Source organism: Mastigoproctus giganteus, chromosome 8 (assembly GCF_048544385.1).
Source record: "Mastigoproctus giganteus isolate SK-2022 chromosome 8, ASM4854438v1, whole genome shotgun sequence".
Taxonomy (NCBI): Eukaryota; Metazoa; Arthropoda; class Arachnida; order Uropygi; family Thelyphonidae; genus Mastigoproctus; species Mastigoproctus giganteus.
In genome coordinates, this window is record NC_143582.1 from 215,074,401 (window position 1) to 215,146,489 (window position 72,089).

Sequence of the window (72,089 nt, forward strand, 5' to 3'; positions counted from 1 at the left end):
GAAAAATTGGGTTAGGTGCCGACCACCCAAGATTGAACACACATTTCTAACCAAAACATTACCAAACACAATAAATAATCGTAATAAAATATTGCTAATGCTTTTGCTTCTATCGTAAGCAAACTTGTTTTTTGTTTGATTTTCTATCCAAACAGATGACAGCCGTTCCATCTCTTCCAATTCTTTGTGTGTTAATGGATTTTAATTACACTTTCAGTTGTTCCTGCTATCAAAGTTGTTTTTATTTTCTCTGCATTCTTTGTAATTCTCGGCGTTGCCCCATTTAGGTCTGTAGCACGTGCAACATCACATGGTCTTTCATTTCGCTCAAAGCGTTTCACGATTTCATATTTTTTTCTCTATCGATAGAGGCGGACTGGCCATAAGCCTTACCTTACGGGATGGCGGACAAAAACAAAACGAAATATACCCAAAATTTTCGGAAGGAATGGTTAGCTTTTCCACAATTCAAAGACTGGTTAGTAGAGATTCCAAAACATCCAACTCGAGCAAGATGTAAGTCTGATTTTACTGCTAAAATTTCGGACATTAAAAGTCATTTAAAAACTTTCAAACATATTAAGTCAGCAGAACCATTTTCACCTAATAGATCAGGCAACCAATCTAAATTAAATTTTCCCACCAAGAATTTACAAACAGTGGAAGCTGAAGCAAAGTTAAGTGTGTTTGTTCGTGCTCACTCTTCAATACTGGCAATAGACCACCTTGGTGAATTATGTAAGAATGCATTCCAAGATCAAACAGCCAAAACTTTAAAAATTCATCGAACAAAATGCAGCGGCATTATAAAATATATCGTACACCCCCACTTTCAGAAAGATTTATTGAAGTCAGTGCTCGATGATTTTTCAAATTATAGTTTGTTACTAGATGAATCAAACGATATTAGTGTGACAAAACTATTAGGTATTGCAATTGTGTATTATGATGAGCAATTCGATAAAAGACTTTCTACGTTCTTAGCTCTTGTAGAATTAGATCAATGTAACGCTGAAAATATTTCAAATTCAATTAAAATAACGCTGGAAAAATTTAAACAATCTTGTGGGCATTGGGACAGATAATGCTAGCGTTATGATTGGCGTTAATAACAGCGTTTATACACATTTGAAGTCCGATGTACCGAACTTGATATTAATTAAATGCGTATGTCATTCTTTGCAATTAGCAGTGTCTCATGCAACACGCGAAACATTCCCTAGAAGTCTAGAATTCATGATCGCTGAAACTTATAATTGGTTTAGTAAATCCACTAGCCGACAAAATCAATTCAAATATTTATACAGTGCCACAAACGATGGTGCAGATCCGAAAAAGATAGTTCATTCGTGTCAAACAAGGTGGTTATCCATTGAAGTTGCTATAACAAGAATTTTAGAACAGTATATTGAATTAAAAGCCCATTTTGAAATAACACGTTTGACTGACAAATGTTATACTGTAGAACTTCTTTATTCAATGTTCAAAGATGAAAGTAATTATCTTTTATTCTTAAAACCTATCTTATCTGAAGTACAAAGAGTAAAGAAATCTTTTGAATCAAATACTGCTGATCCTACATTATTACTACACGATTCAAACACGCTATTGTCGATGACAGTTACCAATTTACGTTACCAATAAAATGTTTTTACCAAATACACATATTGAAAGGATAGAAGAGGACATTAATAATTATTTACACCATAAACCATATTTACGTTACCAATTTGAAAGAAAAATAAATGAGTTAATAATGAATAAACTTATCAGATGAAATGGCAATAAGAGAGGGAGGTCGTAATTTCTTCATTGATTTGTATCTACAATTAAAACAACGCCTTCTGGACAACATCAAAGAATTAGAAAAAATATCATTAATCTCAGTTAACAATATATTAAAGCAACAAAAAGAACCACTGATAAATTTATTACAAAATTTAAAATTGTCTGAAGCAGAAATTGAAAAAATTGAGCAACAGTATATAAACATTACTCTCGTTAAATGGGAGAACATCTACAATACAATGAATTTTTGGTCAGGAGTTTCGAAATATCGAGATGCAAGCGGTGAAAATCCATTTAAAGAAATTAGCCAATTTGCATTGGATATTTTAATTTTGCCATTATCCAATGCAGATGTGGAAAGAATATTCAGCAACTTAAATCTAGTAAAACACAAAACAAGCAACAGAATGAGTGTTGGCATGGTGAATGCAATCTTATCAGTGCGATACGGGCTCAAAAGAGTTGAAAAGTGTTGTAAAAATTATGTTTTTCCTGAAGAAGTGCTTCGCAAAGTAGGTACACAAGAAGCATATGATGAGGAGCTATTGAATTTCGAAATTAATTTAGATTTTTAGACATTGATTTTATATTAAAAACAGAAAAATAAATTACTATTTATATATACTATTTGTTTGTTTGTTTTTATTCACTACAAAGTACAAACAAATGAAAATTTAAAATATTTGCCGGGTCAAGTGCTAAAAATAGCGGATTTTGAGTATGCGGCTAGCGGGAAATATTATTAAGAGTTGGCAACACTGCTTGTGTGGTGTTCTTCCTGTTTCTTCGTTTAGAAAAGTATTTTTTCCGAATTTTTTTTCCCAGTGATATTAAATAAAGGCGCAGGCGCAATAAATGACCATCGTTTACTTATTTATTAATTTTGAGTTTAAAATTCTCAGTACTGAAATAAGACCGCTTGAAGGGCAAGGAGTAAAATTATTATGAAATCTCCATAAAATGTTATTAGGAGCTGAAATATAAGTTTCAGATGAGATACCTGCTCGTTTTTGTCTATGTGAGATCGCTTCCCTTTTCTTCTCTTTAGGAGGGGAAGAAATTCTCTTCTACCGAATCAAGAAAAAGGTTGAGTAACTTACCGTTACTGAGAAGAATATTTCTTTCCAATAAAGAAGATACTGTAAGGACGAAATGCATTTGTTCCCACGAATGACTACGAGGGATTCTCGGTTACATGCAGAAACTACACTCACTGACCAGAAATTTTGAAACCTTTCGCAGTTAGTGCCAACACATAATTAAACGGACACTACACAAATGTAAGTGGTCACATGGTATGATCACAAGTTGTTTGGTATCCAACTACGCCTAAAGTTTGAATTTGAAGGTATCATCGGACCATTGATAACAGGAAAAAAGTTGACTTTCAGGTGCTACCTCGGCCACCAAATTCCCCAGATATGTATCACGTGGAACATCTCTGGGATTACGTGGATCGACAGATTCGGCGTTTGGATTCTCTCACAGATTATCGCAGATCTACGAGACACAATACAACACATCTCTTACAACGTTCAGAGGCATTACGAGTCCATGCCTCGCCGTGTGTCAGCGGTACTCTCGGCAAGAGGAGGACATATTCGCTATTATGTAATGTATGCATACGTTATATACAAATGTTATTCTACGTAAACGGTAAACGAAAAAGTTGTGTGATTAAAAGAATCTGAACTTGATTCAAGAACAACATGATTCAAAACCATCCCTCAAACAAGAGTGACAAATACTGACAATCATTCGAAATGACAGAAGAGAGAAAATATCCCCTAGTAGCCAGATGTTGATGAAGTAAATGTACAAGTTATGAATCTTTCAAATTACTGTATATGAATGTAATCGAATGATTTACTGTAATCAAATGGATCGATTATAATCTCCCAATTATGACAAATTATGTCATAGTTAAAGAATCATTATAATGATATTAGTATAATGGAATGATTTGCACAGAGTACCCAGAATGCATTAAATCTGATAAAGGACCGATCTTGATTTAAAAATTTTGGCACCACCATTGCGCACACTTTTCTCATGCCTAAATTTCCAGTTAAAATTTGCCTAGATGTTTCTTTGTCCATATTGAATTGTGGTGTATCGAATCTAATACTTAAACGACGATTAGTTGTAATCAATGTCCTTACCATGTCCACGTTTTCTTGGATACTGGACGGCCGAGTCGTTCATCGTCTTCTATATTCTTTCCTCTTGAAAATCTTTTATGCCATTCAAATACTCGAGCTCTTCACACAGTATCCTTCCCATAAAATTGACGTAATAACTCATGACTTTCAGTTAGCATTTCTTAGTTTCGTTAAAAATTTGATTCGTTGTTCGATTCACACTGCAAAAAACACAAGGTAATAAAAACCTGTTTCACTGTGAAACGAATGAGCCTTTTGGAACGTGATTGACAGAAACTATGGAGGGTTTCAAGGACAACTGTTGTTCTTTTGTTTCACAGGTGGCGCTTGGTGTCTGGTGGCTGCGGTCTCGTTATTTAATAACATGAGCTTGCAAGGAGGGCCACAGGCTTTTGTTGAACTATACAAAATAATAAAATAAATTAATAAATAAAAATTAAATATATAAAATAAAGAATTTATTAAATTTCTTATTTATTTCATTTAAAAAAAATCACAAAATAGCTGTGAAATACGTGTTTCATTTAAATTTGATTAAAAACCGGGGATGAAATAAGATTGGACGACTATGACTATTTATAGGAGTATGTGCAGTAAAGTGAAACAATTATTTGTATATTATTATTAATTAACAAATATATAAATTTTATATATGACTAATTAGTAATTAATTGGTAATAAGATAATTAATTATTTATTTTTAATTCATTAATCACAAAAAATTTTCAGTCGATTTAAACAAAAAATCTAATCCTCCTGAATACGCACATTAATTAATAAGCTCAACAACATTCACAACAAAACATTGTTTTATTTTTGTAGTGAACATTGTTTTTTTTGTGTTATTACTACACATGCATATTATCAGTAAATCAAAATTATAAAAGGGATGGACTACAGTATATTTAAGTTGCTGTACGCAGGGTTTCCTGTGCTCCGGATATCATTTTAGCCCAAACCGTACACATGTCTCCAAGAACTACAGCTTGGTGGACCAAAGATTATTATTTTTTTATTATTATTATCATTTGTTTATTCCAGAAAAGGAAACCACTCCGGGACGGCGCGCAGTTTCCACAACAAGCAGTACCTTCACAGGCAGTGGAAAATCTCTGGCACAACCCAAAATCGAATCCTATGCTCCACAGCATGAACTATTTACAACAGACTCAAGGCATCAGCAATAAAGAGATACACCGATGCTACTTTGTCTAAAGGAAAAGCACCATACTCATCGAGACACAGTCGCATTAATTCAAATCTTGATCTAGATCACTGGATGGACTATATTTAAAAATTCAAAACCAATTCCGCTTCTTCTCCTCTCCAAAACTCTCAATTTGCTCCTACTGATGACTTTCCATAATTTCTATCACAAGACAGCAACTGATAAATGCCATTAACTCCCTGCACGCATCTAGTACCGCAGGCCGAGATAAGATACCTCATTTCATAATTAAGTGCCTTAGCCCCTACATCCTAGATGCATTGCTCTCAATCTACAACTCTGTTCTTTCCACACGAGTTTTCCCTGCTCAATGGAATGAATACTCTGCGAGTCCACTGCCTAAGGTTAAAACGCCAACAAGCCTAAAAGATTTCAGACCAATCTCAACTTCTGCCACCCTCCTCAAACTTCTTGAAAAGATACTCCTTCCAGCATCAAACAAACAACTGATGCCACAGAAACCGAAACAGTTCCATTTCGCAGTTGCAAATATATCCACCATAACAAACCTCATGGCCGCACAGACATCAATTCTTCAGACCTTCGAAACTAAATCCGAATTAGCTATTATGTACGCCGATATTGAAGTGTAAGAACCATTCTTACAAATATACATTAGGATATTAAAATTTACTATTTTAATGAAAAATATCTAATGTTTGAAAACAGACAAGCACTCAGCAGATTTGCTTGCGCTATGTACATTTAAATAGGGGCCGGATTAGCATTGCAGCAGGAGGAAGGGGGAGGCTGACCGAACGGTAGTACAATGGGTAGGCCAGGTTTGATACGGTTCTTGTTTACAGAATGTAGGGCTGTACCGAACTTACGGCAGCAGCGGACAAAAGAACGCCCACACCCTAGAAGGATTTCGGACTCCATCCAAAGGGAAGACCAGAGATCAGAGAGCACACCGTGTTCCGGGATCGTAACCAAATACAAACGGGCCGAGACGGAAGGCACTCTCAACAATTTCAGGGGCGGTGTCAAGAAAGGAAGCGTGACTGAAAGGTAAGTAATAGCGGACAGTCCCAGATAATGCTCTCATCACAAAGAAGGGAGTTTGACCTACCAGAATCTGGTTAAAAACAATTGAATAAAAGGAGAACGAAGGAAAAAGAAGAAAGTGATGGAGGACTACCAAATGATTGGACGAAAAATAAGGGAGTGAGGAATAACAAAAAGGTGATGCAGGGAGCAGATGAGAGCCCAAGAGTCAGAGTCCCGAAACCTGAAAGGAAAGGAACCGGAGGAGAATCCCGGGGAGAGGCGCGTGAGAGTGGCGGAAAGAAATTTAGGGAGTGCGGGAAACGCGTACGGAAAGTCCGACTATGATAGTTTAGTGGGTAAAGGTAATAGCGAAAGGCAGTATGATCAGCGTAAGGAAAGCCAGTTCGAGCTTTTAACGGAAGGCTGGAGAAGGTCCTGAGTGTGGGAAGATCGACGTAGAAGCAGAAAAGAGCCGTAAACCTACGGATCAGCAGAAGAAATCGGAGTGGAGGCACCTGTGAAGGACCAGAAATCAACTACTCCTCCAGGTAGGGTGGGAAGAGACCAAGTAAGTCAGTTTAGTGGATTTTACTAACGAGAACTGTGTTATAAAGAAATCTGTAAGATGTAAAATCTTACAAATATATTATTTTATAGAAAAGTGAGATTAATTTAAAGTAAAACTTATAATAAGGCAAATGGGGGAGCGGAACATTACAAGTCAAGAATATTACTAAGATCACTGGCTAGGGATTAAATTAGACAACGTCTATACAAGGGGATCGGTAAGTGAAAAGCTATTAGCAACCTAGGGACACTTCGACTCTCAGCTCTCACAGACAAACCAAACAATAGAAACGAGTAGCTACTGCTATTAGTAGAAGGTGTCATCTGGGGTAAACAATAGCGCAATGGACCATGTGCTGTCGGGACATTTTCTTTAATCGGTGACACCAGGACAAGAGACAAGGTAGTGAATACAGAAGAAATGCTGGGAATTAGATTTAAGAAGGGCGTCTGGCTGGCAGTGATGGCAAGTTTTATAGATCGTGGGAATTTAGTCTGCTACAGTATAACTATAAGCGGCTGACTTCAAAGGTACAGAGAGCCTGAGAAATTTTACAAATTTCTTAAAATAAGAAGTTGGATAGAGCACTAAATAGACAGCGTGAGAAAGATAAAAATTAGCGAATAGGAACAGAGAGAAAGTTGATAAAATGAGTAAGATTGGTTAAACTGAAAACTAGTGGGATTTGACATATGTAGGCGGTACAGAAATTGGGATGAAGAAAAAGTGAGTGAACAGGGGGAGAGAAGACAGATACCTGGGTTGAGGAGATACCTGAGTTGGGATATGTGGGTGTGTTTGGAAATGAGTTAGGAGGGACCCAGAGTTGAGATCTTGTGGGTGTTTAGAAAAATGGGTTAGTGGGATTCTAAGTTGAGTTTTTTGTTGGTGCTAGGGAAAATGAAATAGTCAGCGGACACAGCAGTCGAGATTTTCGTCGAGATAAATAAAATGAGTTAGTAACATGGACAGTTGAGGGTTCTGTTGTGTTGTGGTAGGAAATATGTGTCAGTTAACAGTTGAGTGTTTGGTCTTGGTGGGAAAAGAGAAGGGTAGCGCCCTGGGAAGTTTTCTTCTTGAAAAAGTTCTTAATAGGTGGAGCGGAATAAACGAGGGTAGCACCCTATGAGTTTTTCCTTGTGATAAGTTTTAATAAAGTGGAGTGGAGGAGTTAGTGTGAGATGCCCTATGAGTTTTCCTTGTGATAGGTTTCAATAAGGTGGAGAGAAAGGGAGCGAAATCCGCAGAATCAGTAGCTCGAGAGAAAGGAGCGAAAATGCGAAATTAGTAGCTCGATGTGAAGGAAGGAAACAGCGAATGGATGGTAGCCCGAATAAGGTGGAGAAAAGACGCCAGTCCCATGCAGCCAAGAGTTCCTAAAAATTATCTGTAGCAAATTGAAGTGAAGCGGATGAAGGAGATCCTCAGTGAGCCAGAAATGGAAGTTTGAAAACTCCCCGGAAAGGAAGGAAAAAAGATAATAGTAAGTACTGTAAGTTAACAAGGACTGTTAGGGAAACAGTATAGTGATTAATTAATGAAAAACAGAGAAAGCACTAGAAGTAAATTGATAGATAAATTATCTCTTAAGTAAATTATATATATACTAATTCAATTTAATTAATTCAAAAAGGTTATTGTAAAATGCAAGAGAAACGAAAGATAAGTAATAGATTAAATTGTTGTTCACATGATTATAATGTGTTAGAAGGATAGTAAATTTTATATGAGAAGTTTTGATTATGTTTTAAGGATAGATAATTGAATATAGTGAGAACCTTGGAATGTTCTAAGGATAGATAATTGAATATAGTGTTTGTATTGATGAAGAATTGTTGGTCCAACTGAAAGACTAATAAACAATAGAGACTTTAGGAAAGTTAAGAGTGGTCTTCAGTGTATTGTAACAGAATGACGAGAACACAGAGTATAATGGTGAAAGTGGCATGTTGATTGTTAATACTGTATAAGAATAATTTATGCAAAGCATCCTTGACTTAACCTTGTATGCATATTACATGTTTTTTTTTTTCAATTGTATATTATGTTGTATATATATATGTAAATAAACTTTGTTGTTTATTAATTTGTGAGTTTGTTGTTCCTGAACACTCAGCCTTTCCGAAGGGAATTATAAATAATTGAGAAGTTCCCACGAATCTGGAATTCTCCTGTGAAGCAAAGTCAGATGCGTAAGTGGGGGAAATAAGAATAAAGTGGACATAATAGCTAACAAAACGAAATAAGAACAATAAAACAATAATAAATTAAATAAAATATAATTCCTTCTTTTTCACCCCCCACAAATCCAAGGGAAAAAATTGGACAGGACTGTTTGAGAAGTATTGTAACGTGATGACTACTGTATTGTAAGGATAGGAATAGGATATAATAGAAATAGAGAGAGAGAGAGAGAAACAGAGTGAGTGAGTACGTTACTCATCTGTGATTAGAGGTATTGGTAAGAAACTTAAAGAAACTTGTTAAAAGTAAGAATTGATTTCATGAATTGTCTAATTGCTATTAACGGAGTGAATTGTATTCAGTAGAAATTTCCTCCATACACTTTGAAAGAGAGAGAGAGAGAGAGTGAAAAATTATTGGAGTTATTCAGTATATGTTGGAAAGGATATATATATATATATATGACCATATAAACGTGTATAGGATAGAATATTTAAGATTTTGTATTGAAAACATAGTGGAAGTTTATGAATTGCTTAAGAAGAGTGATTAAGGGAGGACACCATTTCATGTATAATAATAATTACTGTGTTGTAAGATTATGATAATCATGAATAATTTAGAATGTGTAAATAATTGTTGTACAAATGGTAAATAAATCTAGTTTGTTTTTATCAAGTGCTTCATCTCTAATATTGACACCACAGTATTACAATAAGCCAAGGTAACTATTCTAGCAAGGGAAGCTAGTGTAAAGAGAAAAAAATAATAAAATAAAGTCCTCAGTGCTTGGATCTTCTGATTAACAAACAGGATAAAATTAATGGAAATAATGAAACAGGCCTACGCGCTCTGGATTCATTAAGAAATTTATTACAGTTACACACAGAGCGTACAAATAAAGAAGAATTTCTTCTTTATTTGTACGCTCTGTGTGTAACTGTAATAAATTTCTTAATGTAAATAATATATTATGCAGCAGGTAGCATGTGGGCCTTGGAAGGGAGGTGAGGACCCCCCCCCCCTGTTTAAAGGAATAAAGAAATAAAAACAACAGCTTTTGTGGTTCCAAGGTAACGGGGGAAAGAAATAGCCAAGGGATAGATAATATTAAAATATAGAAAAATATATATAAGAATAAACAAAACGAGAGAATAGAGAGAATAAATCTTTCTCATCATCCCCCCCCCCCACACACAGAAGCTGCTTTTGACAGTCTAGACGTCACAGCCCTTCTCAGTCTTCTGCAATTATTCTTCAGGATTAATGGAGACTTACTAGCTTTCTTCAGCGCCTTATTGAGGAATAGAAGTGTCTACCTCACAATTAAGAAGACGCACTTTTCTCAGCCATTCTAATTCCTTTCATGAGTCCCCGTGATGATGCTCTAATACTAATAGCTCTAAAGTGGTTTTCAACCTTTTTTTTAATAACGGCACCCCTAAGTAATTTATTTTATTTTGCGGCACCCCTACTCAATCTACTCAATACTCAATTTTCTGTTTGTTAGATCCGATTCCCTCTCTCTCTCTCTCTCTCTATATATATATATATATATATTCTCTCTATATATCTATATATCTCTATATATATCTCTCTCTATATATATTCTCTCTCTCTCTCTCTCTCTCTATATATATATATATATATAATATTAAAAAAATAAAAATATATGTTATAATATAAATCTAAGTAACTTAAACCCAAATTACGTGGCACCCCTGGAATGTTGTTGCGGCACCCCGGTTGAAAACCACTGCTCTAATATATGCCGATGATATAAAGTTCCTTACCTTAATTCCACCGTCCGCAAACCCAACGGCAATTACGTCTTCAATCACAGAGAAGTTGACTGCTCTTTCAACTTACTTGAAGATGTTTGGATTAAACCTTAACCCTTCAAAATCTGCAATAATGATTTACTCATTGAAGCAGCAACCAACAGTAATTCGACTATCAGTTTTGGGTACTCTCATCCCAGTGGTTACCTGCCATAAGGACCTCGGTGTCTATTTTGATCCGAAACTAAAATTTAATGTTCACACAGAATACCTCCGGAAGCGATTTAACACCCTACGCTGGAGAGCGAAGCAACGCTGACTTCATTCCAACGATGCCGCAACCACTACCAGATATCTTCGAACCACTGTTTATCCGGTTATTTTATACGCTGCTGAAATTTGGCCACATGCGTCGCCCTCACTTCAAAAACTGGTGTTCTGGTGTGAGTACTGGACCCTAAATTGGGTCACAAATAAGCATCGCCGGCCCCCTCAATTGAGAACAACTGACATGGTTGTGCAGCTAAATGTACCCAGGCTCCCTAAGTTAATTTACAGCAGGGGTTTAATTAATACAGTAAAAATGTACGCGGGAGTGATAAACGCCCTAAACATTTGGGATTTCTGTCAGTGGCACAATCCTCTGTCATCCTTGAGGTCAGACCCCACAATAATCCTCAAATACAACCGGTTGAAACCGTGTAATCGTTTCCTACCTGCCCAGGCACTCCTCAAAATTCAGGCATGTTCCGTCTTGAAGTCAACCTACAGAAAATTGCTACCGACTACAAATACCGCCACATGCACCTCGAGTGGATTGCATCTGTTGATGTTTGTTTTGTTTGTCATTAGCAACTAAGGCCATATTGGTTCGGGGATATGCGGTGGTCATTCCCTGACCTTTCCGCATCCTCTGTATTTGGTGGTCTAATCGAACCCCGGTCTAATCAAGAAGCGTGTGCTACGCACTGCTGCTCCTGGGCATCTGTTGAACTGGGATAAATTCTTCTAAACTGGGTTACGACTTTTAGTTCCTCTTTATATTTTCCTATTTATTATAATTTCATTTTTACATGTTTAATTTTGTGTAACTGAAAAACTGTAATTTTTACCAATTTAATTCATTCCTTAGTGTAAAATTATTCCATAATGTAAATCTCCTGGCCATGTCGCCTTGATGAGAATTATTGTTTCTAGTACCTGTACCGTACTTAGTAGCAATAAAAGAAGTTTATTTATTTATTTTTTTATTTTTCATAAACTGTAAGTATAATTTCGAGAACTAAAGATAGATGGCGCAATTCCATTAATAGAAATATTAAATGGCGTATTGGAAAATGTACAACTATAGCAAGAGAAGAAGACAAAAATTTTGAAAAAATTGATCTTGTAATATATGAAACTTAAATATAAATTTAAAATTTTCACGTTAATTACAAAAGAACTAAATGTACTTGTAATAATTTAATAATAGTTTAAAACACCATAAAAGTTTACATGATTTGAATTTCATAAGCCTTAGATGGCAAATAGTATCTACACGGTCTTTGTTTTCAGATTGAAAGGTTTTACTCATACGTCGATGTCCACTTGGGTACTGTTCTTCGTTTAGAAAAGTATTTTTTCCAAATTGTTTTTTCCCGAGGATATTAAATAAAGGCGCAATAAATAACCATCGTTTACGTATTAATTTTGAGTTTAAAATTGTCAGTACTGAAATAAGACCGCTTGAAGGGCAAGGAGTAAAATTATTATAAAATCTCCATAAAATGTTATTTAGGAGCTGAAATATAAGTTTCAGATGAGATACCTGCTCAGAGGGGAACAGGTATCCTGTGTGTTATCAGACACTCTGCCTAAAACACTGATGGATCCAATATCTCTCTATTACAGAAGATTTAGGAGAAGTCCGGTTGGCCTGCCTCCCTAAAATCCACTCATGCACACCTTCTCGATGGTAAGCCCTGTTACGTCACTTAGGTGGCAACGAACGTGTAGAGTGGTTCCCTTCAAGACGCCTGGTCAGCGTGAAGAGGAAAAGACCAAACCCTCCAGCATATGACAGCACAACAAAACAAATGGCCCTCAGTCCCCAGCAGCCTTCACTCTCCCTCTTACGGCAGCGACAGGATCAGAGTGGAAGCAGAGGGTGCTAAGAATCTCTGGGTACGACCAGGCTGCCATGCACGGAAATTGAACTTGGCCTGTTATAACGTAAACCGATTGAATGAAATATACAAAAACGCGAGAAGGACATATTTCAACAATATTTACAAAGAAAAACGCTCCGCTTGGGAACGCTTAGTTAAACAAACTATGGACCAGGAGCCCTGGGGCTTGATTTACAAGCTGACTCTAGACAAAATTCATCCGGGGGAAATATTCTCCTCTGTACTTAGACCTGATAACTCCGAAACCCTGACATGGGCCGAGACTATGGAAACAATTTTGGATGAATTGATCATGCAGGATGAAACTGTACCAGAAAGTCCGGTACAAACAGGCATTCGTTTAGAACATCTTTCCTACATAGGCCAAAGCCACGAAGATGATTTTGACAGAAACGAAGTAGGCCTTGCTGTTGAGACTTTGCGTGATGGAAAATGCCCTGGACTGGACCTATTAGAAGTTACCATAATAAAAAGAATCTGGAGCACCTGTCCCCAACTGATGATGAACCTCTTTAATGCCTGCCTACAATATGGATCCTTCCCCTCTCCTTGGAAAAAAGCAAATCTTAAATTACTCATTAAGAATCCCAACAAAACAGCAAATCTGGCAAATTCATACCGCCCAATTGCTCTACTTCCGGTCTTCGGAAAAATACTAGAGAAGTTGATTGTAGCGAGATTCCAAAAGCACTATAGAGAAAGAAATCTAAACTACAAATATCAGTTTGGCTTCACTGCTGGGATGTCTACAGTGGATGCCATTAACCTAGTTATTAATAACGTCTCAGCCTCCAATGAAAAGTATGTCCTCGGCCTCCTTGTGGACTTCAAAGGGGCCTTTGACACTGTTTGGTGGCAAAGTGTCCTGGAGAGGTTCCGAGAGGCCGGGGTCTCCGTGCCTATTTACCGTCTCATCACGGATTATTTCCAGAATCGCTCACTTGTGGTCTCCAGTGGATCCTGCTCTGTTGCGAGACCTGTGACTCGCGGTTGCCCTCAGGGATCAGTTCTCGGACCAGTATGCTGGAATGTGGTCCTTGATGGGTGGCTGGCTACCGAACATAATTGCACTACTAAGATGGCTTACGCAGACGATTTAATTATCCTTGTTTCTGGAAACTCCAGACTACAACTTGAAATCCGTGCCAATGAAGTCCTATCAGACCTAGATGAGTGGTGTAGTACACATAAATTAACTATTTCTGTTCCCAAAACAAAACAAATTCTTCTCAAAGGAAAATTAGACCCAAATAGACCTCCATGTATTAAGATTAAAGAACAATCAATAAAATTAGTTAACTCGTACAAATACCTAGGAATTATGTTAGATAACAAACTTCAATTCATTACCCATGCTAAATACTTACTAAGCAAAATCAAGACTTTGACAGGCAAAATAATCAGAATTACCAAAGGTTCTTGGGGTCTGAAACCCTCTACTCTCAAGCTGTACTACAAATGTATATTTATTCCTATTGTCTGTTATGCTGCGGGCGCCTGGGGCCCCAGTATACGCAGAGTCATGGTGGAAAAAATCTTGACTCAAGCCCAGCGCTTCTTCCTGCTTGCAACTTCAAGAGCTTGTCGCACAATTTCAACGTCGGCATTACAGGTAATCAACGGCAAACTACCAATTAAATACGAAGTGCTGTACAATTACTTTCAGTATTGTAGAAGGAAGGGTATTGCGGCACAGTTCAACCAGTTTTCTGTTAACCTGGATGTGCCAGTGAAAGAAGACAACACTAGATTAAGAAACCAGTTCCTCCAGGAATGGCAAAACGAATGGACTAATGCCAACACTGGAAGAATTACTACCCTTTTTATACCTCAAGTTTCCGAATTTGACAAAAAACATTGGCCCTGGTTTAACCCGGGTCTTCACCTAACTTTCTTTTTATCCGGGCATGGTAGCTTAAACTCAAAGTTATTTACTCTGGGTTTGGCTGCGTCTCCTCTCTGTAAATGTGGCTCAGAGGAGACAGTCCAACATATAATCTTAGAATGTCGATATTATGTAGACATTCGATTTGAACTTCAGGCATTGACCGAAGTTTACGATGTAAATAACTTCACCAAGTTTTTAGAATGTAAAGAAAATTATCAGGCACTGGCTAACTTTGCAGACAAGGCCTTCCGCAGAAGGAAAGGACTTGCCGGCTGAGAATAAATATGTAATGTAATAAGTGTACTACCACTGTATATAGTTGCCTCCTTGGTATTAATTGCATTGTTACAAGACCTCTGATGAGGAAATGTATTTGTATTTATTGCCGGAAGGCATTATTAGCATTCAGAATATATCAGTCAATGTGCCAGGATCACTGTTGGGTGGACGGTGTCCTGGGACTTTGGCTTGTAAAAAAAAGGTACATAAATTGTAAATCTAAAATTGTATAAATTGTAAATCTTACATTGTATAAATTGTAAATCATAAATTGTATAAATTGTAAGATATACCGGACCTCATTGTAACCCAACTGGTAGGTCCCTAACTATCTGTATAGTTGTATAAGTTGTGAAGGTTAATACAGAAATTGGTGCCTTCAACAAATTGTAATAACTTAGTTTCAAGTGTTAAGGTTATATAATATGTTTGTAATCATTCCTGTGAAGATGCTGGATCAAGATGTTTTGTAAAACCACAAATTGTAAATAATGTACAGTTACTCTTCAGCGGCGGATAGGGGAAACCCTGGAGCCCGCAGATAATAATAAAATACTTTGAATACTTTGAATAACGTACGATCACTCATCGGTGAAGACAGGATATTAGAGCTGGAAAAGGAATTAGAAAATGTGAATTGGAATATCATCGGTTTGGCTGAAACAACAAGAAGAAATGAATCACTTATAAGTTTATCAAGTGGAAATCTGCTGTACACCAATGGAAACAGTGAAAGGAGTGAAGGTGGAATTGGGTTTCTGATCCATAAAGATTTTAAAAACAACATTTTGGAATTCAAAAGTACATCACCAAGGGTGTCAAGACTAATACTCAAGATTTCTAAGAGGTACAAGCTAAAGATTATAATGATTTATGCACCAACATCGAGCCATGATGATGAAGAGGTTGAAGAAATGTACACTGAAATTGAGAGTCTTCTAGATGAGCAGAAAACCCACTACACTATTATTATGGGAGACTTCAATGCTAAGGTTGGAAAAAGGCAAAACAGCGCAGAAAGAGGAACTATAGGAAATTTTGGATTTGGTGAAAGAAATAAAAGAGGTGAAAGACTTGTGGAATTTGCAGAATCTCAAGGACTGTCAGTAATGAACACTTTTTTCAAGAAAAGGGTGAACAGAAAGTGGACATGGAAAAGTCCAAATGAATTAACAACTAATGAAATCGACTTCATCCTCACTAACAGAAGATATATTGTGAATGATGTTACCGTCCTGAATAAGGTAAATGTTGGAAGTGATCACAGAATGGTAAGATGTACACTTGATATAGATGTAGGAAAGGAAAGGAAAAAACTGACTCGAGTAAATAATACAAAGGTCTTTGAAATAACAGAGGAGAAGAAAAAGCAGTATGTACTGGAACTTAAGAACAAGTTTGAGCTTCTGCAAACTGCTCAGGACCAAGATATCGACGAGGAATATTACAACTTTCTGAAAGTGATAAAGCCCAAGAAACCTATAGGGAAACAGAAATCCAAAGAAGAAAAAATTAGTCAAGAAACACTTGTCATGATGAACCAAAGACGACAAATGAAGAGCAAGAAAAACACTGACAGGGAGAAAATTGAGTATACTGAGTTATGCAAAGCCATTAGAAAGAGACTCAGAGAGGACATAAGAAGGTTTAACACAAGAAAAGTAGAACAAGCATTAAGGGAAAACAAAGGATTTAAATCAGCAGCCATGAGCAGTAATACAGAAAGACAAATGATACTGAAACTGAAGAATAGGGATGGTGTACTTATAAACAGCAGAGAAGGCATAATTCAAATAGCAGAAGACTACTATAGAGAATTATACAAGGAGCGAGGGAATGATACCAGCAGTGGGGAAGATGGATTGCAAAGTAGCAACATATACCCGATATTCTTCCTGATGAGGTAGAATTGCATTGAAGAATTGTAGAATTGCATGCATTGAAGAAAATGAAGAATCGGAAAGCCCCGGGGGAAGATGAAGTTACTGTAGAGTTGTTAAAATTGGGAGGAAGAGACATAACACAAAAACTGGCAAGGCTCTTCACAAAGTGCATTAGAAAAGGTGTGATGCCTAAGCAGTGGAATAATGTAATCATTGTTTTCCTGCATAAGAAAGGAGATAAATCAGAAATTGGAAATTATAGACCAATTAGCTTGTTATCCCATATCTACAAGTTGTTCACAAGGGTCATTACTAACAGATTAGAAAGAATACTTGATGAGAATCAACCGAAAGAGCAAGCTGGCTTTAGGACAGGATTCTCAATTACGGATCACCTTCACGTAATATCACAGCTAATGGAGAAAGCAAATGAATATAAAACACCATTATGCCTGGCATTTGTGGATTATGAAAAGGCATTTGACTCCATACAGCATAAGGCAATGTTTCGGGCACTGGAAAGACAAGGCATAGATACTCCATATATTATGATTTTGAACAAAATATATGAGAGTGCTACATCCTTTATTAGACTAGACAAAGACAGTAGGAAATTTAAAATCGAGAAAGGAGTTCGACAAGGAGACACAATATCTCCGAAGCTGTTTACTGCTGCCCTTGAGGAAGCTTTCAGAAGATTAGACTGGTCGCAGAAAGGAGTCAATGTGAGCGGAGAGTACCTAAACCATTTACGATTTGCAGATGACATTGTGGTCATAAGCCACGATCCCAAAGAATTAGAGGAAAATCTTAATCAGTTATGCACAGTTAGTAACGATTTTGGACTAAAGATGAATATGGCTAAAACAAAAGTGATGATGAACAAGTATGCCACAGAAAGGGAAATAATGATTGAAGGAGCAGTAATTGAAAAGGTGGAGTCATATACTTATCTGGGACAAGTTATTAGCTGTAATAATGATAAATGGCTGGAAGTCAAGAGAAGAATAAATTTTGGATGGATAGCATTCAGGAAATATAGTCACATACTGAAGAGCAATATCCCAGTTTGTCTGAAACGCAAAATAATGAATCAATGTATACTCCCCACCATGACTTATGGAAGTGAAACTTGGGCACTCACCAAAAGAATGGAAGAGAAGCTAAGAACTACACAGCGAAGAATGGAACGAATTATATTGGGAATCAGACTGTTAGATAAGAAAAGAAACACATGGATTAGGCAGCAAACTAAAGTAAAGGACATTCTAATCAAAACTAAAGAACTAAAATGGTCTTGGGCAGGACACATAGCTCGAAGACATGATGACAGATGGACTAAGAAAATAACAGAATGGTACCCAAGAGGAGCTAGAAGAAAACCTGGAAGACAAAGGCGGAGATGGATAGATGAAATTCATGAGTTTTTGGGTAGTAAATGGATGGCCAGTGCTCAAAACAGAAGGAACTGGAAAGTTGCTGGAGAGGCCTTCATCCTGCAGTGGATTGAAAATGGCTGATGATGATGATGACCTGCTCATTTTTCTCTATGTGAGATCGCTTCCCTTTTCTTCTCTTTAGGAGGGGAAGAAATTCTATTCTACCGAATCAAAAAAAAGGTTGAGTAACTTACCGTTACTGAGAAGAATATTTCTTTCCAATAAAGAAGATACTGTAAGGACGAAATGCATTTGTTCCCATGAATGACTACGAGGGATTCTCGGTTACATGCAGAAACTACACTCACTGACCAGAAATTTTGAAACCTTTCGCAGTTAGTGCCAACAAATAATTAAACGGACACTACACAAATGTAAGTGGTCACATGGTATGATCACAAGTTGTTTGGTATCCAACTACGCCTAAAGTTTGAATTTGAAGGTATCATCGCACCATTGATAACTGGAAAAAAGTTGCCTTTTCCGATGAATCACGTTTCCTGCTGTGGCATGCGGACGGTAGATGGAGTCTACGGCGAGAAACTGCGGAGAGGAATCACTCGGGTGTCCTGGTCAAAGAGAAATGGGTAGTTTGGTTGTGGAGATGTTTTCCTGGGAATCTCATGGAGCCTAAAACCACTATACCTCACTCTGAATGCTAAAAACGTCTTATCCATTGTAGCTGATCAGGTACACCCTTTCATGATAGCTGTCTTTCCGGATGGCACAGGTGTGTTCCAGTATGATAATGCGCCCTGCCACGTTGCAGATGTCGTTCGAGAGTGGTTCGCCAAACACGAAATTGACTTTCAGGTGCTACCTCGGCCACCAAATTCCCCAGATATGTATCACGTGGAACATCTCTGGGATTACGTGGATCGACAGATTCGGCGTTTGGATTCTCTCACACAGATTATCGCAGATCTACGAGACACAATCCTGGCGACATCGTACAACACATCTCTTACAACGTTCAGAGGCATTACGAGTCCATGCCTCGCCGTGTGTCAGCGGTACTCTCGGCAGAGGAGAACATATTCGCTATTAGGTATGTAATGTTATTCATGTAAATGGTAAACGAAAAAGTTCTGTGATTAAAAGAATGTGAACTTGATTGAAGAACAAAATGATTCAAAACCATCCCTCAAAGAAGCGTGACAAATACTGACAATCATTCGAAATGCCAGAAGAGAGAAAATAACTCCTAGTAACCACATGTTGATGAAGTAAATTTACAAGTTATGAATCTTTCGAATTACTGTATATGAATGTAATCGAATGATTTACTGTAATCAAATGGATCGATTATAATCTCCCAATTATGACAAATTATGTTATAGTTGAAGAATCATTCTAATGATATTAGTATAATGGAATGATTTGCATAGAGTACCCAGAATGCATTAAATCTGATAAAGGACCGGTATAAGACGGCCCTCATGGATAGCATAGTTTTAAGAATCGCCGTCCTCCCCACACCGGGTAGAAAAGACCTGAGTTCGGCCCGAGGAATTTTTATGGATAATTTTCACAACGTGCTCTCAGGCAAAGGTTATTTCTCCCGGAAGCTCGGGTTTTTCGTCCAGCAAACAGAAAATTGACAGCAGAACACGCAATTTACAGACAATATACAGTACACGGAGCAACGTGCCTTAGTCGCCAATGCTCCACAAACCCAACAACAACAGTATAAGACGATACTGGATATATTTTATCTCACGGTTAAAGGTCAACACTTTCCTTCATGAGCGGAACTGTTATAAACTTTCAAGTTTGGTATGTGAAAGTTTAGGTATGGAATCTCCAACGATATTCAGGTGTGTGACCAGTTCATTTAAAATAAATTACTTATCTTATATGTGTTGCAAATAAACACTAACAAAAGAGCATTAGACTAGGAACTAAAGCGTCTTGCCACGACACATTCATTTCTCCTTCGAGCCAGTAGAGAAGCGTTACAAAACAGAGTCAGTACCGCTCAATGGTAACTGGTTGCTATTGAGGGCCCTTTCTTTTGTTATAGCTATATTAAAACCATTTAAGAAATGTCTTAGAGGGGGCCATCTTGTGTGCATTGACTTGGATGTGTTTTATCTAGTGAATTTCCTATTTGCCCGGCCCTGTTCGTCCTCCTATTAATTCTCTTCTGAAACGTGTTCACTAATTTTTGTGGATAATTTTTTTGGTACTTATGATATAAAAAGTATGCACCACATCTTAACTTCTGTAATTCAACTTTTTCGCAGAATTCTATTATGTTTAAAAGAAAGCAATATATAATAGAAATTAAATAGACTCGATATTGCAATAAAAATTTTAAGGATCGTTTACTAAGCGTCTACTTTGTGGACGCCAGTTTGAAAACTTGTTGCTTATACCAAAGCAATTCTCTATCATCTGCAGTGGCAGATTACCCAGTAAGGCAATGAGGCACGTGCTTAGGGGGGCCCCAAGCCAAGACATTTTCCTATAGTGTTCTAAAATAGATTAATGTTTTCAGTAAACATCATAAAAATCTTGATTAATTTAAGCGAAAATTTAAGCAAAAAATTCAAAAGTACATTCTTTATTCTTATTTTTATTAATTTTTTTATGTTTTTATTTATTTTTTATTTTTTATTCTTTTTTTTATTATTATTATTATTTTTTGGGGGCCCACAAATATAATTTGCCTGGGAACCCCAACTATCCTTAATCCGCCACTGATTGTACAACAAAATGTTTACTAGTACAACGTAATATTGTAAATAATTTAATTAAAATGTGGCTTCATTAATGCTTCTGAGTAAAATACCAATGTAATGTATCATATTTGAACGCACAGAGAAGTAAGATATTAATCTTTGTGTTTGAATCCATGCTAAACCAAGAACACAAAACCGTTGACATTTTACCGTGCGATGGCGCCACTACTCACAGTATTAATGTACTGTACGAATTTAAAATAAAAAAATATTAAATAATTGCAAAAATAAATTATTTTCTTAAAATATAAATGTAACTTATATTTTATTTATAATTTCTAAAGAATTTAAAGAGGATTAAATATTTTAAAAATAACCTTTAAATATCAGTAAACACCTAATATATTTTAAATGGAATTTTGTTTCGAATAAAAGTAAATCTTCAGGAACGGATTCTCGTACTTGCTTCGGCAGTACATATACTAAAATTGGAACGATACAGAGAAGATTAGCATGGCCCCTGCGCAAGGATGACACGCAAAATCGTGAAGCGTTCCACATTTTTGGTTAATTTTGATCTTAAAAACTACTTTCGCTTTCAATCTTCCAAAATTTTAATACATCAACTAATAAAATTTTGAACCGTTACTTGACTAGAGTGGGAATTTCTAACGGGCTCTTCAATCGGGGCCGCTGTTAGTCGATCTCAAACGAAGGGAAAAGGGCTTCCCTACTTGAGGCATTTCAGGTTTTTCAGCTTAGATGTAGATTAAATTAAATTTTAAAAAGCAATTTTACAAACTGGAACATGAGGAGCTCACATTTGTGAGTATATTATATGAGTTAGATATCATCATCCTTCTCTTTCTTGGTGATTCCTCTCTCTCTCTCTCTCTCTCTCTCAGGGTAACTCGGGAAATTTTTTTTGGCTGTACAGAATAAGCCTCAGACTTCCTTGCATCATATGGCTAATAATAATAATGAGTAATTTATGTTCGTTCTTGGTAAAATTCAGTATGAAACATCTAAAAATAATAAAAAAATTTAAATGTTGTGCTGAATTCAATATAATATTAATTTCGTGATCTTACCAAACGTATTGTAGAGTATTATTCATGTTCAATGTAAAAATATAATATATTGTCACAAATTTCCGGTCTTTGCATGTTCATTTATTCTCTAATTCATCGAAATTATGTAGATACATCACTATTCAGTCAAAACATTATAACCACGGAACTAACAGAGGGTGTGTTCTCCTCTTGCCGATAGTTCAATTGCCAGATGGCGAAGCATAGGCTCTATAAAGGCCTCTGAAGTCGCAAGAAGTGAGCTGTACCATGTCGCCAGGTTTGCATTCCATAATCTGCGATAGCTCATGGTAGAGGAACCAAACGCAGGATCTGTCGATCCACGTTGGTCCTTGAGGGTGTTGCACACATTCTCTCAGGTATGACAAGCGGGCTTGCCACCTGGAAGTCTAAAACGCTAACGGGACTGATATTCGAGGTACACTTGAACCTGGACCAAATTTCAGTGAAATCCGGTCCTTCCGCAACAACCAAACCCTCTTCTTGAATCTTCACGATGGTGGGACTTTTAGTAATCCTGTGTATAACATCTGTGGTGCAAGTCTTGAAATATGGGGCCTAGTATACTGGTAGCGACTACCCAGATGTGAACCAACGCAAGAAGGGGTCGAGTGGATTTTCTTAAAAGTGGAGTGGGGACAGTGCAGTTAAAGGGGAACACTAAAGAGGTGTTCAGAGAATCATTAATCATTTTTATATAATAAAAAAAACTTCTTGAAACTGTTGCCGTCTGGGTGGTGGATACCCCTACCCAGACGGGTAGGAGTATCCAATACACCGTAACTCGTTCTGAAGGTAGCCACAATATGAGATAGAATTAATTGATACAGTTCACACTACTACTGTAGTTTGCTATTACGAACAAAGAATTGTGTATTTACACTGAAAGTTCTATTTGTATGTAGTGTTATAGCAATGCAGCGCATTGTGAAGGCAAAATTTGTTCTTTGTGAACGGTAATACAGTCATCACAACAACTAACCTACAGATATCGAAACATATTTTTGATTTATTATCGCAAATATTCTTTGTATTTTGTTTAATTATTGTTATTTAAGACTAATACTAACGGGAGGATTATTGAGAATAAAACAGTTGTCATTGTAATCTAATCTTTTAGGTATATTCCATATTAATAATAACGATTGTAGAGGATAACTAACGCAGATAAAAATGCGCTCTAAAACCTATTTGATATCTGCCACTGCCAATAATCTTATTGGCGATCAAATACTTTAAAAGAGCGCAATATCAAGGAGGAGACTCGTTGTGAAGTTAAACTTTTGATCGTTTCCCCCATTCCAGTAGTATTAATATCAATAATATGAAAAGATTTAGTTCATTTAAATTTTTAACATTTAAATTTTCTTTTTTTAACGCACTTAGTTGTAAAAAAAATTCTGTTTTTCCGTTTTTTAAAGGAAAACAATATTTAAAAAAATAATAAAATATAGTTCTTGAATATTCACCTATTAAAATTAGAACGCAAGGGGCAACTCATCACCACCTGAATCTTCTTTTGAACTAATCCAACAGCACAATTGTGATTCGTTGGTCACTGTACGTTTGGAGATAAGTTGGTACGTACAGACGTACATTAAAACCCTATTCATATTCTAGAATTTAGGGACGATACCAATAATGAAGTACAGGGTTGGTAATATTAAAGTATCCCTATGTAGAGGACATTGTCCAAATTTGGATAAGTTATTTACGTTATGTAACTTAACGTAATTTACATAACGTAAATAACGTCCTAGTTACTTACTCGTAACTAAGATAGTTACGCGCCAGCGACACAGCGCCATATGGTGACAAGTTTGTAACTAATCTTTTTTTTTCTAATAAATGACGAACGCATTCTTTATTGTACCTGTTGTCTAAATTTCTCTTCAATGAGAACTCACTGCAGAGCCCTCTACATTAGGATATTTATTCAGGGAGATCTCATCTCCCTTCCAGAAAAAACGTGTTTTTTGGTTATATAAAACTGTGCAAAATATCTTATTGTATTTTTGAAATAATATACCATTATAATATATATTTTGGTGTTTTTTAAATTTGATAAATTTTTAGAAGAATCCTAAACTTTTTAAAATATTTAAAAACATTTTATATTAATTTTAAACATACCGATATATTATATGAAAATAATTTAGTATTTTTAAAAACTTGTTTTCTTATGTTTCTAAATACTGCTCAAGTATTTATAATATTTGTTACTAGTAACGAGCGAACTGGGGTATCACTCAGGGCCGGGATTGTAGAGAACCCGATTTCCGATGATATGCAATTTTCGAACAATTGCTAGTAGAAATAAGGACGTCATAACCCCATTAAATAAGGGTGTTATTAGACTACATTTAGAATACTGTGTTCATGTATGGAGATCGCACTTAAAGAAAGACATTGTGCTTCTTGAAAGAGTCCAAAGACTGGTAATTCGTCTTGTGAGATCGTATGAGGAAAGACTTCGAATTATGTGGGTTGCATAGCTTGGGAACTAGGCACCTTAAAGGAGACTTGATTGGGGTGTTTAAGGCTCTGAGAGGCACAAGTAAAATGAACGAAGACGAAATTTTCACGGTTATAAATGATCAGAGAACTAGGGGCCATGATTTCAAGTTACGGGGGCTTTAGCCCTAAATGCATCTTAGTTACGGGGGGAAATGTTTAGACTGGATTGCAGGAAGTTTCATTTTAGCCAGCGGGTTAAAAATAACTGGAATAAGTTACTTCATGGGTGGTAGAGGCTGACAGTTTGGGGAAATTCAAAGGTCAGCTGGATAATTACCTACGGGAGGAGGGAAACGCATAGGTTGTCTATTTCCTTTTCTCTTATTAATAATTATTATCTTAAAAATTTTCTGCTTATTATTTTAAATTTATTTTTATTATTTATTTATTATTTATTATTTTTTTTTTTTGACTGGTGCAGCATAAGCCATAGGCTTCCTTGGACCAGTGGCCATCGCTAATACTAATATATATATTTTTTATTATTTTAATATTTTAATTTAATTTTTTTAAATATAAAAAAAGGTTGTTTCTTGATGTGTTTTAATTGTACAAAAAATTGCATATTAGCTTATTTATATTACAGTAAATTTATTTATTTTCTAATCAAATGTTAAAAGAAATTAATTTTTTTGCCTATTTTTCTTATTTAAACTTAGTTTTAATGCGTCAAAAACCCCACAATAATGTCGATGCACATTTAAAACCGTTCGCTTTTGTTAAAACGCTATCCCATTGATGCTTATCACCTACGGTTTTCAGCTGAGCATCATTTCAGGACCCTAAAAAATGGCGAGAAAAATAAAAGGACTTGGTTAATATACTCGGGGGGAAAAAAAGGACGCCATTTTTCTGTTTTTGCTGCAAATTATTTTGTGATGCAAATATTCTCTTGAAAACTACTGGGTTTCGTTCTTGGCGTCATTCACAAGATGGTTTAAGCTCTCATGAGACCTCTCAAAATCCTAAGATGCAGCAGTGGAAGGAATTAGAGCTCCAGTAGCAATCCAATAAAATTATGGATGTTGTAAATCAAAATTTGATAGAGAAATAAAAAAAAAAAAAAATACTGGAGAATGATTTTGAAACGAGTAATTGAGATAATTAAATTTTGAGCTTCACGAAAAATTATTTGAACCAAATATTGGAAATTTTTTGCGACAAATAGAGTACAAGCAAGAATTTTACAAGAAAATAGAAGAGATTTTTATGTTCCGTGTGTCGTGTATTATTTAAATTTAGTTGTATTTGATGCAGCACATTCTTCAACAACAGCAGAATTATTTTTTATAACATTACAAAGATTATGCGCGATTTGGCTGCTTCTCCAAGTAGATGGGATATTTTAAAAAGGCATGTAAAAATTACTGTGAAATCTCTACCAGAAACAAGTTGGGAAGGAAAGATAAAAGTTGTTGAAGCAGTACGATATCAGTTATGGGATATTACAACTGCATTAAATGAAATCGAGGAATAGGCCAAAGGAAAAGACGCAAAATTACAGTCTGAAATACAAGGATTATTAACAGAAATTACTTCTTTTAAATTTATTAAAAGTGTTGAGTATTATAAATAAAGCCATGTAAAGTAGTATAATTGATATGAATACTGCAATTATATTGATGGAAGGTGCTCTTAGTCAACTAAATGAATTTAGAACATCAGGATTTAAATTGTGTATGGATAAAGCTATAGACATTTCAACTGAGTTGGAAGTACTATAAGGTATGTTCGTGTCAGACGGCACCCGAGTTGGAAGTACTGTCACTGTTACCACAAGTGCCAGTTTCTAGAAAAAATCGCCAGTTTATCTGTGAAACTTCATTAAATGAATGCTCTATTGATCCAACCAAAAGGTTTGAAACGGAATTTTTTAATATAATGATCGACGTAGCTTTAGCTTACAAGAAGGATTTGATCAGATGAATGAAAGATTCTCGGCTTTTCATCTAATTCTAAAATCAAAAAACTTCGTGAATTTATTTGAAAGTGTAATAGAAACTAAATTTTTTTTAAGGTCCTTGCCGCCGAAATCTCAGGAAAGTAAGCGGCAGGACCTGCCAGAGTAAATCTAAGTCTACTGGATTCCTGGTCTGCCTCCACGGGGCGGAAGTGGGGTAACGTTGGGCCTTAGTAGGGGTCCAGCGGCTAAATGACCAGAAGAACAACGGTACATGACACTAAACATATACAATATCCATACACTTTTAAATCTCTGCCATTTCTAGTCAACTGGTACACCTATAATGAAAGAAACGCGGAGATGGGGGAAACCCCTGGTACCGTATGACAACAACACACTTTACACTCTACATTGGCAACTCGTTGCGAGATACGTACAGATGAAATAATGCCTTTCACACTACTACCTTAGATTTTCTTTAGTGTGTGGTGTATCTACACCGATATTATATAGATATAGAATCTTGAACTCTTAAAATATTAAGCCTAGTTTTATTTATTTAAATAATAAACATTACGAAAATTTAGTCCCCGTTTTAAGTGGAAATTTCTGGAACCAATTATCCTCGGATAACGAGGATCCGAGTATATTTCAGCCAACAGTAGATAACTTTTATATCTTCACAAATAATTTGTGCCATATCTTTTAGAATACGCTTCATTTATAAACCATACTACTTTTAGCATTGCGCTACTGGAAAATCGAATATTGTGGGCCTACTCACTAGTTCCGTGCTTTACTGGATGTCACAACACTGACAATACAAGTTTCATTGCTACAAGAGGTGATATTGACTCAGGGTTGTTGTTATTATTATTTTTTTTTTTTTTTTTGCGTCGAGGAATTTAAGATTACAAGACATCTGTATTGTCTGTAAGCATGCGTCCTCTGGTCGGTTTGCATATTTTGCTGGAATAAAAACCCACACTTTCAGAAGAAACACTGTTAAATCCGCATGGACATGCTAAGATGGTAACTAATAATGGCATCAAATGTACTTTTCAACTAGTAGACTGACATAGGCTGACATAGGCTGTCAATTGTGAAAAGTGCCAAGAGAACTCAATGCAAATTTTCTTGTGTTGTGAGCGTCGAGATCATTGCAATACATAGGCTTGCGAAAGACAGGAGGATAAGAAAGATTTTATTTTTCATTATTTTCAAAATTTTGAGCCATATCTATTGTTGGGATGTTTCAAACACACGCTCCTTAATTACTATCTTTGGTCTTTAGCTTATAAATAGGCTAGAGAGCCTATAACTTCTCCACTACCAGGCAGTCTTAATATAAACGCTCTAGTAGTGGCGAAACTACCATTTACCAGTTCCTGTTGGTGGGGAAGAGAAGGATTAAGGAAGAAACAGGCCCTGGCCATATTTAAGTTTGAGATATATATATTTATACAGTATATATGTATATATATATATATATATAATATCTTTATTGCAATCAGTGAAAATTCTACACGCATGCCTGGTGCAATATCCATAACAGCAACAATACCCATGTAGAGTTTATATTCATCCATACATTGAATTTTCCTTCAACCGTTAAAACTATTATTATTATTATTATTATTATTAGAAATTTTTATCACTACTTTAGAAAATATTTACACTGAAAATAAGGCCCTTCTTTGGGTGAGGCCACCGGCCATAGCCGGTTTAGCCATAGCATTAACGTGTGGGGAAGGTTTCTTCTAGTATCTCGCAAAGGAGGTCCACAATTTATAATTCTATCGCCGGTTCTTCGTAAGAGATCAATAAAAAATTAATAATAATAAAAATAAAGATATTAACCCCAGGGGTTCATATCTGGTGAGTATGAGCTTGGCACACCCAGGTTCGTGAGCTGGATATCATCATTCTTCTCTTTCTTTGTGATTTCCTTCTCTCTCTCTCTCTCTCTCGGGGTAATCCAGAAATTTTTTTTTTGGCTGGTGCAGCATAAGCCTCAGGCTTCCCTGCACTATTTGGCTAATAATAATAATAACATGCAGTACTGTACTTGTTGCCATATTTCATATAAATAAAGTTCCCCGTCGTTGCAATTTTACCGAAAGATGGCGCCACTACTCACACTACACTGGTTCTGATAGTAAGAACTTAAAATTAAAATAATGTAAAATAAGTCGAAAATATAAATTATTTTCTTAAAATCTCGATGCAACTTATATTTAAATAATACATTTCCGACAGATCCAAAAATATTTTATTAGTTTTAAAGTAATTTAAATATCTATAAATACACCTAATTGCTATTAAATGAAATATTCCTAATTATAAAAGTAAATCTTCAGGCAAGGGTTGCTGTACTTGCTTCGGCAGTACATATACTAAAATTGGAACGATACAGAGAAGATTAGCATGGCCCCTGCGCAAGGATGACACGCAAAATCGTGAAGCGTTCCACATTTTTTGGTCAATTTTGCTCTTAAAATCTCTTTCGCTTTTAATCTTCCAACACTTTAATGCATCAACTACTAAAATTTAGAGAAGGTCTCTTCAATCGAAGCCGTAGTTAGCAGAACTCAGAAGACAGGAGTACAGTTTTCTCCTGGGTTATTTTTTCAGCCTGCGCAACATGCAAATCGACCCGTGAACACATTTTCACAGATATAATATTAACCCAACTAAAGAATTGAAATGGTCTTGGGCTGGACACATAGCTTGAAGACACGATGACAGATGGACTAAGAAAATAACAGAATGGTACCCAAGAGGAGCTAAAAGAACACCTGGAAGACAACAACGGAGATGGACAGACCAGATTCAAGAGTTCGTGGGTGATAAATGGATGGCCATTGCACAAAATGGAAGAAACTGGAAAGTTGCCGGAGAGGCCTTCATCCTGCAGTGGATTGAAAATGGCTGATGATGATGAATACACAACTGACAACTTGATCTAATTCGCTGATGCCTCTGAAAAACAACAAAAACCTCATTTAGATTAAATAAAATAAATTTTTAATTTTTGTCGCACCAAGAAGGCAACCCGCAAATGAAAAACTATTCATGATTGAGAAACTTAAATCAATTAGCGTCTCTGAAAACGATAATTTCAATACTAACTTTAATACGAATAAATTTTGTTCATTGTTGATAAAGTACAGTATGAAAACTCATAAAATGTGAAAAATTATTCTGCTGAATTTTATATATTAATTCCGTGACATTTACTAAACCGTTCCATACTCTATTATTCATATTCAATATAGAAATATAATAATATTCTTAAAAATTTCAGATTTTTGCATAGTAATTTATTCTTTGATTTATTGTATTATGTAGACATATACAGTACACTGTTCAGTCAAAACATTATAACCACCAGTGGATATGTCCTTGCTGACAATACCAATACCACAAGCCGAGGCGTGGACTGTATCAAGCCTCCAATCATCGCAGGAGGTATGTTGTACCATGTCATCTGCAATAGTCCGTGGCAGAAGATCCAAACGCAGGATCTGTCAATCCCAGGGATGTTCTATGGGATTCATATCCGGCGAATTCGACGGCTAAGGTAACCTGGAGGTCACTTTCGTGTGCGATGAACCACTCTCGAACAATACCGTCAAAGTCTTGAGATGTGTTTCCGAGTGGCAGGTCTACTGCGAGGCTAAACAGGGCACTCGGAAAACCTATTACAAGATCACGAAGCATCTGTCGTACCACCTTTAAGTGGACCCCGGGGAATTAATCATAACCAAGACTAATATCATCACTGACAAAATTACGCAAATATCCGCACCAAACTTTTCCAAAATTATTTCTCTTCCTCGCAGTAGACGAAACCGAGGCGAGGCTGCCACGCTCCAATCATGATTAGTTAAGATGCCTACAACGGGTGTTCATTCCAATGCGATAAATTTCGTAAACCGGTTCGGCATTAATATCGACAACTTTGAACTAATACATTATATAGAGCTGCCTATTTTCCACCAAATCTACCAACTGATGGGCTCCTGCCTGTCACCTTGAGAGCCTAATTACAACTACAGTTGAACACCTCAAATTGAATAGATAAATAAACGTGGCAGGGCGCATTATCCTTCTGGAACACACTTGTACTATCCACAACAGTCACCATGAAGAGGTGTACCTGATCAGCAGCAATGAAGAGATAGTTTTTAGCATTCAGAATGCAGTGAATGGGCATGAGGGCTCCAAGAAATTCCCAAGAAAACATCCCCCCCCCATACCAAAATGCTGTCGTCACTTGCCTGTTTCTGTTGGACTAGGATATCTGTGTGATTCCTTTTCGCAGTTTGTCTTCCTGTACCGTTTTTTTTTTTTTTTTTTATGAAACTCCTAAAATGGACGCTATTAAAATCTATTGTACTTAGTATGCGTGTGTTGAAAGTTGAGAAGATGAGAAGATACTTGTTGACATTAGACTTGAATTACTCTCTACCACCTTCCACACGGCATAACAGGAAATGGCAAATGGTCCAATTTTCCAGTTATCTAGAAAATTGAACTATTGTTTCTTTGTCTTTTATATGCAAAATTTAGGCGTCCTTGGCGATAGATGGCCGTTAGCATAGAGACCCTGACCGGACGCATAGCCCGCAGCCCACATGGATGAGGGTTCGTTGGACTTGAAAACACTCCTGGTCATCTCCTAGTTAAAGTCCATGGTCAGCAGTTCCACCGTTTCAGTCTATCTGCTCACACAAGGCTGAAGGACAGGCTACCTTCTCCATGACCATTTGTGAGGCGTGTATTATTTAATGAGTAAGTCCTTTAACTGCTGGCCATCTTTTAAGCGAACTGTAGATAACCTCTTGGCGGTGCCATTTCTTTGAAAGTAGTTGAATATCAGGGCAACGCGTTGTGAAGGAAAACGTTGTTCTGACAACATCGTTTCTTTGATCACGCATTTTAACTATTGGGAGCCAAAACACACAAGAAAACACAAAATATTCCTTTCGTAGAGGCCTCATTTTATTGCATGAAATATTGATAATTATTTTATTATCATTATGTAATGAAATATGAAATCAATCCATTTTCATTTAAAATTAATTGTATAAATAACTAAAAATTAATAGCGAGATGTAAACGCAAAATATATAAATATCGCCCAGAAAAGCAAACACCAGAAATTTTTGGGTCTTCAAGAACTTCTGACCGAAAATTTTTGTGCCATTACGAATTGTTGGCAACAGAATTGTGAATGTTGAAACAAATATTTCAGAGTGTTATTGCGGACGTCCCTTGCATTTGTGTTATTATTTTTACTAAAGGCCACCAGATGAAGGCCAAGCGTGTCCTGTGAAATGACTTTCACAAACTGGAATTCTGGAGACTATTTTGGAAGGAGTTCAGTACCTTGGTAACTCGCTGTGAAGGCAAAATTATTCTACTGTTCAAAATTATTGCCTGTTTAAATCCTACTGTCCACAGAAACATATACAAGAGCAAGATAACCCTCTTAATTTTATATACTTTTAATAGTCAGAAGTGATTTCGAATCTTTTAGATTTTGATTTTGCGTATAACTTAATGCACTTGACATTATGTTGACAACAAAATGAATTTATACTGTATGCCTTGTCTTTTCAATGCGCTCTCCTTATTGGACTTTTAAACTATTTTGGCATCCGCAAAAGGTTATTTATTTAAAAGATGAGAAATCTTTTGCCGAAGTTGGCAAAGCCCCTCCACAACCAGGGGATTAACATAAAACAATTGTTTTTCCCTTTATCAGAATTATTGCAGCCCTTGCGCAATCTTTAAAAATTGTGACTACATTGCTCAATATCTGAGAGAAGACTCACTGCCACTGTAAATATGCTGTAATAAAATTTAAAAAATAATAAATCTTTATTGCCGGAAATAAGTAGAAAGATTTATTTTTTTAAATTTATTACAGCATAATATTGTTAAGGCAAAATTTGAATTGTACTATTTAAATTTAAAATTATGTCAACATATAAAATGTATTGAGATTATTTTAAATCGATACACTACTTTATTAAATCTAAATTGTCATTTAAATTTTTAACAAAGTTTAGAAAAGCCTTGGAAGACACTGAAACACCATAATGAAGTCATCATATGGGCAGTAAATTAACTTTAACGACAGACGTTTTTCCCAAGATCATACTTCACAGGATCATTTCTGTAGTGTGATTAGCGAGTTCGGATCCCGAAACTCGCAGCAAACTCAACCACGATGACGAGTGGTGGGGTTTCCTCCTGAGCGTGACGTGGGCTTGGTTCCCCACTTTTGGTGGGGAACCTTGCTGTGGATGACCGTTCCACTCCTATTTTTATGGGGGTGGAGGGAGGAAACTCGTTCTGAGTGGTTTTCTGTAGTAGTAATTAAGATGTAGTTAGCAAGATTGTAACCATGTGTTATGTTATTACAGTATTCATGAGTAACCATTCATTTTGAGATAAAAGGGCATTTTTTTTTATCCCCGAGATTAAATACTCAAAATGAATGCAACTAATATTACTCATTCGTACAAATCTTGTTTGCCGAGAAACAACTTTAATAATAATAACAAGATTGCATTATTAATTGGTAACTGGAAACCAATTGGCTTATTGTGACTACAAAATATTTGCAAAGATTTTGATAATTAAGTTAAAACGCAACGTAACCCAGGTAGTTAGAAGTACACAGTGCTACGGTATACCGGGAAGGTCCATAGAATATAACCTTTGGCTATTAAAGGATATATTAGAACAGTGGTCGGTAACCTTTTTTTAGTGAAGAGCCAGTTTTGATCTAATTTAATAAAAAAAAAAAAAAAAAAAAGAATCCAAAGAGCTGCACCTCACTCAAGCTGGGAGAGGAGAGTTTTTTAAGAAATGGAATAGAATGGGAAAGTGTTTTGTTTGTTTGTTATTTGGTTTTTAGGAGCATTAGCAACTAAGGCCATATTGCTCCGGGATATGCGGTGGTCATTCCCTGACCTTTCCGCATCCTCCATATTTGGTGGTGACGGGCTCGAACCCCGGACTAATCAAGAAGCATGTGCTATGCACTGCTGCTCCTTCCCACCTGGCTACGGAGGCGCCTGGAAAGTGTTTTATTAAAAAAATAGATATTTTTGAAATATTATTTATTAATACTAAAAAACGTAACAAACATCCAATTAGGTACTTCTTGAGCAAGTCTCTCAACATCAGGCGATTATGTTATAATTTTCATTTTTAAACATGCTGAGAGACTCGCATTGTTCAGACGGTTTCTTGATTTATTTTTAATATAGTTCATATTCGAAAATTTGCCGCAGAAATACGCCGAACCATAAACTGAGAGAAGTCCAAACGCAAATATTTTCAAATTTATATACGTGTCCGGTAAGCTACTCCACCCATAGAACACAATTTGGCCTTGATTTTTCAACTCAACTATCGCCGTCCATTTGAGCAAAATTGCAAGGGCAACCTTTTGCCTCTCCAAATCCTCAATTTCAGTTTTAAGGCATTTTAGTCGCACTCCACATGGCAATTGACCTAGAAAAGGGTTTGATAGAATCGACCACGACTACCTTTTCTCTAGAATTAAGGATACGAGCATAGAACCTCAGTTGTTTACAGTCTCGAGAAATGTATATACACTTAGTAGCACAAGACTTTTGATAATACAGCCTTAATTAAAGGCGGCAATTATATAGAGCCAAAAGCAGAGACAATTCCTATATATTACAAAAAAATTCGTAATATGTGCACGCAGTTAAGGGAGAAAGATACAGATCCCTTTAAGGGTAGTTTAAAACGACTCTACACTGTTTAACTTAGAAAATCCAGAAAAGCCAAATTTAGTAAACCATAAAGCGCAGTTGTTTTTTAAAAATCAAAAATTGGCGGAAACTACCCATCGCGTATTGACTTTTCATGGAGGGTTGGTTACGGAAATATACCAGTGAACGATATCACGTATGCATTTAGTCAGACAGGTAACAGATTATGCGAATCTTGTATCGAAATTGAAACAGTGTACCATTTATTTTATTACTGTCGATTCGCGCAGGAAGTTTGGAAGAGAATTTGTAGGTTTTTGAGGATAAGAATAAGAGGAGGTATAATTTACTTGCAATTCGATCATCCCTTGGGCAAGAAAAGAATGTTCACGATATTTTTAATTACAGAGGCTAAATATCAAGTGTGGCAGCTTCGAAAAAGGAAAAGGTTTGGGACTCAAAACAAACCGTCTGCTTCCATGCAAAGGTTTTTACAGTTGGAAAATTGGCGTTTAGGGTCTGATAAGTTTCTGAAAAGGTGGAGAGAGCCACCTCTTTGTGCAGTTTGGTTGGAGATAAGGTTCATCTAAAATACTGGTTTTAGTTATTAAAAAAAAGAAAAGAAAAGGCACCTGGTTTTTTTTTTCGTTTATTACATAATTCAGTTTTCTTGAAAAAAATCTAGATCTCATAGGCTCTCATATTCTCATCAAAACAGTTCTGCTCAAAGTCTGAATTAAGATTTTCCATGATATAGGTTTGAATTTTAATTCATTTGTTTAGTTTGATAGATCTGGTCCAATGTTTTTTTTTCACATTAAATTCACAACTTATAATGTGTTATTATTTTAAATTATTTTAAGATTATTATTTTAAATCGATACACTACTTTATTAAATCTAAATGTTCATTTAAATTTTTAACAAAGTTTAGAAAAGTCTTGGAAGACACTCAAACACCATAATGAAGTCATCATACGGGCAGTAAATTATGTTTAACCACAGACGTTTCCCCAAGATCATACTTCACAGGATCATTTCTGTAGTATGATTAGCGAGTTCGGACCCCGAAACTCGTAGCAAACTCAACCACGATGACGAGTGGTGGGGTTTCCTCCTGAGCGTGACCTGGGCTTGGTTCCCCACTTTTGGTGGGGAACCTTGCTGTGGATGACCGTTCCACTCCTATTTTTATGGGGGTGGAGGGAGGAAACTCGTTCTGAGTGGTTTTCTGTAGTAGCAATTAAGATGTAGTTAGCAAGATTGTATCCACAAGAGTTTATTATTAATCAGTTGAGATTATTGAAAGAAAAAAGGCAATTTTTTTTTTTTAAATAGAAAAAAATACTATTTTCTTTTTAATTTTTTTTTTTTTAAATAGAAAAAAAATACTATTTCTCCTTTTTTTTTTTTTTTTTTTTTGACCCCGGAGATTAAATACGCTAATATTGTTTATTCGTACAATTATTGTTTGCCGAGAAATAACTTTAATAATAATAACAAGTTTTCACAGTCGTAATGTAGAAAACAAATGGGAGTTTTTTTTTTTTTTTGCCCCAAAATGTCGTTTCTAAAGGAGTTTTGGGGTGGAGGAATTCCCCTTCCTCCGAAACACCCATAGAAACGGTGACGTTGCGTATGTCGAAGGATGTCTTTCATAATACTGAGCAGTGGTCTGCATTTTTGAAATTTCTTGAAATACGAATAAGGGAAGTGATTGATAGGTTGTCAGACAGCTTGGGGAAATTCAAATAGCTGCTGGATTGGTGGTATTTTCTCGGTATCTTTGGAAGAGGAATCATATCACAATTTCTGGAAGCTCAACCAAGTGCCTTTCAAAATGTTCCGCCTAATTCAACGAATTGGAGTGTATGATATTGTGCAATTGTAATTTCTGCTTATATACTCTTTGCACATATAATTTCATTGTCATGGGAAAACAGATTGTATTACAGAATCTCGCACATTATTCCAAGGCCATCTGAAGTTTAACAGGCGTTGGATGAAATCGGTTCTTTTTGGTGAGTTTTTGTACGTTGACTATTCTGATCGTGGTGTTCCAGTTCCAAAAGGAAAATGCGAATATGGCTACCATGTGTTAAGTCTGTAAATCTGTAAATTGTCTGTACAGACAATTATCCTTGTTGCTACGAGAGGCATTTCGAAAGTTCGTGGCCTGAGTATAAATATTTTATATGGGGAATCTTCAAAAGTGCTACTTTTCAAAGTAGCATGCTCTCTTTGGAGTCAATACACTTTCGCCATCGATGCTGCAATGCTTTGATACCACCTGCGAAGAAAGTTTTCTCTTAGAATGTATTCTTTGGGCAATGACGTCATTGTCGGTGGGAGAATTTATGCCAGCCAGGTATTTTTTTCAAATTAGGAAATAATCAAAAGTCTGCTGGTGCTTTCAAACCTGCACACATGCAGTGTAACAATGGCAAATGATATTTAATGATTTGTACATATTTATTTGATGGAGTTATAGGAGACATCATGATCGTATCGTATGTATCCTAATGTTTTTGCACTGTGTTGTTCTAAGGAGTACATAATTTTCCACAAATATTACTTTGGTCTTCTGCCTCATCATATTTCTCATAATACTGTACTACCTTTTAGTCACTATTGTGGAAAATTCCTCAGGAAGGAATTAACTGCAGTGACAGACTGTGGGCAGGCTCGTTGTCCTGGTGGAATGATACTCCATTGCTAAGTTTTCCTCGGCGTTCGTCTTTGATATTTTTCACGCAAAAGCCTCACAAGGTGTACGTGATATGCATCTGATTGCGTGCCTAGCGCAAATAAACGAATTTTTTGTTTGAATTAATTTTTATTATAAAACTTGGATTTATTATTATTATTTTTAATTTGACTTTTCTGCGATACACTTGAAGCATACTCGCAGCTCACTAATGTACCGCGGCACACAGGTTGGAAAACACTGATGTAATGTGTATTGGTCCGGTGGCAGCTATTCCACTATCTGTCCCCTCTGGGAACACCCTAACTACAGCACTCCACGAACCGCGCACATGATTCGCAGTTTCCGTAATACTGTACTGCCACCCTTCGACCGGTACCCAACAATCGCCCCTTTTTCGAATTCCGTCAGATCACGTCCCGTGTCCATGCCGATCAAGTATTTCATATGGACCGCATGCCACGAACGTGTACAATCACATTTCTCGGTTCTCACTGCGACACCAGGTGAAGAGAAACAGCCTATCGTTAAAAGACGGGGGTAGTCATAATATTTTGAGTGGGCAGTGTATTTTGGTATAACTCACTCAGGACCAGCTCCTGGTGTAGTTCCTGGGTTCTCATCATCCGAAGGCTTCATTATATTACATCACATATATTAAAATATGACAGATCTTTCTCTTTTTTTTTGTTAGTTTTTAAAGCGTTTCTATTAGTTTGGTTTTGCAGTTATTTTATTCTTTCCACGTACCTATTCTAGCACTATCTTACTCGCAATAGGAGCTAGGAAGACGTTGTTAATAATGTCTGTTAATAATGTGTGCTGATAGAAAAACTGGAAGAAAGAATTTATTTTAGAAATCTGTGTTTAAAAATTAGTTGGCAGATTTTCTGTACCTGTAAAACTTTCATTTTGTAATAGGGTACTAAATAAGAAATAAACTATAAACATGGCAGCCATAGCAAAGTTATCATTTGTTCCTATTCAAAACCAGGAATAAAATGGCTTGAACATGTGGAACAATTCATATGTGGAAAATAAACATATTGTATATGAATTCTGTATTTACAGAGACGTAATTAAATAATAATAATTATTAATTTATTTCGTTACTAATTAAAGATCATAAAAAAAAGCGATTATTAAATTACATGGAGTTGGAAGGGCTGCTCTTTTCTTTTAACGGGTAAAATTTGTGATTAACTTTTTTGCAATGTGACTCCATCTCTAAAACAGTACTCTGCCACTCGTAGTACCCCCTAGTTTCTGAAATGTTCTAGTATTGCAATACAATGATCATTCGTTGTAAAGGCAGTCTTTCGTGATAATTTGCACTTCTTGTGAGTGGCCTTTTCGGGGACACATTCTGGGGACGTTTAGTCTCTTACCTATAATTGTCCCCTTTTTAGAGGGATAGTCCTGCTGCTTTTCATTCCATTTCGAAAAAGTCCAACATTTTAAATTCTGTGCAGCTTTCACATTTCACAAATCCACATATTTACGTTCATTTTGAACAGAATGCATCCACTTTGCAGAAAGTACATGTTTTCTTGGCATCAATTGGATTGCTCAGTATCACTGTTTTGTATCACTTTGGTATGGCGACCACACTTCTTGAAAACATTTATGAAGAGAATTGTTCACTTTTTATACGCTTCCGATATATGCTTTGTGATCAATGAACATCTTGAAATCAGCACCAGTCTTCTCTACTGACGAGCATTTCCATTGGCAGGAATCCGTCGACTTTTCTGAGCCTCAGTGCCACAGACTGTAGAATACAGAGGAGTACTCTAAAGTGCGGAGGATTTTCCATTGGCACAGTTGCCAAAAATTGGGCGTAACTAAAGGCAAAGATTCCTTCTGGAACTTTTCTAAAGTTTAGTACTTCAATTGTTTGTGAAGTGTGTGTGAGTGGAGAAAGGTTATGTTTTGTTCGGTGACTGAATGGTGACATGTAAAAGGTGTTGCCTGGCAAGCCATCTGGATCTACAGAACCCTTTGCAGGTGTTGGTGACTGGTAGGATGGTAGATCAATGGATTTCTAGGTTTGGCTTCGTTGGATGTGATTTTAGACAAAATACCATTAATGCAGATTTTGTTGGATTTATTTTCAGAGTGAAAACTGCGAGAGAAACTGTTTTCAGATTCTCGTCATAAATGTCTTCAAGAAGTGATGGCAGCAGATGCGGTATTTGGGCAGTCGGTCTCGTGGATCAGATAATGGAGCTTCAGACTGGTTGATGATATCTGTTCGTTAGCATAAGATTGCATGACTTGCAGTAAACAGGATCCCTATAGAACCTCACCCTGTGGTTTTATCGGGGATCCTGTCAACCAACCTTAACTATCCGTGTGAAGGATTTTTTATTCCAGATCAATGAATAACCTTTGTTGTTAGAAGCGGCTTTAAGAATGCAAGAACATCGCCTTTAATCTGGTATGTTCGCACACTTGAATCAATGCAGTCAGATGCGGATTGGACACGTAGTCTACTGCCAACTCAGCCCTATCTTGAAATGCTTCCATAACTATGTTGGTGGTTGCTGGCAAGTTTGTTATAGAACCTCCGTTTTAGAACATAATGGCCATAAAGAATCCCATGACAGAATCTGGTTGGTTAGGATATGATTCCTCCCCGGCACTACTGCTTCAGGCATCCTACTTGGCAGGGCGTGTCTTTAACTGCGCAGCACACTTCGTCTTAATTATGTTAATTTAATAACTTCATTTACATTATTAAAAGTATCAAGTCTTTCAAGTTTTAAGAAGTTCGCAGGTGCAGCTTATTTTTTCACATGTTTCTGTAGCCAGCAGAATTTAATCTGTCTAGTTAATGCAAAGGCCTTACTGCAGAACAAACTTTGCCTTTACAGCGAGTTGCCCGGTTGTTGCACTTCTTTTAACGCGTTCATTGCCTTTTATGCCTTTTGGCGCCTCCGTAGCTTGGTGGGCAGGAGCAGTAGTGCGTAGCACATGATTCTTGATTAGACCGGTGTTCGAGCCCGTGACCACCAAATACGGAGGATGCGGGAGGTCAGGGAATGACCACCTCATATCCCCAACCGAGATAAATGGTGGGGGTTGGCGTCAGAAAGGGCATCTGGCCGTAAAAATTGCATGCCAAAACAATAAGAACGCTGACCCCATATAACAATGGCAAAAGGCGAGGCAAAAAAAAAAAAAAGTTTTAAATATGTCTTTTATTTAAAAGGCATAAAATATATATATTTTTAATTTAAAATAAATCACATGCTTCTTGAGAGGAACTATTAAGTCCTGAAATGGGGGTTATCTCTTTATTGAATTATAGATTAACGTCTCTAGGCAATGCCCAATAACCTTTCTAAAGGATGGGGGGGGGGGCGGTAAAGAAGTTAGAGCGAATTGCCAAAGCAGTTTTCAGACAATCATTAAACTTTAAAAAATGTGTACCAATAAAAAAAAAAATCTAGATTATTTTGATCTTTAGTGAGGCTGTAGCTCCTATTTGGAATGCTACTGCTAATGCCCTTTATTTGTATGTAGTGCAATTCATTGTGGAGGCAAATTTTGTTCTTTGCCAATGGTAATATCATTCCATTGACCAGGCTGTTAAAATATGGGGCAGGTAAAAGTACATAAAATCAGAAAAATATTCATTTCGTCTATCTTTTATTTTCTTACAGAATATATTAGCTACGTGAAATATAAAATAGTTAGCATACAGTACAGTAGAGCACAAACACACACAAAAAGAAATGTTGGCTAAATCGGAGAATTCGAAATGAAAACGTGAGTGCTGTTAAGAATGGTCGTCCGTTAACCTGCAGATATTGAAGTATATTTTTGAGAGAATTATTGGAGATATTCTTTTGAATTTTGTGTAATGCCACTTAATACACTGGTATTAAGGATCATTGAGACTGAGGCCTGAGGATCATTGATACTGAAACAGGTTGTCATAGTAATCTCATCTTTTAAGTATTTTCCAGATTGATAATATAGAATTATGGGGGAAACTAACGCAGTAGAATGCGATTCAAAATCTGTTTGAAACTAGTAAAATTAATATTTTTGGCGGCCAAATTTGTTTTAAAAGTATTGCAATATCATGGCAACTCGTTGGGAAGTCAAAGTTTGTTCATACGTATTGAGTAGTTTTGGTCTGAGGATGGATTACAGCGAGGTTCCGAAAACGTTACTTTAATGTTAGTGAATTAGCTAGTTTGTTTATTAACACCATTGCAGCAATTTAAATCAGGTTGCAAATATAAGTAAAATTAATTTATAAATATATATTTTTGCAACGGAATTTAAAGATTAAAAAATATAATATCAGTAAAATAAAATAGGACTGGTTAATTTATAATTCTGAACATTTTAAAAATTTTGTTAAAACGTATAACTTCATAGTACTTTAACAGTCAGCATTTTAAGTTAATGCCTACTACAGATATTCACAACATGGTCTGCCGATCCAGATGACTTGCCAAACAACACCACCTTTACGTCATAGAGTCTGAGTACACGATTAATTATAGTTACCGATTTCTTTTCTTCAGTCAGTCTCACCTGAGGATCTGAAATCTGGGCGATGGCAAAGAGAACCACGCTAAACGCCATCTCATCTGATGAGTACTGGCTTCTTCGCTGGGTCCTCTTCAAGCACTAACTTTCACCCCTCACACACACTTCAGAAATGACCAAACTTCTAAACTACAGAAAAGTCTCAGAATGGATCTTCACCCTCCGCTTACTCGTCTCAAGTAAAATGATAGCGAGAGAATTTAATACGTCAAGTTTTTGGCAGATAAGTAATTGGAGAATCTCTCTGAAACCCTTAAGAGCCCGCCTTCTCTACAGTTTGTGGCGTGGAGGCTCAGGAAAGGCGACAGATTCCTGCCCATGGAGTTGCTCCAAAACGTACAGGAGATGAATGTTGACTACAAGAAATTCATTGAGGACAAATCCTACAGAAGATGCATCATCAGGTAGCAACTTTCTTCTTCAGCTGAGTGATTGTCATTGTTTTTTTTTTGATCGATCTGTGGGCATTGTGGAAAAAAAACAAAAAAAAAAACTATTTTCTCATTTCCCGTTGTAAATTTTTTTTTTTTTTTTTTGTTTTGGTTCCTTTTTATTTTAAACCCCTAACATTGTTGCTGTTGCATCAGACATCCATGTAAAACTTTTTGCTGATTGCCATAAAGATATATTTATATACTGTTGTCTGGCTGAGAAAAATTCTGTTTTTCCGTTTATTTAATGAAGAGGCATGTAACAAAGGCCTATTTGCTATAGTGTATAACTAAAATCCAACAACCCACGTCCGAAGAAGGAACTCTCCTGTTGAATATAGGGAGGACGCAAATTCCATAGGTATAAAGAACTGAACTCTACTGGACGGAGTTATACCCCATGAATGGAACACCCAACAATACCCCGAACTGGAAATCGAGCTATCAAAATGGAGACAATACCTAAAATGCACTCCTTACCTGATTGGACTGCGCCATTGGCGATCTTTACCGGGTACATTTTAAATCCCCACCACTAGGAAGGGAAGAGATGGGCTTCTGTCTCCTCTCCTCCACTGCCTCCCCCTTTTTCTATTTTATTTAATGCCGTTTATTTAATGCAAATGAAAAAAGACCTATTTGCTATAGTCTATAACTAAAATCCAACAACCCACGTCCCAACAACGAACTCTCCTGTTGAATATATGGAGGACTCTGGTGGGACCATTCACACTGACGTCCTGGAGTCACCTTCCCTATCGATCCCATATATCTATCTTTCCCTCCAGTCTTCAGTCTTTTCCCGACTCTGACTTACCACCTATTGTGAACGCTACCATACTAAATAAAGTTTGCATTGGTGAGTGACAAAGCTCTAGCCTAACTAAATCTTAACTTTAACTACAGCTAAATTTAATTTGTCAACCTAACTTAAAACCAATTCAGCTTAATTTAACTCCTAACCTCAACCCCCACCCTTTTTTTTTTTACATAGGCTTTAGCTGCTGAAATCTTTGGAAATTAGGTCGCAGGGCCTACCAGAGTACATAAGTCCCTCTACTGGTTGCTTGGCCTGTCTGATCGGGATAGAGAGGGGGCCAACTGCTAAAAGGTCAGAGAAACAGCGTAACACTATGCTACACAAAAGAACAGTACACTTACACCTTTGTAAAAATGTCTTCCACAGAGTTCTGTGTTACACAGAGTGTGCAACGCGGAGATGGGGGAAACCCTGGTGCAGTTAGACATCAGAATACTTTACACAACATGAAGCTCATTACGCCAAACTAAGGGTTTTAAAACTTAACTTTAAGTGTAAGCCACGCTAACTAACCCTCAGGGTAAGGCTACTACCTTTTTTTCCCTCCTTCGAAAAAAACCTAAAAAAATAAAAATAATTCACCCATCAAATTCACATATTAGAATTAGAATGGCAGGGACAATAATTCAACAAACTATATCGTCTTGTTTTGAACTTAACCCATAGCACAACTGCCAAACAAACTACCCATAACGAAAACTTTGAAACAAATAACTGGAGCCTGCAAAAACAAAGGCAGTAATGGCTACCCCTGTAAGGGAGTGACCACCACAGAGCAGTAACATATAATAACTCCTTCCCGAGTATGACGTAATAATATTAAAGTCTTTTCAAAATGAGTGAGCAGAGAGATTTCCTCTCCTGTCTGGAACAAATTATTTTTTTGGATTACTGATAAGTAACCAAAATCATCTGATCCAGTTGAAATAGAAAATAAATATAATATACTGTTTGGTTTATTAAAAATTACTAAAATTTATAATATACTCTCTAACTTTTGTATTGTTTTAAATAATTGTAGATAAACATTAAAGATACAGCCATATTATATAAATTATATTTGTTTAAAATATTGCTTTTGTCTCTTAAATATGCACAAGCGTAGCCTTTCCTTTAGTACCTATTTGTTAAGTGTACTGGTTACTAATAACCAGTACATGGTTACTAATAACCAGTACATGAAAACTCATGACACCAAACATGACACCATGTACTGGTTACTAATAACCAGTACATGAAAACTCATGACACCAAACTAAGCCCACACTAAATGATCCTTCAGGGTAAGGCTACCATTCTCACCCTTCAAATCTGGGGAAAAAATCGATAAAGAATATGACAAATAAAGAAGTATTATTCTGAATAAATTAAATTATTAATTCATTTAATTAATAATCAAACAAAGAAAATAATCTCTATATTTCATATTAACTAATCGCGTTAATTACTATATATTTTACTGAAGTATATTACTATATATTTTATTACTATTTAATACTATATTACTATATATTTTATTACTATTTAATACTATATTACTATATATTATTTAAATTTAAAAAAATCACTTCTTTAATTTTTTTCTGATAACCCCAAACACGAAAGGTAATAGAACCTATGGTACTTAATACCGCGCGCTGTTGAAGATTGAGAAGATACTTGTTGACCTTGAATTTCTGTAGATTATAATCTTTGGGGATTACGTATAAAGGGAGGTTCTTCCATCAAACGGAAGTTGAATGTATAGTTATGGATATAATCGAACGATTAATAATCGATTACATGCAAACTCGTCAATTACAAACGACGATATATGCATATATTAAAACGAAAATCGTTCAAAGAAGAGGTATAGCCGAACGGTAACAGGATTTTTCCTTTTGTATTAATAACCTCAGATCGATTCGTTCCACAATGATATCTTGTCCATTTCATATCACCTAATTTGCATATAACCGATTATGAAAATGTCATAATTCATTATGATTTTCGATTATTCCCATCGCTATGTGTGTGTCTATGTATATATCTGGTTCCATCACCTTTACTTTACCTTATTTTTCTTATTGTATTGTTAACCTTATCATGGTTTTATGTTGTTTAAATGGAATTTACTTTTTTTTACTTTCATATTATTTTATTTTCATATACAGTAGAACCTGGATAAGAAGTTTTCCAAGGGACTGGACGTTTAGAACTCCTTACGCGAGAAAACTTCTTAGAAGGGAAAATGATCTAAGGGTATGAAATATTAACTACACAAATAGAAATGAAAAGATAGACATAAGTTAAAGATAATTTTTAAGTGCCATTTCAGAATTTATAAATATTTCACTCTGCCTAGGGGAACATTTTTAAAAAGAGGATTTATAATTGTTTAACATTCTGTTCATTAAAGTCATTACCAAGTTGGAAGAATGAGCTCCTTTGGAGTTTCAACATACATTAAAAGGTCACAATTACAATAAGACAGAGCAACAATCCAATAAGTAATTCAGAATTGTTCACAAACATCAAAACTTAACGCTTAACGTGGTCTACCTATCCAATTATGAATTTTCATTAAAACAACTGTAATATGTCACTTCCATTATATCAAAATGTTTATACTAAAAAAGGTTATAGCGCTGAAATCCCCAGACTACCGAAAATTCACTAATCGAACAAACTAATGCCAAGCATCATTTTAGTAGGTAGTAAACCACCGAACTAGGTAAAATGGCATCGTTTCTGTTATATCTCATAGGCAAAAATATTCATCTCATACCATCTTACATCTCACCTCATCTAATATCTCATACCATCTTACATCTCACCTCATCTAATATCTCATACCATCTTACATCTCACCTCATCTAATATCTCATACCATCTTACATCTCACCTCATCTAATATCTCATACCCATGCATAAACAACCTTTTTCATATCTCGTATTGTGAATGCCTACACAACGAGTTCCCCTGATATTGCACTACATCCAATAAGCAACGTTCCGACAATGGATTCCCGAATAGGCAACACTTCGCATATATATACTCGGCGGATGCCATCCCCCCACAAACTCTGGTTGGTGGTTTCAGCCGAGTATAAGTAACATTAGTCTTCTCAATTGGCGAAGCGTTGCTTATTGGTGGTAGTGCAATATCAGAGCAACTCGTTGTGAAGGCATTCACAGTATGAGATACATGAATATCAAAAAACGATGCCATTTCACATACTTTATTATTATTATTATCAGCTATATGGTGCAAGGAAGCCTGAGGCTTATTCTGTTCCCGCCAAAAACAATTCTGAATTACCCCAAGAGAGAGAGAGAGTCAGAAGTAGAAGAGACTCACCAAGAAAGAGAAGAATGATGATATCCAGCTTAGGACCCAGGTTGTGAAAAGCCCATACTTACCAGATGTGACCCCCTGATTTACTACGAACTAAAATGATGCTTGGCACTGATTCGTTTAATTTTTTGAATATTAAAAATAAAGAATTTTTATATTTCAAAAATGTCATTATAATAATACATTGTGTTTTCTTTATCACGAACTCTTTATGCGGGAAAACTTTTTACCCGGGATTTGGGAAACTAATAACATTACAATATGTAGAGTGAAACTGGGACTTGAGAAACCAAACCTCGTACAAGGAAAACTGCTTATGCGAGAATTTCTTATCCGGGTTTTACTGTATTTTTCGGACACAATTAGCAGCCGCCCCATCCCACATAATAAGCGAGTTTTCCCTTCTTGGTCAGAAAACGTTTTACGTACAAAAAGTATTTACAAAACCATTAAAAAAAAGTTATAAAATAATAAATATAAAAGATCGCATATATAAATTGATATAATGCGCTTTAGTAATTTAAAATAATTTCAGGTCATTTCTAAAAATACCCTTAATTATGTAAAGATAGTCTAAATAGTAATCTATAACACACCATAATTTAAAATGAAAATGTTTGCGAAGTGTTTTCTCCCTGTTTCTGTTTGAGCGTTTCTTTATTCATACTGCGCCACCTATCGCGAACTACGAGAATTAAAAACATTTTCTTAAATGCTGTAGAGCACTGTGACTGTGTTTTTGTATCTTCTATAGAAGTGAGATATGGTGACTGTTTTGTCCTTTCATCTGGTTTTGCTTTCAGCAGGATTTAAAGTGCATAGATAATGCAGTGATAGTTTTCACAGCAGAAAGCGTGCCTCTGTACCCATTTTTTTTTTGTTTTTTTTTGAAAACCCTAAACACGACAGGTATTAGACCTATAGTACTTAGTATCGTGCTTGGGTCGGAGGTTGTTGAAGACGAAAGAAGATATTTGTTGATATTGGACTTGAACTTCTGTAGACTGTGATTTTCAGGAAATATGTATGAAGGAAGGTTGTTCCAGAAAACGGCAGTTGAATGAATAAATGAGGAAGATGAAAAGTTAGTTCTGTGAGTTTGAAGTTGGACAGTAAATGGATGTTGGCGGCACGTGTTCGGACTGTTTTGAAAGAGAGAGCGGGAATTATAGAAGCCAATTCAGAAGAACAGTGCCCATGGAAGTATCTGTAGAAGAGGCATGCAGCAGAAACAGTACGTCTATGGGACAGCGAGTGGAGACACTCTGTTAGAGATGAATCATTAATTAACCTAACTGCCCTCTTCTGAATGGAATCAAGAAGTCTGAGAGAGGTTTTGGGGGCACCACCCCAGATGTGGGAACAATATTCCATGGCAGGGCGGATTTGCGATTTGTACAGAGTGAACAACTGTTTGGAATAAAAGTAACGCCGACAGCGAAAGAGAAAACCAAGTTTTTTAGATGCAGAGGAAGCAATATTTGTAAGGCTTGTGCCAAGAGAGATTAGAAGTCAGGGTAATCCCCAAAACAGATATTTCATTTTGCCTAGAAATCGGAGTGTCACTAAAGATAAGCATAGGAGCAGAAGAATCCTTTTTGCGAGATATAAGACAAGACTGAGTTTTAGAAGGATTGAAATCAACTAAGTTGTCTTTGCCCCACTGGAGAATTACCTGGAGATCGGCATTAAAGGAATTGGTAGCAGATATTCGAGAAGTTGACGCTCATTGAGCAGGGCAAGGTTTCTCAAAATGGAAAGTGGAATGCAATGTGCTATCATTGGCAAAACTATGGATAGGATTTCCAGTCAATGGAAGAAGGTCATTGATATACAAGAGGAAAAGAGTGGGGGAAAGAACTGAACCTTCGGGGACACCGGCATTAGTGGAGAAGTTAGAAGACAGAGAGCCATCTACCATCACCCTCAGTGAGCGATCAGAGAGAAAACTGGATAACCAATTACAAAAAACAGTTGGTAAAACATAAGATGGAAGCTTGTTTAGAAGACCTTTATACCAAACTCGATCGAAAGCCTTTTAGGTGTCAAGAGCAACTACTTGTGTTTCACCGAACTTTTTCATTGAATTAGTCCATAAATGGATAACATAAGACAGAATATCACCAGTGGATCGACACTGACGGAATCCATACTGGCGATTGTTGATCAGACGGAAGGTTTCTAGGTAGTTTAAGAGTTGGCGGTTAATTGATTTCCCCATTACTTTAGAAAGAGTAGAAGTAATTGCAATGGGACGATAATTGGATTCGAGGGATTTGTCACCCTTTTTTGGAACTGGCTGGATATGAGCAAATTTTCAAGCAGAAGGAAAAACACCGTTGGAATAAAATAAAAAGGCGGCAAAGAACAGGAGTAAGTTCAGGAGCACAGGTTTTGAGAACAAGTGGAGAAATACCATCGTGACCTGGAGCTTTCTTAGCATCAAGATTCATCAAAATCCTTCTGACATCCTTTTGTCAGAAGACCAGAGGAGGCATTGAATGGAGCGTGTTGGGAATGGAGGGAGGTGTTTTACCAAGATCATTAATACATGAGTTGGAAGAAAAATGGGATGCTAGCAGGTCAGCTTTATCCTTGGCTGAAGTGACAACAGAACCATCTGGTTTGGACAGAGGTGGGAGCAGAGATGGGCAAAAGTTGCGGCCAATAGCTTTGGCAAGAGAACGGAATGCTCGGTTACCATTAGGGCAAGAAGCAAGTTTTCTACTCTTAGTCTGTTCAAACTCTAGTTTCGACTGATTAATAACTGCTTTACAATTGTTGCGAGCTTTGGTGTAGGCAGAAAATGAAATTGAAGAATTGGAAACAAGCCAATTACGATATGCAACGTTCTTCTCTTGCACAGCCTTAGCACATTTATTGAAAAACCAAGGTTTAGTTAAAGGACGAGATTTTAAAGTGGAGTGTGGGATAAAGGATTCCATTCCTGCAAGTATAATTTCACTGACACGATCTGAGCAAGCGTTAACATCAGAAGTTTTGAAACAGTAATCCGACGAAGAAAAAGAAGAAAAGAAATCTCGCAGGTCATCCCATTTTGCATTCTTGTAATGCCAAACAACACGAGGTTGTGAATAGCCATGAAATAAAGGCATAATTGGAGAAGAGACAATTACCAAGTTGTGATTGTCTTTGGTGTCTAGATAACCCAGCTGAAGTTGCAGATGAAACGAACAGGTATAGTACCATGTAGTTTTGAAAGAGACCGCAAGAGAGTGTATTGAACCATTGAGGTTAATTATGAAGATATCTTTGGACTCGGAGGAGATTCCATTGGATTGGAGAAGCGCTAATGTATCTTCAATACATAAAGGCGGTTCTAAGAGTGAAGTTGATAAATACAGACCGGTTAGTCTGACCTCGGTGGTAGAAAAAATCTGAGAGGCAATGATTAAGAGTGCAATACAGGGACATTTAGATAGATATGACATTCTGAAAGACACACAACATGGTTTTGTTCACGTTAAACTAACTTTGTGGGGTATTCTGATACACTTAGTCATGAGCTGGATGCAGGAAACGATTTTGACATAGTTTATTTGAATTTTAGCAACGCATTTGATTCGGTCCCTCACGAGGGGTTACTGTATAAGCTTGAACAGGTTGGGATTACTGATAAGTTCTAAGATGGCTTACTGGGTGATTGCAGGCAGAAGTTTGTGATTAATGGATATTCTTCAGGTTGGTGTACCGTCAGGAGTGGGGTCCCTTAAGGATCGGTTCTTGGACCACTGTTGTTTCTCATTTTCATAAATGACATGGGCGAAGGGATAGAAAAATTTGCAGACGACGTTAAGATTGGTACAGTTGTAGAGCACTTTAAGGCTATAATTTCATAAATATACATAAATGTGTCAAACGAAAACAAAAATGGTAGCTAAAGAATTTTTTAAAAAATTTATTGGAAATTCGAGATATTTTAATTGCGCTATTTCACATACATGATTATTCCTTTTGTAATTTCCTATGATTTTTTATTAGTTTAACAGCTAAATAATTTCGAGCACTTATTCGTACTTACATTGAGTATTACATTTTCTGTACTATGAACGCTTCTTCTAATAAAAGCTTTCTAATAGATGCATAATGTAATTTTACAATAATATTTAATATTATAACGGTATTTTTGTTTGTTTAATTATTAATTAAACAAATTGGCAATAACAGAACAGCTGCATCGGAACCGACACGACAAAAGTTCATACTAATCGACGTTTATCAACGGACCACCTGCCCACCCGAAGTCGACGCAGCTCTATTTATTTTTATAATATTTTAAATTGATTTTTATAATATTTTTCTTTGATAAGCTAATGAATATTATAAGTAGTTTCGTTTGTTTAAATATTAATATTAAGCAATTCTTAACAGATTGGCAATGATATGGGACTTGGCAATTAGCAATTGACAATTAGCTGTATTGAACTCGAAACAACCTAAATTGATACTAATCGATCCCAATCAACAGACCACCTGATCATCCGGGTCCGATCCAGCTGTCCCACTCGTACAATATATTTAAACAGCATTGCACAAAACAACCGACAATATGGACTGCCCGTTCGCTGTTTTTTAACGATCCAAATTATTACTTTTTAACAGATGAGGAAATATTTTTCCTAAAAATATTTGCTCATCAATATTTCCTTGAAAAAAATATTTCAAGTTATAAAACATTGGAAGTTATTTTAGTTGTATAAGCATGCACTGTGCGTAATGTATAAATTATATATGCATATTTTCTCTCTTTAGTTGGAGTGCAATCAAAATTGATCATTCTTAAAAATGTTCCAAAAAAATCATAAATAGTGTATAAACAAAAACAATTGGAACTTCTTAAACTGATCTGTATCTGCGTAGCAATTAAACTACAAAGAATAGTGCGAAGAGAATTGCGAAGTATCCAATACAGTTGTATTATATTAATATAAATTATAAGTATAAACAACCAAGAAATAAAATTTCTGATTTAAAATATTTCAAATGATAAAATTTCTTATGCAATATATATGTAAATCAAAAATTAATGCAGAAATTTTTAAATTTTGGTTATTTAGTTTATAACTTTCAAAATAAAATGAAAACATTTATAGCACCTTGATTTAACTTACATAAATGTTCTATTAAAAATCTATTGCGTACAGTGATGCCATTTGTGTATATCCCTTAAGCATTTAGCAATTTGTCTTCGTTAAGGTGGGAGACAATCTCCACCGATGGGTGAATTCCGAATTAAAAACAGGTGTTGCGCTGGGAAGGGGGCAGTTGATTCGTCAGACGAAAAAGCATTTCGTCTGAGGAAATATTTCGTCAGACGAAAAAGCATTTCGTCTGACGAATGAGTGAGGGATTGTCTCGATTACGAAACAAAATTTCGAGAGCAGATTTTGTATACACTGCCCTACCATTAAAATCCGGACACTTCTCCATGATGGATGGGGAAACAGGTCCTGCTATAAATATGCACACTGGGCTTGGAACAGACAATTGCAAAAGTGGGCCTGCAAGATGACACGTTCAACAGAATTAGCAGACTTCCAACGTGGAATGATAGATAGAGAGAGAAAATCTTTATTGCAACTAAATGAATACAATGTACATAGATTTAAGTGAAGTTGTGATTGTCCCATCACGGCCAGGAGCTCACATCAGATTGATGCCACATAAACAAGCGTTCTGTACGAGACATCGCAGTCACTCTGGGTATCCCTAGGTCAACGGTTAATGAGGTAATATGCAAATCGAAGAGGAATGGGACTGAATCTGGCAAAAAAAAAAAAAAAAAAAAAAAACCAGCCTGGGAAACCCCGAAAATAGCGGAACAGGACAAGAGAATTCTGCCAAGAACTGTGCTCCAAATCGTAATTTGACACACAAACCCTCTGTGAGAGTATTGGGACTAATGTCAGCACTAGTACAATACGAAGGACACTCCATGATGCCCACCGGGCTAGTTGGGTGGCTAAAGTACCTGCCTGGCATCCCAAAGAAGTTCGCGGGTTCGAATCGCGCCTCGGGCATGGATCAGAGTAGTGCAAAACCTTTAGGAGGTGCATTATGGCCACAGAAGCCGATGCGCCAATAACTAAAAAAAAAAAAAACACTCCATGATATGGGTTACAATGGTCCTGCAGCTGTTCACAAGCCTCACCTCAACAAATGCAAGACGCCGATTAACATGGTGTAATGAGCGCGAATCCTGGACTGTAGAGCAGTGGAAAACAGTCCTATGGACAGACCAGTCGAGGTTCGCACTCTACCAGTCTGATGGCCGTTCCTGGATGTGGTGAATTCCAGGGGAACACTTCGTTCCTGATTGCATGGTTTGGCTTGGGCCCATTCATGGCTTGGGCTCCTTTCATGGTTTGGCTTGGGCCCATTAGCTCTTATCGACAAAACCATAAATGCTGAGCAATACCAGGGAAAACCTGAACAATTACGCGCTTCCAACATTATGGCAATATTTCGAGGAAGGCCTATACATGTATTAGCAAGACAACGCGCCATGCCGTACTACTCGGGTCGTAAGAGAGTGGTTTGAGGATATGGGTGTGGAAAAGTTAGATGGCCAGCCCAGAGTGCTGATCTGAACTCTAGCGCGCATCTTTGGGATGTATTGGATCGTCGGGTACGTGCACGTCGAGATCGCCCAAAGAACAAGGCCGAACTGGTAGTTTCGTTAAAGGCTGAGTGGAGGAGCATATCAAATTGACATTTATGAAAAGCTAATTGAGAGTATGCCAAGAAGATTGAAGTCCGTCATAAAAGTACAAAATATTAAATGACCCAATAAAAGTTTTTTTTTTTTTTTTTTTTTTATCTAAAGGCAGGTGTCCGGATATTAATGGTAGGGCAGTAAAAACGATTTAAAAAAATATATATTTCGAAAATTGAAAAGCAGGGATGCGAAGAGTGATCAATTTAGAAAAAATAATTTTTCACTAATCTTTATGGACGATCTAATCTACACACACGCACTATTATTTTCTAATAAGCTATCAAAACGGGCATTGTTTTCTGCTGAGATATCCTCAAAATTACCAGTTTGATGTTCATTACTTCCCGACTGTGTGATTGCATTCTTCAAATCTGAAAGACTTTTTTTTTTTATTATTATAAATAATCCCATGCACGAGAGGTATTAGAACCTGTAGTACTTTGAGTCGTGCGTGGGTTGAAGGTTGAGAGGACGAGAGAAGATAGTCGATGACGTTAAACTCTAATTTCTGTAGATTGTAATTTTCAGGAAGTACATGTGATGGAAGGTTGTTCAAGAAAACTAAAGTTGAAGGAGTAAACGAGGATGAAGTAAAGTTGGTTCTGCGAGTTTGAAGTTGGATGGTAAATGGATGCTGACTAGTTGCAGCACGTGTTTGGACTGCTTTGGAAGAGAGAGGGGGAATTATAGAAGACATTTCAGTAGGACAGCGCCCACGGAAGTATCTATATACAAGGCATGCAGAAGAAACCGAACATCTATGAGATGGAGAGTGAAGGGACTTTGTAAGAGATGGGTTATTCGCAAGTCGTAAATGTCTACACGTAGCGATATTTTTGTATAAATAAAAGTGGAAAGATATGTTGGGAATTGTGCACATCATCGTTGGGTGATCTTTTGTTCTTTGAATACTGCATTACCTTTCACACTCGTCTGATCCCAAAATATCCCCAGTAAGGGGTTTTCGATTACGAAACTGACTGATATCGAGAGCTGTTTTTGGGACTATAAGAAAAGAAGACGTGTGAGTTTTATAATTCGATTCCTAGATAACTTGTATTTAAAAATAAAAAATACTTGATCTGGATAATTTCATTAAAGCTTTTGTTACCATCTAAATTATTCGAGTGCTTAGCGTTGATCATCAGATTGAAAATACAGTAGAACCCGGATAAGAAGTTTTCCAAGGGACTGGAGGTTTAAAACTTCTGAGAAGAGAAAGTGACCTAAGGGTATGAAATATTAACTACACAAATAAAAATGAAAAGATACGCCTACATAACTTAAAGATGATTTTTAAGTACAATTTTAGAATTTATAAATATTTTACTCTGCCTATGGGAAACATTTTTAAACTGAAGGTTTCTAATTGCTTAATATTCTGTTCATTAAAACTCATTACCAAGTTGGAAGAATGAGCTCCTTTCGAGTTTCAACATACCTTAAAAGGTCACAATTACAATAAGACACAGCAACAATCCACTAAGTAATTCAAAACCCTTCACAATCATCAGAACTTAACGCTATCTATGTATCCTGTTATGGATATCAATAACGGGATACATAGTTATGGATATCAATGAAAACAATTGCAATATTAGAATTAATATAAATAAATAAATATAATCTTTATTGTGTACGAAAGGATGTATACAATGTACCCTTCGCAGCAGGAATGCCAGGGGCTTCACATTGGCTGGTGGAGGCAAAGGCCTTGAGGACGGGGCCCACATAGAAATTCAGGTTCATCCCCCAGGGCCAACAATATAATACGTTTCAGTTAGATTATTCACAATATATTGATAAAGATATTATACAGTATTTTTGACATTATATACAATATTATACAGACATCCTTTTTTAAATTTATTATACTGCGACATTACTGTGCATTTTGCCTGGTTGAGTTTAGGTCATCATGGATCTCCCTCCGGTATTTGCGATCCTTAACAAATTTGAAGAGGTCGCCTTCGATTGCTTGGACTGTGATAAGCATCTGCTTGGGGAGAAAGCGGTCGCTAAGGGCTAGTCTATTATGGTTGGCTATAAGTGTTGGAGCTGACCTCAGTCCTGGTTGAGGGATTCTCCAGCTGCACAGTTCCCACATGTTTGGCTCCTAGATTATTCCAGTGGTCATTTTGGTAGTTAGTGTGAGGCGTCTTTCCCTTATAAGGTTTGGCAGTCGGGCCAAGTTCAGTGCGGTTGCCATCGCAGTTGTTCTTTGCTGGGGTGGACGATGATGTTTATGTGTGATCCAACTAAGGAGCCACTATTCGGAGGAGTACACACGCTTGATATTCGTGGGGGCTGCATATCCCATATTTCTGAGGCGTATAACACGACGGAGTATACAGAGGTGCATACGTACCACCGAGTCACATCCAGATCCCAGTTGTTGTTTGGTAATCTACCGCATTTTGCAGAATTTTGTTATGAGCTTGTCAATGTGGGGCTTGAAGGTCAGTTTACAATCGAAGATGACTCCCAAGTCCGTATGTCTATTTACCACTGGAAGGAGAATGCCATCTAGAGAAGCTTGGACTTCAGTGGGTTGGTGCTTCAAAGAAAAGACAATTTGGGCTGATTTTGCAGGATTAACAAGTAGTCCAAATTTATGGAGATAGGATCCTAAGTCGTGTAGCTTTCGATTGATGTTTTCATTAATTTTTGAGATATGTTCGCCGGGGTTAATCTGGGTGTGTACCCTAATATCGTCAGCATAGAAGATTGTCTTCTCTCTGTTGCACGAACGGAATAATGACTGAAGTAAATAATGCTCAGGAGAGGACTCCGCCTTGGGGAACTCCCGCAGTGATTTTTTTTTTTTTTTTTTTTTTGAGATTATATCTTGATCCGCTGTAAGAAGAACGATTCTGTCAGAAAGCAGGGTAGTGACAAACCACAACATGTCACCTTTTATGTGGAAGTAATTTTCTAGGAGGTGAACGAGCGAGGAAATGCTGATTGAGCATTTCCTCGGAAGCTGGAAATGCAGCTTCCAGGGCGACGTACGTGACGGATATTCTTCTTTATACTCCGGCACGACCACTATATCAGTGGACTTTACAATAAATCAATCAATACAAACGTTCACAGTCAAGGGCTTGAACCCCAGTCCACTCAAAGAGCGCCGACTATTGCACTCCCGCCCTTGACCACTCGGCTACGTCAGGCTATGTCACTTCCATTATATCAAAGTGTTTATATTAAAATGTTTTAGCGCCGAAAGCCTCAGACTAAGGAAAATCCACTAAATAAACAAATTAGTTCTTAGTATCATTTTAGTTGGTAGAAAAACCACCGAAGTAGATGAAATGAGATCGTTTCTGTTAAATCTCATATTGTGAATGCCTTCGCAACGAGTTGCCCTCATATTGAACTACCATGAATAAGCAACGCTTCGACAAAGTTCAAAGTATTTTATTATTTTCTGCGTGCTCCAGGGTTTCCCCCATCTGCCTCTGAAGAGTAACTGTACATTACATTATTTACAATTTGTGGTTTCGCAAAACATCTTGATCCACCAACTTCACAGGAATGACTACAACCAATAAGTCTCTTGCCTGAGACCAATGTAGTATAGCCACATTTGACTATATATTCATAACACTTGGAACTCAATTATTACAATATGTTGAAGGCACCAATTTCTACTTTAACTTTCACAACTTATACAAATATACAGATAGTTAGAACCTACTTCGGTTACAATGAGGTCAGACATATATCTTACAATTTATACAATTTAAGATTTACAATTTATGCACCTTATTACAGGCCGAGTCCCAGGACACCGTCCCCCCAACATTGATCCTGGCACATCGACTAATTTGTACTAAACGCTAATATTGCCGTCCGGCAATAAATACAAATAAATTTCCTCATCAGGGGTGCAGTAACAATTCGATTAATATCAAGGCAATATATACAGTGGTAGTATACTTATTACATAATTGTTCTCAGTCGGCAAGTCCTTTCCTTCTGCAGAGAGCCTGCAAGCAAAGCTAGACAGTGCCTGATAATTTTCTTTACATTCTAAAAACTTGGTGAAGTTATTTACATCGTAAACTTCGGTCAATTCCTGAAGTTCAAATCGAATGTCTACATAATATCGACATTCTAAGATTATATGTTGGACTGTCTCCTCTGAGCCACATTTACAAAGAGGAAACGCAGCCAAACCGGAGTAAATAACTTTGAGTTTAGGCTGCCATGCCCGGATAGAAGGAAAGTTAGGTGAAGACCCGGGTTAAACCAGGGCCAATGTTTTTTTGTCAAATTCGGAAACTTGAGGTATAAAAAGGGTAGTAATTCTTCCAGTGTTGGCATTAGTTCATTCGTTTTGCCATTCCTGGAGGAACTGGTTTCTTAATCTAGTGTTGTCTTCTTTCACTGGCACGTCCAGGTTCACAGAAAACTGGTTGAACTGTGCTGCAATACCCTTCCTTCTACAATACTGAAAGTAATTGTACAGCACTTCGTATTTAATTGGCAGTTTGCCGTTGATTACCTGTAGTGCCGATGTTGAAATTGTGCGACAAGCTCTTGAAGTTGCAATCAGGAAGAAGTGCTGGGCTTGAGTCAAGATTTTTTCCACCATGACTCTGCGTATACTGGGGCCCCAAGCGCCCGCAGCATAATAGACAATAGGAATAAATATACATTTGTAGTACAGCTTGAGAGTGGAGGGTTTCAGACCCCAAGAACCTTTCGTAATTCTGATTATTTTGCCTGTCAGAATCTTGATTTTGCTTAGTATATATTTAGCATGGGTAATGAATTGAAGTTTGTTATCTATCATAATTCCTAGGTACGAGTTAACTAATTTTATATTGTTCTTTAATCTTAATACTTGGAGGTCTATTTGATTTTCCTTTGAGAAGAATTTTTGTTTTGGGAACAGAAATAGTTAATTTATGTGTACTACACCACTGATCTAGGTCTGATTGGACTTCATTAGCACGGATTTCAAATTGTAGTCTGGAGTTTCCAGAAACAAGGATAATTAAATCGTCTTTGGAAGCGATCTTAGTAGTGCAATTATGTTCGGTAGCCAGCCAACCATCAAGGAACACGTTCCAGCATAATGGTCCGAGCCCTGAGGGCAACCGCGAGTCACAGGTCTCGCAACAGAGCAGGATCCACTGGAGACCACAAGTGAGCGATTCTGTAAATAATCCTTGATGAGACGATAAATAGACACCGAGACTCTGGCGTCTCGGAACCTCTCCAGGACACTTTGCCACAAACAGTGTCAAAGGCCCCTTTGAAGTCCACAAGGAGGCCGAGGACATACTTTTCATTGGAGGCTGAAACAGTATTAATAACTGGGTAATGACATCCACTGTAGACATCCCAGCAGTGAAGCCAAACTGATATCTGTAGTTTAGGTTACTTTCTTTTTAGTACCTTTGGAATCTCGCTACAATCGACAATGGATTATCGAATAGGTAACACTTTGCCAATGGATTCTCTGCAGATTCGTTTGGAGAACTCAGTCTCTGGGTATCTATAACCTCCTCTATACCTCTACTTCACCCTGTCTCTACTCGAGTCTCTTTAAGTACCTCCTTGCATCATTCATGGACATGGTATCTGCCAGGAATAGAGTCACGTCGTCAGCGTGGGTGATGGACTTTATCTGAAGTCTTCCCCCACCGGGAAATGGCACTCCCCTCAACTTTGTATCTTGATCACGTTTCTGTAACAGCTAATGCAAACAGCATAGGGCTCATTGGACAGTCCTGTCACATTCCCCTCTACATAGCAATTTGTTCAGAGAGGAACCCATTGATACAGAGTTTGTTTTTGACTGAGCCGTACAAGCACCTAATAGCCCCCTCAATTTTGGTCTCACCCCAATATTGATTAAGACATCGAACAGATAACTGTGTCTGATCCTATTGAAGGCCTTTTCTATATATCGGCCTGTACGACTGCTATGTAGTGCTGCTGGTTTTGGATTTGCCGCAGGAGGTCTATGAAGAGCCACGTGTTCATTAAAACATTACGACCCGGTACTCCGTAGACGAGTGGTCAGAAGCGGGAGTGCAGTAGCACACGCTCTTTGAGTAGACCGGGGTTCAAGCCCCTGACTGCTGAATACGATCGATCTGCCAACCCGCACTGGACCAGCGTGGCAGATTATGGTCCATTTCCCTCAGCATGAATTGTTGAGGAGGCTTCCATCCTGCAGTGGGTTGATAATGGCTGCACTTTTTACCGAATAGGATTGGGTACTGGTAATTACCTGTTTAATATTGTCCAAAATTCTATTATCAAGGAGCTTGGCGAAAATCTTGTAGTCTGTATTCAGCAGGGAGATAAGTCACCAACTGCCAACTGGGTCTCTGCCTTTCTTCAGAATAAAGACTGTAGTGGGTATACGAATTTACTGTTGCCTTTTGCACCATTAAGGAGGGAATTGAATACCCCAGGCAGTATCGGTCTGAGGAAGAGCCAATACCGCCTGTGGAATTCCATTTTGATCCCATCCGGCTCGGGGATTTCCTAAGTTTGCACTGTTTCATTGTTCTGTCGAGTTCTGCATTTGTTGTTTGTGCATCCTGGTTTTGTCTGTGTGTGTTGCCAATCCCACGTGTATTCGTGTCCTTCGTCTTCAGGTTGTGCAAATTCCCTCCTGTAATGTTTAACGTTGTAAAAGCCTCTCTTATATGTTTTATGTCTGTGTGTGTGTCCCCCTCCCGTATTCCCGTTATGTTCTTTCCTGCCTGCATTTCAAGCTTGTGCCTTTCGAAGAAGGCAGCGCTGACATTGTCTGCCTCTTTGAAACGCACATTTAATTTAGTTTTATATTTTTCTGCCCGTTTTTTATACATATTGTATAATTCAGCTTTGATTTGGTCTATTTCTTCACTGTTGCTATCTATATCTATTTTACCTGTCTGATATATGGTAAGTTCTTTAATTAAAGACCTCGTTAAGTTTCTCTTCTGGGACGCCTTTTCCCTGACTATTTCTTTTAGTTGTTCCACCAGCTTTTCCTTGAACGCAATGCAGCGGTCCAGTTGAGGTGCATTTCTTGTTTCTGTACTCTCCCAGATGGAAGCTCCGCCTCAACCAGCCCAATGAAATTTACATTCATGTTCCAGCTGGGTTTCTCTCTATTGACAAGCCTGTTGGCTGCGACTGTCAAAGTAACCAGCCTGCCATGTCTATGCTCTCTGATATCATGATGAGCTGTGCTATTGACTAGGTGAAGGAGACTCTCAGACAGGTAAAATCTGTCGATACGAATTCCAACCCCTTTGGCCCATCTGATAAAGAGCCGCTGGCATGTGGGTATTGCTTCCTACAGGTGTCATGCAGATTAAAATTAATGCAGATATGCGGATATCATAAAAAAAATTTTCTGCAATGTTCCCCTGTTTTGAATCCTACCAATTTTGTCTAATTTTGTGTCTAGAATGCAGTTAAATTCGGGATTCTTGGCAGGTACTACCACCCAACCACCCCTGGGTGGTGGTATCAGCCGAGCATATGTAACATTAGTCTTCTCCATTGGCGAAGGTTTGCTTATTGGAGGTAGTGCAATATCAGGGCAACTCGTTTTGAGGGCATTCACAATATGAGATATAACAAAAACGATGCCATTTATTATTATTATTATTGTGCAAGGAAGCCTGAGGCTTATTCTGCACCAGCCAAAAAAAAAAAAAAATCCCGAGTTACCCTGAGTTAGAAAGAGAGCGCGCAAGGGTCAGAAGTAGAAGGGAATCATCAAGAAAAAGAAGAATAATGCTATCCAGATCAGGACCCTGGCTGTGCCAAGCCCACACTCACCAGATGTGAGCGTTATACAAGGATAATGGGTTCCAGAAGATTAGACTTAAAACGGGGACCAACCTTCGTAATGTTTATTATTTAAATAAAACTAAATGCAACTAGGCATAACATAATAATTTAACAGTTTAAGATTCTATATCATATCGGTGTAGATACACCACAGACAACTCTTAAAAAAAATTGAGATAGCATTGAGATTCATCTGTATCTCATATTGTGCTCATCCTTCACAACGAGTTGCGTGTATATTGCACTGCTAGTTGGCCTTTCATCGTTGTGTGGGCAGGTACCCTGGTATCGCAATCCAAGCGTTTCTTATTCGAGATAATGCAATACATGGGCAACTCGTTGTGAAGGATGAGTAGATATGGTCTACAGTATCTACACCGATATTATATAGTAATGGTTATTATGTACTTGTACATAGTAAAAAATGGAAGAAGGAACTGACACTTTTCATTATAAAAGAAGATCATTCTCACAAAAAAAAAAAAAAATATATATATATATATATTCAACTGCTTGGTCAATTTTCTCAAGGGAAAAAGCTTTAATTCTTTAATTTTCAAATCCCTGTAACTGCGGGGACTCTGATACCTGGGACCCACTATACCAGGTATTTCCTTACTTCGAATAACTAATGCTTCTCTAGTAGAGAAGACTACTGTTACTTATTCTCAATGGGCACCACTGAGAACAATTAACAGTAGAGAAGCGTTACTTATTCTTTTACTATAGAAGCATTATCTATTCGTCTACCAGAGATAGGGCCGGAATTGAAATTGTTGTGACCGTAAGCTATAACATGTATGGGACCCTTCTCTCTTACTGTTCAACTATGACAATATTGAAAAAAATATATATATTTAAGATGGAGCGAGGTCACTTGTAATGTGAGGGCCTAAGCTGTAGCTTGTTTAGCTTATATGTAAATCCGGCCCTGAAGTCTAGATAAGATTATTGTGGCTAGCTTCACAACGAGATACCAGGTATTGAACTACTGTACTTCGAGAATAATCACAGTAGTTGTCAGTAGTAGAGAAGCTTTACTTATTCGAAGTAGTGCAATACCTGGTATCCGTTGTGAAGGTAGCCACAAATTAGATATAATTAAAACGTTGCCTTTACACTACATCTGTAGTTTAATAGTTTAATTTTATGGGTTAACTATGTCGTACCTACACCGATATTATATATATCAGCTTTTAAGTACAATAACAAGCGTTCTTTCTTCCTTTTTGTTTTCTTTTCTTTTCATGTTCCAGCTGGGTTTCTCTCTATTGACAAGCATGTTGATTGCCTGTTGGTCAATAATAGTTGTTAAAAATAACTAAAACAACTGTTATTTTTAACAACAGTTGTTTTAGAACACAGTAAAACAGGAACAGCTGTTTTAGATCACAGTTCTAAAAAAGCTGCTTTAGAACTGTGATCTAAAACAGCTGTTGTTAAAAATATATAACTAATTAATTGAAAAATACAGTACATAACTATTTTTCTTCATTCTTCCGAAGATATTATGAACGCAGAACTAAACTTTAGAACACAGTCCTAAAGCAACTACACTTACGAACACTGTCCCTAAGGGTAGTTGACTCTTACTTTAATGATGTTTCTTTGAAATTATTCTCTAGATCGTAGGGGGCGAATGTGGGTATTTATTTTTTAACCGATAAATTTTAGACATTCTAAGAATATGCTTATATAATATACGTGTAACATTAAAACAAATCAAGTTTTCTAAAATAAAAGTCCTTTGCTAAATATTTAGTTAATGAATTTTTTATAAGAAACTTCTAAAATATGGAATTTATGCCATACTTTAGGTCCACATTAAATAGACTGGAGGATATTGAAAATCCAGAAAAAATTTATCTGTGAGAAGAGAAACAAAATCTCTTCTTATTCAATGTCATTTATTATTAACACTTTTCTGGGTTATACAGAATTCATCTATCTTCTTATTTAATCACTTATTCAACCAAATGGTAGTACTACAATGAGGTTTTTTTTTTTTTTTTTTTTGCAGAATAAAAAAGTCGTAATTTATAAAATTTACACTAGTTGGCGAAAAAAAAATTTTTTTTTTTTTTTTTTTTTTTTGCTCCCCGTTAAAATTCTAGTAGATTCTGGTTGCTAAATTTGGCTAAATTCAAATTTAGCAACTGTCATAACCACCAATATTAAGGGAGAAGGAATTAAAGTCAAAAAGGTTTCTAGTAAAAAAAAAATTTCACATATTTTAAGAATGTGATACATACAGCACTAAATATTAAAGAATAGGTCTATTAACCTTATTCTATTTACAAGAATGTTTATCTGATAACAAAACAATTATTTTGTCTTTCATAATCGTCCATTGCTGTGTCCTGCACGAGATTTCCACAGTATTCTACCAACATATTTAGACTCCATTTTCCTTGGTATCTTTTTCCCATTTGACAAATATCTTGGTGAAACCTTTCACAGTGTTTATAGGAGATAGCTCCCAAGTTCAGGAAAATGTCTAAATGGGAATGTAGGAAATTAATCTTTAATGACATGTCTTGGTTTTCGATAATTAACTAAGATATTGAAAATTGAGTCTGATGAGAACTTTTTAAGCACGTACTGGAGTTTAAGAACATATTTTCTACAAGAATCTGTCAAAATTACTTCAGGGAAGAAACCGATGCCGGTATCTGTACCAAGTAGTGCAATTACAGGCAACTCGTTATAAAGGTAAGTTTGTTCTTCTGTTCAAATTAAAACCATAATTATATTTAAATTTTAAATTCTACCTTGTCCTGTTATCTGTCCACATATATAACAGGACAAGACAGTCATCAGTATAAATGTTTACAGATGCAAATAAATTCAGATGTTTGCGCTTCATATTTATCGAAATGTGCCCCAATAAAACGACTCTGCCCTCTCTAAAATAAGGTACCTCATGAAACATTTGAAACTTTGCACAAGGCTTTGTGTGAAGAAAATATATTTGCGTGTTTATACAAAGGCGAACATTTTTGTAAATGTTGAACAATAAAGCAGTGTACAACGTAAAAAAAAAATATATATGTACTGTTTATATATTTAATGAGAAATAATTCTTAAAGGTGTACTAATATGTTGTGCACATCTTGTACGTATTCATTTACTAATATGTATGTATTAATAAATTGAACGTTCTGATTTGTTTCTTATTTTTTAATATATTTCTAATTGATGATTAAAAAGGTCACAGTTCTTTATAACGAAATTTCTGTTTAACGAACGTTTTCAGGTGAACGATCGATTTCGTCATACATATATATATGGGTAATAAGGAAAGAAAGTTCAAAATTGTAACAAACAGTAAATAATATTTATGAGTCAATGCACTTGCGGAACAATTATGCATTACAATCATAATGTATATAAAATGTGTAAGATAATATAGAAGGCAAATCAGTCAAATAATACCAAGCAGGAATTTAAGAAAACGCAAAAAAAAAAAAAAAAAATTCACTGTTTACCCACAATCCATATGACTTCAACTGGGGCCAACCACCCAGAATGAAGGCAAAAAACGACAAGAAGTTCTCTGTTTCTGTAATGATCAATATATGCTAATATATAAAGTATATAAAATATAAAGTAATTTGAATCTAAACTAAGTAAAAATGTTTGAATGTAAACCAAATAAGAAATTGTAAATGTAAGCATATATTGATCATCGTTGACCTGACAGAGAACGTAATTTAATAATTAAAATTAATATGTGGTGCCCTCTATGTGAAGGATATGGTGAGAATATAAATGAAAATAAATAAAAATACAATTAAAAATAAATAATTAATTAATCAATCAATTAATTAATTAAATTTAAATTAACGCAAAGAGAAATTTTTTTTAAGTTAACGCAAGAGAAAAACATGCAGATAGTAAGAAGAAAAACTAATAGAGTAGGAATAATAGAACCTGAACTCCATGAAGCGAAAAAATAGTAGTATAGATAAGAAATATTTTTTTATTATTAGAGTTTCTAAGTAGCATACATAATAAGAACAAAGTTAAAAAAACAATGCATATTCATAAAATCCATGAAGGAAAAAGGAATAATAAGGAATAATAGACAAAGCAATCTTAGATAGTACATACTGAACCTAAGCAAAGCTTATGTTCGATATGTAGGAGAAACTATTTCTTATCTATAATACTGTTTTTTCGCCTTCATGGAGTTCAGGTTCTATTATTCCTACTCTATTAGTTTTTCTTCTTACTATCTGCATGTTTTTCTCTTGCATTAATTTAAAATTTTTTTCTCTTTGCGTTAATTTAAATTAAATTGATTAACTGATTAATTAATTATTTATTCTTATTTTTATTTTTATTTATTTTGATTTATATTTTTACCATATCCATCACACAGGGGGCACCACACTTTGACGACTATTGTTATTATTACATTATGTCCAGGATGTAGATATCCATTATATACTATATATCCAATCTTATTTTAATTTTTAATTATTAAATTACGTTCTCTGTCGGGTCATCGATGATCAATATATGCTTACATTTACAATTTCTTATTTGGTTTAGATTCAAACATTTTTACTTAGTTTAGATTCAAATTACTTTATATTTTATATACTTTATATATTAGCATATACTGATCATTACAGAAACAGAGAACTTCTTGTCGTTTTTTGCCTTCAGTCTGGGTGGTTGGCCCCAGTTGAAGTCATCCGGTTTGTGGGTAAACATCGAATTTTTTTTTTTTTTTTTTGCGTTTTCTTAAATTTCTGCTTGGTATTATTTGACTGATTTGCTTTCTATATTATAATCTTACACATTTTATACACATTATATATATATATATATATATATATATATATATATATATATATATATATATATATATATATATATATAGATATATATAGTAGAACCCAGATAAAAAATTCCCACATAAGAAGTTTTCCCCTATACTAAGTTTGGTTTCTAATCCCCCTATACTAAGTCCCAATTTCAGCTCTCTGTTGTGATGTTCCTGATAAAGAATACACAGTGTATTATAATAAATGACATTTTTCCTCTTAATACGTTTTTTAAATATATAATTTCTTTCCTTTTAATATTAAGAAAATAATTAAACAATATAAACATTTGTTAATCGTACAAGTTATTGCCAAGCATAATTTTTTTTTCTTAGTAAACCACCGAAGTAGGTCAAATGGCATCGTTTTTACATCTCATATTGTGAATCCCTTCAAAACGAGTTGCCGTAATATTGCACTACCTCCAATAAGCAACGCATCACCACTGAGAAGACTAATGTTACTTATTCTTAATCTTACTTATTCTCGGCGGATACCACCACCCTGGAAACCCCGGAGAAACATTAAGAGTATCCACTGGCTAAGTGATGCCTATTCTAGGTAGTTCAACATCACGGCAACTCGTTGTGAAGGCATTCATTATATGAGATATCACGAAAACGATGCTATATACTTCGGTGATTTACTACTATCTAAAATTATACTGCGCACTAACTTGTTCAATTAGTCAATTTTCCGTAGTGTCATCATTTCAGCCTTAAAATGTTATCCACATCCTTACCGATATCCACAATTGGATAGCTTCGACCACGTGAAGAGCAGTGAAGCATTTGTCGTTAAGTTCTGAGTTTTCTGAACAGTTCTGACTTACTTAGTGGATTGTTCTCTGTCTTAATCGCCAAAGAAGCTCATCCTTCCAACTTGATAATTTCCCAGAGGCTCACATCTGGTGAGTATGGGCTTGGCACGCCCAGGATCCTAATCTAGATATCATCATTCTTCTCTTTCTTGGTGATTCCTTTCTACTTTATTATTATTATTATTATTATTATTAGCTATATGGTGCAAGGAAGCCTGAGGCTTATGCTGCACCAGCCAAAAAAAAAAATTCCTGAGCCACCCTGAGAGAGAGAGAGAGAGAGAGAGAGAGAGAGAGAGAGAGAGAGAGAGAGAGAGAGAGAGAGAGAGAGAGAGAGAGAGAGAGAGAGAGAGAGAGAGAGAATAGGGAATCACCAAGAAAGAGAAGAATGGTGATATCCAGCTCAGGACCCTGAGTGTGCCATGCCCATACTCACCAGATGTGAGCCCCCGGGATCCCTGTCTCTCTCAGGGTAACTCGGATTTTTTTTTTTTTTTCTTTTGGCCGGTGGAGCCTAAGTCTCAGACATCCTTGCACCATATAGCTAATAATAATAATAATTCTCTGTAAGTGCTAAAATACTCATTCGGGGTCATAGATTGGACTAACACTGATCTGCAGGATATCATGAGAAAGACAAGGACAATGATGACCAAAAGCTGCCAACACCACCCGAAATCTGCGTGGAGAGATTGACAATTTCCTCCCGCCTAAACGGTACAAGAAAGGAAGATAGAAAGATGGGCAAAGAAGACACTCCACGGCAGACATTACAATGACCTCCATCAAGATCACATCGATAATATTGCTTCCAATGCATGGCTCACAAGCGGGACGCTCTTCCCCGAGACTGAAGGATTCATGCTGGCCAACCAAGACCAGGTAATCAACACCAGAAACTATAGAAAATACATCGCAAAGGAGCCCGGAATGTCAGACGACACATGTCGACGATGCCACCTGGCCTCATACACGATCCAACACATCACCGCGGGGTGCAAAGTGATCAGGTAGGCAGGATAATACATCAGAAGCTAGCGAGGAAATACCAATTGACCAAAGAAAGTGTATCATATTACAAGTACGAACCCCAGGCAGTAGTAGAGACCCGAACCCACAAGCTGTACTGGAACCGCGCCATAATAACGTATAAGACCATCCACCACAACAGACCGGACATAACCCTTTTGTAGAAGATGGAAAAGGCTACCTACCTGATTGACATAGCTGTGCCCAACGCTAGCAATGTCCAGAAAACCCATGGGGAAAAAATTAGGAAATACACGAACCTGAGACATGAGGTCAAGGAGATGTGGCATATGCAAGAAGTATCAACTATCCCAATCATCGTGCCAACAACTGGTATGGTACCAAAGACTCTACATAGCAGCCTAGCAGCAATAGGTCTCCCAGAGAACACCCACAAGGAACTCCAGAAAGCCGCAATCCTGAACACCTGTAGGATAGTCAGAGATTTCCTCGACCGACAGTAACACCAGACATTACAACCACCATGTGTACTTGGTAGCAGTACCCGTCACGGAGAGGAATCTACCAATCAGGGAGAAATAATATAAGGGCAACAACAACAATAATTCTCTGTAAGTGCTAACATACTCATTCGTGGTCATAGATTGTACTAACACTGAGCTGGAGGATATCATGAGAAAGATAAGGACAATGATGACCAAGAGCTGCCATTAGCACCCAAAATCTGCCTTGGAGAGATTGACAATTGTCCGGGAAGAAGGAGGAAAGGGCCTGATAGACCTCATTAAGCAACACAAGACAGTGATCGTTAACCTGAAGGATTACTTCCAGAAACACACAGCAGCACTCCACCAGGCCATACGGAAAATAGATAAGCGGTATACTCCTCCCAACCAGGAAGTACAAACGAAGCTAAAAAGATGGGTAGAGAAGACGCTCCATAGCAGAAACTACAGTGATCTCCATCAGGATCACATAGACGCTTTTCACCAAGACTGAAGAATTCATGCTCGCCATCCAAGACCAGGTAATCAACACCAGGAACTACAAAGTATTCAAAGTATTTTATTATTATCTGCGGGCTCCAGGGTTTCCCCTATCCGCCGCTGAAGAGTAACTGTACATTATTTACAATTTGTGGTTTTACAAAACATCTTGATCCACCAACTTCACGGGAATGATTACAAACATATTATATAACCTTAACACTTGCAACTAAGTTATTACAATTTGTTGAAGGCACCAATTTCTGTATTAACCTTCACAACTTATACAACTATACAGATAGTTAGGACCTACCAGTTGGGTTACAATGAGGTCCGGTATATCTTACAATTTATACAGTTTATGATTTACAATTTATACAATGTAAGATTTACAATTTATACAATTTTAGATTTACAATTTATGTACCTTTTTTTTTACAAGCCGAAGTCCCAGGACACCGTCCACCCAACAGTGATCCTGGCACATCGACTGATATATTCTGAATGCTAATATCGCCTTCCGGCAATAAATACAAATACATTTCCTCATCAGAGGTCTTGTAACAATACGATTAATACCAAGGAGGCAACTATATACAGTGGTAGTACACTTATTACATTATATAATTATTCTCAGCCGGCAAGTCCTTTCCTTCTGCTGAAAGCCGTGTCTGCAAAGTTAGCCAGTGCCTCATAATTTTCTTTACATTCTAAAAACTTGGTGAAGTTATTTACATCGTAAACTTCGGTCAATGCCTGAAGTTCAAATCGAATGTCTACATAATATCGACATTCTAAGATTATATGTTGGACTGTCTCCTCTGAGCCACATTTACAGAGAGGAGACGCAGCCAGACCCAGAGTAAATAACTTTGAGTTTAAGCTACCATGCCCGGATAAAAGGAAAGTTAGGTGAAGACCCGGGTTAAACCAGGGCCAATGTTTTTTGTCAAATTCGGAAACTTGAGGTATAAAAAGGGTAGTAATTCTTCCAGTGTTGGCATTACTCCATTCGTTTTGCCATTCCTGGAGGAACTGGTTTCTTAATCTAGTGTTGTCTTCTTTCACTGGCACGTCTAGGTTTACAGAAAACTGGTTGAACTGTGCCGCAATACCCTTCCTTCTACAATACTGAAAGTAATTGTACAGCACTTCGTATTTAATTGGTAGTTTGCCGTTGATTACCTGTAATGCCGACGTTGAAATTGTGCGACAAGCTCTTGAAGTTGCAAGCAGGAAGAAGCGCTGGGCTTGAGTCAAGATTTTTTCCACCATGACTCTGCGTATACTGGGGCCCCAAGCGCCCGCAGCATAACAGACAATAGGAATAAATATACATTTGTAGTACAGCTTGAGAGTAGAGGGTTTCAGACCCCAAGAACCTTTGGTAATTCTGATTATTTTGCCTGTCAAAGTCTTGATTTTGCTTAGTACGTATTTAGCATGTGTAATGAATTGAAGTTTGTTATCTAACATAATTCCTAGGTATTTGTACGAGTTAACTAATTTTATTGATTGTTCTTTAATCTTAATACATGGAGGTCTATTTGGGTCTAATTTTCCTTTGAGAAGAATTTGTTTTGTTTTGGGAACAGAAATAGTTAATTTATGTGTACTACACCACTCATCTAGGTCTGATAGGACTTCATTGGCACGGATTTCAAGTTGTAGTCTGGAGTTTCCAGAAACAAGGATAATTAAATCGTCTGCGTAAGCCATCTTAGTAGTGCAATTATGTTCGGTAGCCAGCCACCCATCAAGGACCACATTCCAGCATACTGGTCCGAGAACTGATCCCTGAGGGCAACCGCGAGTCACAGGTCTCGCAACAGAGCAGGATCCACTGGAGACCACAAGTGAGCGATTCTGGAAATAATCCGTGATGAGACGGTAAATAGGCACGGAGACCCCGGCCTCTCGGAACCTCTCCAGGACACTTTGCCACCAAACAGTGTCAAAGGCCCCTTTGAAGTCCACAAGGAGGCCGAGGACATACTTTTCATTGGAGGCGGAGACGTTATTAATAACTAGGTTAATGGCATCCACTGTAGACATCCCAGCAGTGAAGCCAAACTGATATTTGTAGTTTAGATTTCTTTCTCTATAGTGCTTTTGGAATCTCGCTACAATCAACTTCTCTAGTATTTTTCCGAAGACCGGAAGTAGAGCAATTGGGCGGTATGAATTTGCCAGATTTGCTGTTTTGTTGGGATTCTTAATGAGTAATTTAAGATTTGCTTTTTTCCAAGGAGAGGGGAAGGATCCATATTGTAGGCAGGCATTAAAGAGGTTCATCATCAGTTGGGGACAGGTGCTCCAGATTCTTTTTATTATGGTAACTTCTAATAGGTCCAGTCCAGGGCATTTTCCATCACGCAAAGTCTCAACAGCAAGGCCTACTTCGTTTCTGTCAAAATCATCTTCGTGGCTTTGGCCTATGTAGGAAAGATGTTCTAAACGAATGCCTGTTTGTACCGGACTTTCTGGTACAGTTTCATCCTGCATGATCAATTCATCCAAAATTGTTTCCATAGTCTCGGCCCATGTCAGGGTTTCGGAGTTATCAGGTCTAAGTACAGAGGAGAATATTTCCCCCGGATGAATTTTGTCTAGAGTCAGCTTGTAAATCAAGCCCCAGGGCTCCTGGTCCATAGTTTGTTTAACTAAGCGTTCCCAAGCGGAGCGTTTTTCTTTGTAAATATTGTTGAAATATGTCCTTCTCGCGTTTTTGTATATTTCATTCAATCGGTTTATCTCGTCTTCAGGTCTACCATCTCTCCTAGCTCTCTGAACATCTCGTCTTGCGCTCTTTGTATGATTCCTTAGAGTAGAAAGGTTCTGGGACCACCAAGGAACCGAATTTTGCCTTCTCTGTTTCTTCTTAATCGTCTCGTCGCATATTTCGGTGATGATTGCCATCAATTCTTTTAGATGCTGGTCCAAAGTAAGGTCTGTCAGATTTGTCAGTTTTTCCTCCGTAAATTTTTCCTTAAGTAGTTTTTCAAAAGGATTCCAATTGATTTGTCGAGTTTTGTATCTGGGGAAGTCATGAGTTCCCCTCAAAGCTGCTGCGTTTTCATTAGATATTATGTCAAAGGTTATTACATTGTGGTCGCTTACCGACCAAGAGGAGTGAACAGTCCAGTTTTCTATGCATCTCCCGAATGTTGCATTCGACAGAGTGACATCTATGTAAGACTGACCAGAAGGGGATGAATAAGTGGGCAAATGCCCAGGGGTGTTCCAGACAATCAATCCGTTAGTTATTATTAATTCTTCCAGTAATTCACCTTTATTATTCGTTATGGGGCTGTTCCACATGGTGGAAGAAGCATTTGCGTCGGTCATTATAACTATCTTTTTGCCTGATAACCTAATTAAAGCTGTCTCAAGGAAGTTTAGATAAGGCTCAATTTGTTGAGAATGCTGTGAGCACTGCATGTAGATTGAGATGAAGAATATTTGTCCAAAACTGCCTTCCAAGCATGCACATGCCGCATGCTCGGAGCAGAGACCATTTACCCTCGTGACCGTGATCCGCTTGTCCGCTATAACGAGAGCTGCCCACACCCTTGACACAGCATTTGCACCCTGTCCTGTAACAGATACATTAGATTGAACCACCCTACAGCCGTTTGGTAATCCTTTAACTTTGCCTTTGTAGGAGTATAATTCCTGAAGTCCTAGAATGTCAATTTTGTGATCCGTAATTAATTTGGAGA

The 72,089-nt window shown here is 36.8% G+C and overlaps 4 non-coding genes across 4 annotated transcripts; all 4 read left to right on the forward strand.

Moving 5' to 3' along the window:
• The first annotated feature begins 21,503 nt into the window (after window positions 1-21,503).
• Window positions 21,504-21,610, forward strand: LOC150082265 (U6 spliceosomal RNA). The gene has a single exon (XR_016547347.1). It is a non-coding gene; the product is annotated as a U6 spliceosomal RNA (small nuclear RNA).
• Window positions 21,611-28,928: 7,318 nt separating this feature from the next.
• LOC150082266 (U6 spliceosomal RNA) lies at window positions 28,929-29,035 on the forward strand. Its single transcript, XR_016547329.1, has one exon. It is a non-coding gene; the product is annotated as a U6 spliceosomal RNA (small nuclear RNA).
• Window positions 29,036-32,718: 3,683 nt separating this feature from the next.
• On the forward strand, window positions 32,719-32,931 carry LOC150082267 (small nucleolar RNA U3). Its single transcript, XR_016547335.1, has one exon. It is a non-coding gene; the product is annotated as a small nucleolar RNA U3 (small nucleolar RNA).
• A 2,402-nt stretch (window positions 32,932-35,333) lies between these two features.
• On the forward strand, window positions 35,334-35,546 carry LOC150082268 (small nucleolar RNA U3). The gene has a single exon (XR_016547336.1). It is a non-coding gene; the product is annotated as a small nucleolar RNA U3 (small nucleolar RNA).
• The last annotated feature ends 36,543 nt before the right edge of the window (window positions 35,547-72,089 follow it).